Here is a 72,089-nt window from a genome sequence, read left to right as displayed (position 1 = left end):
CACCTTGTCATCTCCCTATCTCCCCTGTGTCTCTTCTCACTTCGCCATCTCTCCCATCCCCCTCTCACCTCCCCATTTCTCCCATCCCCCTCTCACCTCCCCATTTCTCCCATCCCCCTCTCACCTCCCCATCTCCCCGATCCCACTCACCTCCCCATCTCCCTATCCCCTCCATCCCCATCTCTCCCATCCCCTTCTCACCTCCTCATCTCCCCCCATTCCCTCTCACCTCCCATCTCTCCCATCCCCTCTAACCTCCATCTTTCCCCTGTTTCTCCTCTCACCCTCATCTCTCCCATCCCCCCTCAACTCCCATCTCTCCCATCCCCCTCTCACCTCCATCTCCCCCACTTCTCCTCTCACCCCCCATGTCCCCCATCCTCCTTTCACCCCCATCTCCCCCACCCCCCCCACCTCCATCTCTCCCATCCCCCTCTCACTCCCATTTCCCCATCTCCTCTCACCTCCCATCTCTCCCATCCCCCCAACTCCATCTCTCCCATCTCCCCTAAGCTCCATCTTTCCCGTTTCTCCTCTCACCCCCCATTCTATCCCAACCCCCTCTCACCTCCATCTCCCCCATCCCTCTCTCATCTCCTTCTCCTCATGTCTCTCCTCTCACCTCCACATCTCCCCTCCCCATCTTCCCTCATCCCCCTCTCACCTTCCTGTCTTCCCTGGAGGCTGTCATGAGACTGTTTCTTTTCCTCTCCCTAGTTCTGATGAAGTAGGAGGCCTTAGCCCCCGCCCCCTCAGGGTACAGCTGCAGCCTGGAAGCCCTCAGCTGTAGTCTGGGCCTGGCTCCTCAGCCAAGGAGTCTGGTCATTCAGGCTGCTGTCATCTGATCACTTCTGTCTCAGTGTCTCCTGGGTTAGGCACAAGGAACTGACACCTTTGGCTGCTCTTCCTTCTGCTGTTCATGCGAGTAATGAGCAGTCTTTACCTGAAAACAATTCCTTGTCCTTAGGGGTTAAATCTGCCAGGCCTTGGTCCTGGCCTTTGCCTGGTGCTTGTCAATGTGTATGTGCGTGTGTGTGTATGTGTGTGTGGGTGTGTGTGCATGTGTATACGTGTGTGTGTATGTGTATATATGTGTGTGTGTGCATATGTGTATGTGTGTGTACGTGTGTGTGTGTGTGTTTTAAACAAAAAAGAGACAGTCTCACACCCCATCCCTTCCCCCTGCCCAGTCCTTTTTCTTAAGGCTGTCATCTTTAGCCTTTTCTGTGCTTAGTGTATCTCTTCATAAATCCAAGAACATGAAAATATTTCCATGCCTCGTTCCCCAGCTCCAGGCCAGTGCCTACGAGGTGTGTGAGGACTCAGCTCCCTGAACACAGCACTCCTGACTCTCCCGGCGCAAGCCTTTTCCAAAAGATCACAGCTTATTTATCAGCCACTTACGTAGTGCTCACAATTGCAAGCCCTATCTGAGAACTTCACAAATGTTAACTCATTTCATCTTCGTAACAACCTCGAGGTAGATGCTATTGCTAATTATCCTTTATAGATGAGGAGGAAAAGCAACAGAGAGCTTAATTAAGTTGCTCAAGGCAATGAAGCAAGTAGGTGCCAGGGCTGGGATTTGAACCCAGGCTGGCTGGCACCAGAGTATAGGCTTGGAACCACTCACCTACAGAGGATCTCTTCCTTGTTCTATGGTTTTATTCGTTAATTTAAAGGACATATGGTTACCTCCACTGCTTGTATTTTCATTAGGTTTTCCTCATGAAAGATGAAAATATTTCTCTCTCTCATTTCTACCTTTTGCCTTCTGTCAGTTTTACTTTTTGTTGTGGTTTTAACAATCTTAGTCTGTTTTGCAATCATAATTATGTCTTCCATACTTTCTCTATGGTTGGATTCAAAATTTTAAAAGTTAAGTAATACTATTAACATTGTTATGACTGAAAATATTGTACATTTCATGGTAGTCTGCCAGAATTATATCTCTGTATGGGTGCATGATATAATCCCTGGATGACAAATGTTCATAGTGTTCAGATAAAATATATTGTTTTCTCATTGTGCATCAATTGCTTAAAATAAGGCATATTTGGCGTTGCTTTTATTTGGGCCACTGTTTTCAGCACTTTCTTGGAGTTTTAATTGCCTTTCTTGATGCTATTGTCAAAAAAAAATACTGTGCCTTCAACACATCCTCGAGTTCCTCCAAAACCTCAATATAACAGCAATGGCATGAAATGCTGTTTTTCCCCCCGAGATTTCCTTCTTGGAGTCTTCTGATTCGCTGCTATAATCTCAAAGGTTGTTCTCTTGATAAGCTGCAGAGCTGTCATCCTCAGACTTACTTACAGCCTCTCTGGGTTTGACTTCCTGTTTTCAGGATCTCGTTTCTTTTTATGTTTCTGGCTACTTACTTTCTTGGAGTATCCTCCAGTGGCGCTGGCCACCAAGGGTGTCTTCAGTCCTCTCGGTATGGAGCTGTGGTTCAGATGCCTCCTCTGGATCCCCTGTTGCTCTGCACAATTGACAATATTTACTTTTTTCCTCCAATGAGTTGCTCTTCCACCTTTGTCAGAAGTCAGCTGGGCATATTTGTGTGAGTCTATTTCTGAATTCTCTATTCTGTTCCATTTGTCTATTTCAGAGTGCGTCCTCACTCACAGTCTCCATCAGTCCTTCATGTTAGGCTGAAATCAGTGCTGTGATTTCAACTGCACAGACATAGACACCAAGGCTGAAAGGGCTTCAGTGACGTGCACTTCACCACACGACCAGTCTTGACACACAGCAAGTCAACAGGGCATATTTTGTTCCTCATTCCCATGCTCATGCCATGTTCATTCTGCAGCATGCAAATGTCAGTTGTCCTCTGATATTTCAATAACTCTTTCTTTAATAATGAACACACAATGTTAACAGCTAGAACAGAAGATACAAGGAGACAGGATAACATCCCACAGTCAACTTTGAATGCTGAACTATGCATAATTGCAGATAGCATTTGCTACAGAGAGTTTGAACAGCAGCAGACACAAAATTCTCATTCTAATTGCTGGTTGCGCATAGACCCAAAGCACATTCTGATATTTTGACCAATTCGGAGACGTCAGCATGCTCATTTTAATGAAACTGGTGTCTAGAATTCTGTTACTATAAGTGGGCAATAAGTGGTATGGAGGGACAAGACAAAGTGCTCAGCCCAACATCCCTTCCCAGCTTCCATAGAGAAGCCCTAGAAGCCAAGGGCTCCAGCAAGCATGGGGGTGCCATGCAAGTCAGCTCTTTCAGCAGTGATCAATACTGACGACGCAGGCAGCTGGAAGGAAGAGCTCCTCTGGCTGAGGTTTATTTTCTTCTGTTATCTCCCTTGGTAAAGTCTAAAAACAAAACACAGGCTAGTTTCACTGTAGGGAAGAAGAGAGAATACATGAGAGTATTTTCCTTTTAATCACTCAATTTCAGTGGCAGTTGGCGCAAATTATACTTTTCCTTTGATTAATGTTATTTTCCATTTGGAAGGATTGGCTTAACTTTGTCCTCTTGATTAAATAGAAGATGTGAAGTTTGAACAATTTCTTAAATAGCTTTGAAATTGTGTTATAAATAGATACAGAATCTAAAACCAAGAAACTTATTGTTAAGAAACCCTCTGTTTTACCTGAATTATAAATGGAAAAGCAAATAGTGACATACAGATTGTTTTAATCTAGACATTAGCCAGTGTTCTCTGGTTTACTTATACTTTTAAGTTTCTCAAAGCAAGACATGTAAAACAAATGTGAATCATATATTATGCATTCTAACCATGGAATGTTTTTATATTTGTGCATAATAGAAGCTTTATGTGTATATTTTTTGCAGTCTGGAAAGTTTTAATATATTAACCATTTGATACTAGTTCAGTTAAAAACGATGTATGTATTACAATTCAGAAATTTCTGCAAGATTCCTTCTTGAATTACCTGACAGTCCCTAATTCACACCTTGAGGCCAGATGATTCTAAGCTGGGCAGGGTGGTGAATCCATCCCACAGCCAAACCATGAAGCATAGCTCAGTACCATTAATGAACCCTATACCTCAATGTCTCATGCCACTATGAAATTCTCTGCAAGTCCAATTTTGTGATCAGAGATATATCCCAGATTTTTGCTTTTGAAGTAAACTTCCTTATAGATTTACAGAGAACACTGCCAAGAAACTGAGTTCTAATGCATTGTCATCCTTAGGGGCCAGCCTTGCTTTGGGAAATGTCCACTAAAGGATGCGCTTAGAGGAATTCAGACATCTTTAGATCTCTGGATCCCATCCAAGTTGCACACGGGCCCATTTGGCACTGGTCTGCTCCAGCTTTCCCACAGGGCTCTGGAAGGGCTCCAGGAGCTCATTTAGGCTCTACCTCGACACAAGAGTTTGCACCAGAAAGGAATCACGAAAGAGACCAGCCTCAGGCACCAGAGTTGCAGCAGAGAGCTAGAGAAGAGGGACAGGGATGAGTATGTCTGCCCTGGAGTTTGACCCAGCCACCTGGGAAGCACACTGGGGCAGGGAGCCTCAGTTCTTGACCACAAGGAGGGAAGGGCCAGGCATTCAGCAGGGGCTCCCAGGTGCGGGTGTTTAGGGTCTGCTGAACACCCAGCTTCCAGAGCACTCCGTAAACTGATCAGGATTGCCACAGAAAACAAGAAACATAATGTGTGTTCATCTATGTGCACACACACAAAAGAAATGCATAGAAAGAGGTGATTTCTCTCAACAGCCAGTGAGGGAACAGATAGAAGGAAACCTGAGTTGTAATTCCCTGACACCAATTTATGGTGCATAACCCTTTGCAAGTCTCTGATATCCTCTGTGCCTCAGTTTCCTCATCTGTGCAGTGAGGTTATGGATGAGGAAGTACCTTAAGTCTCATCTAGATCTTCCATTTATCTGGACTTAAGAACACTGGGAGGGAGTCACACTTCTCATCTAGATCTTCCATTTATCTGGACTTAAGAACACTGGGAGGGAGTCACACTTCTGACTGCCATGCCAGTTACAAAGCATTGGTGACTAATATATCATTGGAAGTAGAAATAAGTGGTAGGGATATGTATCCAAAACATACGTGCACTTTCCTTTTAAGGAAGGTAAATTGTGACTCTCAAGCCTTTTCTGCCCCTAGACTACAAGTCTTCCTTCACAGAACATTAGCACCTGAAAAATGTAGGTTAAAAATAAGGAACTGAATAAAGTCAATTATTTGAAAACAAAATTACTAGCAAGTCATTAAGAAAAAGTTGAATGTCCAAGACAATGATCAAAAGATCTGAACCAGGAATTTACCAAAGGTGCAAATGGCCAATTAGTATGCAAATATTTACTCTTAATAGCTATTATGTCAATGCTAATTAATAGCATATTATATCCTTAGGTTGTCAGTGAAATGAATAAGCCAAGTACTGTAGAACTGTAAATTACTTCTTTTTCAATTTTCAGAGAGAAACTAGGCATTATAAAACAAGAGCTTTAAATGTTTTAAAGCCCTTTGACTTGGAAATTCTGTTTTCCAAAATGTATTCTGAGGACACATTCACACATGTGTATTAAATTTATGTGATAATGTTCACAATAATAAAAACAAAACAATTTAAATAATTACATTTATTTTGACACACCCAAATGATATCATTAAAACTTTTGCTTTTGAAAAACATTCAATAATATTGGAAATGCTACAATGTAAAATGAGAATAGAAAGATATAGATATATCATATATATATACATAGTATGATCCCAATTCTGCAATTATAAAGACTAATACGGCATGTGGTTTTATTTTATTTTACTTTACTCTGTTTTCCAAATTCCAAACAATAAATATATATTTCTATCACAACAATAAGTATTATTTTTAAATGGATCAACATTGGGAAACCCTTTGGCTGTATCTCCTCCATCTTAACATCCACCCCATCTAGGACTGAGCAATTCTACTCCTAGGCATATGCTCAACAAAAGTGCATACATATGCTCACCAAATCTCATATTCTAAAACATTCACAGCAGTGTTATTTATAATACCCTAAGGCTGAAAACTATACAAATGTCCATTAGTAATAAATTAATAAATGGTGATCTATTCCCACAACAGGGTACATACGGCAATGAGAGTGAGTGACGTGCAACTGTATGGAACGACACAGATCAACTCACCAATAGCATGTAAAGTTCAGTGACAGAAGCCAGATAGAAAAGACATGTGCTTTATCATTCCATTTATATAAATTACAAAAACTGGCCTAGTTAAGTTGCTAGTTACTCTCAGGAGATGGAGACTGCAAGAAATTGCGGGAGCTTATGGGGCATCATGTACAGTGTCTCCCTCTGGGTGTGTGTAGTTTGTAAAAATCCATGCAAATGTGCAACTCTGTGCCCTTTTCTGTGTGCTTATCATACCTCCACAAGATGTTTTAAAATGAATTAATGAAATGCTCAGCTTACATGAAGAGGGCAATGGGGAAAGAAAGGAGGAAGGGGAAAGGACCAGGGATGAGGCCCAGCATGTTGCCTGGGACCTGAGAGCACACCTCTTACAGGTGAAGAAGGGAGAGGTTGGGGCAGCTCACTATCTGCCTAGGGTGGAGGCAGAGGAAGAAGGCCCCAGCAGCAGGATGCTGCAGTTGGCACAGAGCCCTGGCTCCTGCCCTGGCCCCACTGCCACACACTTGCCTGAGCTCATTCACCTTGAGAAACCTTATCTCTGCACTTTTACCCCACCATTCCCTGTACCTGGAAGACTTCTTTTTCCCAAATCTGTACGTGGCTCACTCCATTCAGGCCTTTGTTCAAGTATCATATTCTCCAAAGTGCCATTCACTGATCGCTTATTTAAAATAAAGAACCTGCCATCAACCTCACACTCATGCACTAATTCCTAAACCTTCTTTATTTTTGTTCATAAGAATTATTGCTATATGTAAAGTGTGGACACACAGATACATATATACATACACATATGTGTATATGTGTAGGTGTATATATGCCTATGTATATGTACTTATATATGGTAGAGCAGATGTGTAAAGAGTAGACATATATGTACACATAAATATGTATACATACATATATACATAGATGTAGACATAGGTATGAGTGAGGTATTATAGGCAAAGGAGTAGAGAGAGAGAGAGATAATAGTTATAGAGATACATACATATATGCCTTCCTAGAATGTAAGGTTCACAGGGACAGACATTTTATCTTCTTCCACCATCCTTTACCTAATGCCTTGAATAGTTTCCAAAACATCAAAGTGCTCATTAAATCCTTGTTGAAGGAATATTGTTACCCTTGTCCCCATTATTCCTAAGCCACACTGGTGAAAATGTTGATGGCATCATAAATGTAAATGCCCTCTCTTGGTGACTCTCTTGTGTGCCTTTGATCTCTCTCTCTCTCTCTCTCTCTCTCTCTCCAGGACAGTCCAACAGCCCAACAGCATTCTGAGCAAAGGTGAGGGCACAGTTGTAGCTTCCCAGGATAACTGGAAGCAGACGCAGCCATAGCACACTCTAAAGTTGAGAAAGTGGTTGTTTGGAGAATGGTTGAGCCCCAAGTGCCCTTGTATTTTTGTTGAGCAATCTGAGCTGCTGGGCACATTTTTACACAAAAGGGTCAGATCCACACTTTTCAAGAACTCCACTTGAGAAATAGTAGGTGAACAAGGGTCAAGATAATTTGAGTCCATATGGACCTCTTCAGTATGCGGAACTGGTGTAAAATGTTGTGAAGCATTCTCACGGGCTTATGCGTAGTCAAGATTCAGAAATTCCCAGTGTTTGGTTCACATGTGATTTCCTTACTTATATTGAATTACCAAAGCTCAGAGGCAGCATTCGGAAAACCTGGTTGCAGCTGGCTGAGCTGGTCTGTCCCAGTTCTAGGAGATAATGTTAAACATTCACCTATACATTGACTTTGCGGCTCCAATAACTGCCTCATTTGGCTTTATCACAACCCACTGAGTTGGACAGGGAGGGCTCTTTGAGCTTCCCTTCTGTCACTGTGGAGCTGAAGTTCACAAGTGAGGGATGTCATTTGCCCATTTGTATCCCTGTTAGGACGGTTGCCCCATATGGCCAGATACATTCTTGGTCCTCACCTGTTGAGCTCAGAGGACAAATGAATGGTGCAGTTGAGCCTCAAATCTTTCCATTTGAACATAACAAGGAAATCTTTAATATTCTGCATGTTTTTCCTTTTCTCACCCACTCTGTCCTCCACTTAACAATCCATTCCTAGACTCTGCACGACTATGCTTTAAGAGTTCCTACCATTTCCATGAGTCTGTGTCTCTTTAACAAGACAAAACCCAGGCTGAGAAGGGCAGAGAATCTCACTTCTTAGTAAGAGTCCAGCCTTATTCTTAATGGGTATATCTGGGCACCATTTATTTTTGTGGCTCTGCCAAACAGCTCTGTAGTTAATAAATAAATGTAAATGCCCTCTCTTGGTGACTCTCTCACGTGTGCTTGCGCTCTCTTTCTCTTTCTCTCTCTCTCTCTCTCTCTCTCTCTCTCTCTCTTCAGGACAGTCCAACAGCCCAACAGCATTCTGAGCAAAGAGTGAGGGCACAGTTGCAGCTTTGGTAGCTGCAACTTGTGGAGGAGTCGATGAAGTTTCCCAAAGTCCCTAAAAGCTTCACTAGTTCCCATACATTTGGGGTGTGTTCGACTTGATCATGCACATGGGTTCCTAGATTGTGTCTATAGAGACTTTCAACATTTCAATAATCAATTTCCTTAAAAGGTCAATTCTTTTTTTTTCTTATTCCTCAGGCAGGCTTCGCTGCTCACCAACCCCGCCCGCCCACCCCCACCTGCCCCACCCAACCCCTGGTTTTGCCTGCGTCTCCAGCTCACTGCTCTGCACTCCTGAGGCTGTGTCCCTGTATGGAGTCTGGCTCCAGGAGATGGCCTGTGCCTCCCCCTCACTCCTACTGCCTACCAGACCAGGCCTGGTTTCTCTACAGCCCATCTGGACTCTGTCTTGGCTCGGGGGCTCCCTGGCTTCTATTCCTCTTTGCCCAGGTTTCTGTTTGTGACAGCCTCACCTCCCCTTGCAGCATCCCCGAACACGGTCCAGTGAGTTATGCAGGCTGAGCATGCGGCGAGAAGTCACTGCACTGGGCAAAGAACCAGTGTGGACACTTTCACTTACCACCTGCAGCATTTGTTCATTCCTAGTCACAGCACTTTCCTCATTACCATTTTTGTCATCTACTCACATATCCAGCACCTAGCACTTTGTACAAAATATTCTGGTGAAGAATATTCAGCTTTTAAGTTTATTCCCAAAGGCCAGATCCTGTGCTTTAGAAAGATGATGAATTCAGGATGTTGTTATCTATGGGTTTTGGCCCATTAAATATGATCTTTTTATTATCCTTAGGAAGGTAGAAATAAATAAACAAACACATGTCTGCTCCTACTTAGAGCTGGATGGCAAGTCTCTATAAAACAGCCCAATGCAATCCTTCTTTTACTACGCAGTACTCAGGAAGCGCGGAGGCATTTCTCTAGCATTAAATCCAACTGCCTGATTCCTCCCACTGGTCTGCAGGGCACTATAGAGGCTCTGAAGGGGAAATTCTCTTCTCAGTCCTAATTCTATGCTCAGCCCATCTCTACCGCATGCATACAGATAGGCCATCCATAGGGAACATGGTCTCATGATACGAAGGGTGGGTGAATGGATGCCACTCATTCAAATAAATGCAATAATGGACTGTCACTGTGACTGAGTGCTTCAGCTAGCATGACCCACCCTCGGACTAAGATACCTGTGGCTTTGGAGATAAGAGGGTGCCAACGATGCCCACATGTGTTGTTCCCCAACCCCCCCACCCCATACTGACTCACACATACAGGCCCAGCTATTTCAGAATTCTGACTCTGTGACTTACTTACCCTCCTGTTCTCGGCCCTATTTCTGCTCTTTCATTTGGCTCCTCACGTAGGTCTTTCCAGTTCAGCCCGGAGTCTACAGATGCCTCCACCTTCTCTACTTTGCTGGCCAGAATAAGCACCCAGCTGGGGTTGGCAGTACTAGCCTTCTTTAGCCATGCCTTTGTAAGGTAGGGGTTGGCCAGCTGGCCCCTCACCCATATTTCCAAGGGCATCCCATTACAAAGGAAAGGTGATTCCAGTAATAATGGCTTTTTTTTGCAACAGACCTGATACATCTTTTGGAAGCTATTTATCGTATTTTGCTTTGTAAACATTCCTTTTCCACTGATACAAGTAGTACAGGAATACACTCACATGACACATTTCAATAACTCGACACAGTCCTCCATCCATCAGTGACTTAATATGGGTATATGCACATCTTCAGCTGTGCTCTTCATTGTGGGAACCACTAGCCACATGCAGCTATTTAAATGATTTAAAATTAAATAAAGTTTGAAATTCAACTCCTTACTCACACCTGACACATTTCAAGTACCCAAAGCCACACAAGACTAGTGGCTCCCATATTGGACAGCATAGATTATAGGACGTTTGCATCATCTTAGAAGGTTCTGTTGGACATCACTAATCTATAGAAATACATGGCCCTGTGCTTGTGTGATGTGAAAGCCTATTTTTGTTTTGCATAAGTTTACTACATTGCACACATCATGTCGTAACTTTTTTGTCTCTGAATTATGTGTCTTGAAGATCCTTTAATGCCACTGCATGTGTATCACCCACATTCTTTTAGCATCTGCCATTTTTACACAAATTGAGTTTAGGTTATTTACTTTTTAATTTTATGTTTATTATTAAAAATAATATTATAATTAATATCCTTGCACATCCCTGTATCAGCCTTTTCATGAAGCTGAGTGGTTATTTTCCTAGTAAAACTAGCAAGAAGTATAATTTCTAAGGCAAAGTGTATGCTAATTTTTAGTTATTACAGTTATTGCAAAGCCCTTATGTACCCTATGTATATCAATGTACCTTCCCACTAAACCACCCTGCTATCACTAATTTAATCAAACTTTGAAAATGTTGCCATTCTTGTGGTTTATAAATCATCTAATTGATCTTTTAAATGGGGTTCACAAAATGAAAAATTATCTTCTGTTTAAACATGTCTTATGTATTGAGAAACAGTCTTAGGTTAACCAGCAATTTGTATTATCTGTACTGTACTGTAAACAGCCTTCTCAAATGCTTTGCCCATTTTTCTATTTCTTGTTTGTCTTTGATTGAATAAAGGAAGTCTTTATATACTTAAAATATTGATCTTTTATCTATTACATATGTTATAAATATGTTTCTTGCATATATTAAACATTTTAAAGTAATAAGTCTATTACTATTTTTAACTTTTTAGAAATGTTTTTGATCTTACAGAGTTTTAAATTTTGATGTCATATTTGTCAATCTTAATGAGTTTAAAATGCACTTCTTATTTTTGGCCTTTCCTACTTCTGAGTCATAAACATTCTGCCTTCTAATATTATTTTAGGTTTTTAAAAATTGTAGTTGCTTAACTCTGTAACCCATCTGGAATTTGTTTTTGTGAATGATATTTGAAGTAGAGATTTAATTTATTTCCCAAATATACAGCTAAAAATTCCTACACTATTAGACTTGGTAGTCCATTTTTTCCCCATGGATTTTAAACAGTATTGCTATCATTTACTAACCACACACTTATATATAAATATGCTTGCACTTTCTATTTTTTATATATTTATCTATTCTTACCTATTGTTTTAAATTGCTTGCCTTTGTAATAAATGTTGATAGGTAGCAAGGACAATGGGTGTTTCTTTTCCTTTTTCGAGTTGTCTCAGGAAAATGAATTTCAGAATGAGAATTTCACATTCCATAAAAAGCATTGTAATGATCAATGAATTGCAATTATAGATCCCTCAGGAAGGTATTGATATATTTATAGTATTGAATTTTCTGATGCATGAAAATGATTTTTCATTTATTTAACTCTAATTTATGTTCTTCAGTGCAATTTTTTAATTTAGGAAGTATTTTTTTCTTAAATATCTGGCGTTTCCTATTGGGGTTGGCTATTTCTAGATATTGACTTATTTAATAAAGATAATAACAGGTTCAGGGCTATTGTTCACCAATTCAAAGCAAAATGTGGAAGCTAGTATGTGTGCCTTATCAAATTAAGAGGGGCAGACAGAGTAGAGGTTCCTATTTAGGACTTAATTGTAAGAGCAGACTTTCAGAAAAGTTAATCATCACCCCTGCTGGGCCTCCTGCTTTACAATCTCAGCCCTGACAGGGCAGGATGAGGAACCTGAGACTTGGAAGCGGGGTGTCTTGGTAAGTGCCGGTGAGAACCTTGACCTGCATGATTTTCCTGAACCTGTTGGCCCACAGTCCATTCTCCCTTGTTAGAACATGGTGGTGGCTCCTTGCTTAAGATTGTGCCGGGGATTCCATGTGATAGCTGCTTTAACAGACAATAGTTATTCCCTCAGACTGTCTGGACCTCTCCTCTGCACTCCAGTCTAAAGACTAGGATGAAATCTCATCACAGCCCACTGGGGATTGCTGGCCCTGTGAAGGGTAGTAGGTGCCAAAGGAGCTCCAAAGGAGCTCCAAACCTGGCTCACAGGCACTGGCAGGAGCCAGAGCGTGGACAGAGAGACTGGATCCTGAATGTGCTGGATCAAGAGAACTGGACCTGAAGTTGGATAAGAGAGAGTTTATTGGAACGAAAGTACCATTCTGTGATACATGATTTAACTTCGTGGTGCAGATCCAAGAAGAAATGTTTATAAGCTGCTAGGATGGAGCTTGGAAACTTGGAAAAAGCGATGGGCCACACTAAATGTAGTATAAATGCCAGAACTGGCATGGCAAATAGGTGAAAGGGATCAACAGGCTCAGAGAACTGGAAATGCCAGCCTTTATTAAATGAATCAATTGTGCTCAGAAACAGCCGCCCAACTTCTTAGGATTAACAGTTATCATTTCATCATGTTTCTTAAATGCCAGGGAATTTGCACTAGCGGTGCACTGCCTTGCACAAGTATCCCATCCCAGTTCACCACAGGTGAGAGCTTTCGAAATTGCTCTACCACTGTGTGCCCCGCTATCAGCACCACACCTACCACCAGAGATGGGATTCTTGTTGCCAACCAAACAGTGAGTGACCCAGCTTCCAAATCCCTTTTTAAGGTCTCATTTCTAGGACCACTCACAGTACCAACAATCTTACGGTGAATCCCCAGGAAACTGATGCTGAGATGAGATCTGCATGCAGAATGTTCGTTGGGGACAGCTTTCAGGAGATACACCTGGAGTGAAGTCAATAAAGGAGAAATAAGGGATGGAGAGGTTGAACTCAATAGAGCAGCAACTGATGTTTCCACTATTCCCGTGGGCACTTCAGAGCCAAGATGGCCCTTCAGAGTCACCTAAATGTACGCAAGGCAGCCATGCCTTTGATCCTCCACCATGACCAATCATTGGCCAGGGTTGCCCCCACCGTCCCCAGAGCAGACAAGACCATCCCTGAGGTTAGGCGCAATTCCCAGTGAGAGAACTCAACCCAGGATCCTGGACAAGCAAAAAGAGAAGATCAAAAAGTGGTAAAATCCAAATAAGCTCTGAACTTTAGTTAATAGTATTGCTCCAGTTAATTTTTTAGTTTCTACAAATGTTCCATGGTTATATAAGATGTTAACATAATAAGAAGATGGGTGAAGAGGATACACCAACATCATGTAGTACTATTTTTGCAACTCTTCTGGAAGTCTAAAATTATTGCAAAATTCTAAAAAATTGTTGTAAAAATACATTGAAAATAGAATTGAATAAATGAGAGAATGGAGTGATAAATTGTTATGCAATATTAGGAAAGACTTAAGAGGAATGTTTCCAATGTCAATGTAGTCCTCAAACATACTAATAAAGTAGTTTCAGTGGTTCAATTTTTAGTGGGTTGTGAAGTGAAAGGAGGTTAAAGAGGCCTAGATCTCTCTTTCTGAGAACTACATTTACAAGAGAAGATACGTGATATAGTTAAATGAAACAGTGTGTGTAGGCTGAAAGAGTTCTAGAGCACATGGTAAGAGTGGGAAATGATGTGCAAACCTCCTGACCGAGATAAAGTAGGCAATTGTAGCATTTGTCCTCAAAATTCACTTACAATTCAAATGTTTCAGGGGAATTTCCTTATGTTAATGTATCTCTTGTAATGTGGCTGAATGTACAAGGAAATTTGGATTTCCTCTACATAAATTTGATAAGAACATTCTATAGCTAACCTGTGTTTTTGACAAGTTCTATAATTAAGCTAATTATAATAATAGCTTGATGGTAATCACTACAATAATAGCTAACATTTATTGAGTACTTGCTGTGTGTCAGCACTGTGCTAAATTACTTTAATTGCACTCTTTCAGGGAAATTAAGAGACTTGCAGAATGAAAGAGCCACAGCAGGATAAACAATTGCCAGTCTCCCTTGTTGGGGACTGGCTGACTTTATAAAGCAAACAAGGCATTCTGTAGTCACTCCAATGAGTGGGAGATTAGAATGAGAACGGCATTAGAAAGCACAGATCACATCTGGTCATGAGAAAGCTTCTCAAGACCCGTGTCCTCTGGAAGTCTAATTTATTTCCATTTATTAAATGCAGCTTTTCTTTCTGGAGAGGCGGTGCAAGGAATCTGCATACCTGAAATTTCTGTTTTTCTGTCCACTTATCATAAACAGTGTCTTTGTTTTTGACCTTTCCACGAGTTCTGGCAAACAAGGGTGTGTCTAGAATGGTTTGCTTAAATTGCAAGTGAGGTGGTGCATCTGAAATTCAGAGAGGCTCTGGGCACGTTAAAACCAGGTCAGAAGGCTGAGCGCAGTGGCTCACACCAGTAATCCTAGTGCTTTGGGAGGCCGAGGCAGACAGATCACTTGAGGTCAGGAGTTCGAGATCAGCCTGGCCAACATGGTGAAACCATTTAGTGGCCATTCTCCACTAAAAATACAAAAATTAACTGGGCATGCTGGAACCTGCCTGTAATCCCAGCTATTTGGGAGGCTGAGGCAGGAGAATCACATGAACCTGGGAGGCGGAGGTTGCAGTGAGCCAAGATCACGCCACTGCACTCTAGCCTGGGCAACAGAGCGAGACTCCATCTTAAAAGAAAAAAAAAAACCGGGTCAGGAGAGTCCCAGGTAACTGACAAGCCAGAGAAGGCCAGAGGCAGAGGAAACAGAGCCCAGGGTGAGGAGTAGGCTGAGTTTTTCAATATTAGTTAATATCTCTCCTGAGCAATGCTGGGTAAACGAGCTGTCTGGGATAGATAATTCCGAAATTGTATTTCCCACCTGGCTCTGTTCTCTCAAAATAAAAGGAGATTTCAACTCCTGGAGAAAGGAAGATAAGGAAATCTTTTTATAATAATATATCCTCTATACATTGATGCTGCCTAATTGGCTAAGAAAAGTGAGAAAGTGAGTCCCTCTTCATTGGAGGGAGGGCCTTTCAAAAAGTCATCCACCTGCCCGGGTTAGGGACAAGCTGAAAGACAAATGCATGCCGTGAGTTTGGGAATGCAGAAAGGAAATGAACAGAAGGAGCATGCTTCCGCAGTAGACAGTCAGCTTTTATGTAAAAACTAGCACAGAAGAGACCAGGCTGAGCCTAGAGAATGATACCTGGTTCCATCTCACCTGGATTAGATGGACTGCTGTAAAAAAATCACACAAATTTAGTGCAGAACTAACACAGGGTTCTGTAGCTGCAAAGCCTGACAAGGGTCTCCGTGGGCTAGAATTAAGGTGTTAGTAGGGATTTATTACTTCTGGGGGCTCTAGGGATAGGTGCATTCCCTTGCCTTTCCAGCATCTAAAGGTGGCCATACCTCCTGGTCCCTTCCTGCACCTTCCAGGGCAGTAGGGTTGCACCCCTGACCCTACTCCTGGCTGCATATCGCTTTCTCTGACAACAGCTGGCAAAGATTCTTTGATTTTAAGGACTCATGTGGCTACATGGGGCCCACCCAGGGAGTCCAGGATAATTTCCTCACCTCAAGGGCTTTAACTTAACTCTGCAAAGTCCCCTCTCCCACTTAAAATGACCTGTTTACATACAGGTTCCAAGGATTAGGGTGTGCAAGTCTTGGTGGGGCCATTATTCTGTCTGTCACCTTGCCCAGTGCGAGTGCCATGCGGAAGTGATGGTGAGAATGAAAAGTGAGATAATTACATGTTGAAGACAAATAACTATGGTCTCTTGGTTTCATTACACCTGAGCCGAAGATGCCCTCTGAGTGCCCCAGGTTCATGCAGTGTATCTTACAGGACAACACAGTCCAGATCCATCTGTCTGCGGAGGGGTCCTCTGGATTCTTCTGCAAACAGCTGCTGCTGGAAGGTGCCGCTGGGACGCAGGTCCGGAGCTGGGGAGTGGGACGCCGGCCTTGCTGCAGTGGCTCAGCTCAGAGCCTCCCAGCACGGAGAGTGCAGGGACGAGGGTGAGAACCCAACAGCCGTGAGCGGGGAGCCTAGGGCGCTACCTCTCCCCTCCTGCCCTGCTGCAGGGCTCTGAGCTTTAGCAACTTCAGCCGTGTACCTATGCCTTCTGAGACTTGCTTCCTTCTGAGGCGCCTTCCCCAGGCCCTCGTGCCGTCTCCCTCGATATTGAGAGAAATTTGTTACTTCCATTAGGTCTGGGCAAACAAGGGCCCACTAGTAGCTTATGTTTGTTTCTCTCTAGAGACAAAGCAGTCCAGGCCTATTTGCCCCTAAATAGATGTTTCAAACATGATTCGAATATTTTTTTAAAATTAATTCCTCTGAGTAACTTGATATTTCATACCCTAAAGACTTTAGTGTAAATTTCTACAAACCAAGAACATTTTCCTACAGAACAAAATCTACATTTTCCACCCAATAGAATTAATGATGATTCCTTTGTATGGACTAGTACTCAAATTCAAATTTCCTCATTGTCCAAAAATACCATTATTGGTGTGTTCGACTAAACCAGATTTCCCAGTTCAGGATTTCATTACTGCATTGGGCCATGATACAGCTTAAGCGAAAGACCCTGGGTTGTGTGGGATAGCGGAAGAGTTGCTGGCCTGGTTTGCACAGCACCGGGCTTCACAGAAATGCTCTTCGGGGTTTCCCAGAAGCTGTGCTTTAATCCCTATGACAGTGGAAGAGGCTTATATGTAGGACCTGAGTCTGTTTTAAAAAACAATGAAGAAATGACACAACCCTGGTGGGTTGATCACCAAGGGACAGTGAATTCTGAACATTATTGTTAACTCTTCAAACCCTCCTGCAGTGAGTGTACCTCCCGAAAGCCACCCAATCTCAGGGTGGCAGGTGTTCTGTCTGGAGAAAAACTCTAAGGTGTCCATGTTTGTGAGGGAAGTGGGGGTGTCCTGAGGTGGCTCCTGGGGGTGCTCTGGGTAACTTTAGAAGAAACCAGCTGGTCTAAGGTCCTGGGGCAGCCTGTGGTGTGCACTGAGAGGTCAGGCCAGGCAGCATGGTGTTTGAGCAGAACTCCTGAGCACCTGGTGGGAGTTTGAAGGCAGGAGCAAATCAAGCAGGGGATGGTGCTAGAGGGCAAGTTCATTACAGGGTCAGAGGTGCTAAGAGATCTGCATTAAAAACCTTCTCTGAAGCAGTCTGAGAGGTACTTTGCCATGCCCATTGCAAACAAATAAGGTGTTCCTGCATTGTTTTCTGGTCAACTCTTTCCCACAATGCTATTTCCAACCATAGAATGTGGAAGTGATCTGAGAATTTGTTTTGCCAGAGATAAGGTTTCTGGGTGGAAGTTCAAGGCCCACTGAAAACATGCCAACCTTCGCTTCTTAGTCAGTGGTTTCTTATTTATGGTGCCCAGCTGGCTGCTGAGACGAAAGCCAGGAACCAGTTTGCTCACAGGCAAGGCTGGAATGGACCTGAATGGATACTACTTAACCAAGCTCATCCACAGAAAGGGTTACTCTGTGGTTGAATCTTCCCCCAGAACCGTCCCTATAGAGCCAGTTACAGCAGGACCTACAAGGCTGTCTGAGGCTCATGTCTCTGGGCCTTTGGGCAATTCCTTCCACACCCAGATCTCATTAGTCAGCCACAGCTGTGAGCGTGGTGGGAGAGTTGCTGCAGGGACACAAAGAGGACCAGGTCCTGAGCGAGGAGCTCTGCCCCAGGGAGGACAGCCTATCTGCCAGAGCACCTTGTGAGAGGATGGCCCATAAGCTCCTTGTGGACCAGAGGCGCAGGGGAAGAGTGACCAGAAGGCTGAGCTCCAGACATGGTGACACAGACCTAAGGGCATCAATCACAGAGCGGCAGGTCGGATGCAGGGAGTGTGTCCAAATGAAGTAGTGGCTTGGAAGGGAGGGGCCAGACCCCCCTGTCCTGGCCCATACCTGCAGGATTCAGTTACTGCCTTGGGAGAAAGAGGAGTGGGGACCACCAGAGGCCAAGGCAGCAGCTTGGAAGGGAAAGAACACGGTCTAGGAATCGAAGATGAGACCATCTGCATCTCTCCCACCTCTAGCTGAGGGCCTTGGGTGCAGGCCTCTGACTACCCCAACCTCCAGCTTTAGAAGAATACCCCTTGTCAGCCTATCCCACAGGGATGCTTTAGAGCATCAGTCAGAGGAAGGGCAGGCCAGCTCCCAGGCACTATGATGGCCACACAGCAAATCTAAGCCTTACTATGGGATGCAGTACCAGCGGGATCAGATGAACACCCCAGATATCTTTATCAGCCATAACCTTCCCTGTCCTTCACCCCAAGAATAAACATAGGCACACACGCAACACATGCACACACACATGCATACCATTTGCAAAGATATATGCACAACTTACATGTGTATCCCTTTAGCATGCACTAAGTTTGACTATCTCAATGTGCTTTTGTATGAGTGAAAGACACAACGCTAGGTTTAGTTGTGATTATAACATCAACGTGTGTGTGTATACACCTAAACATAAGAGAAAGGTTTTACAAAGTAAGGATATAGTCAAAAGTAAATACTTGAGGCATGCATTCTACTGTGAATAATGAAAGGAAAAATAGTGCCAAAAATAATTCTAAGTGCAGCTCATTTTCAACGGACAGAAGAAGCCAGGAATAAAGAGATTACAGATAAAGTGATACTCTCCACTGTAATTGGATGGTGCCCATGAAATCTGTTTCTTATACGCTCTCAAGCTATGATACCTAGAATCTTTACTTTCTGTTTTTGACATTTGTAAATGAATTTTTTACAGCTATGAAGGCTTCAAATTCTTATTATTTGAATTAATAAGGTGTTTACTTTTCAATAGAATCTCTACTGCTCTTTCATGGGCTTTGGACCAAAAGTTCCTTCTGAGTGCCAACTAAGACTGAAGAGACAACAGTTTCAACAGTTAAATTAAAAATGAATGTACATTTAGATAGTCCTTGAATCCTGCTAGCAGGAGTATGGATAAGTATTATCTTTCTGGAAAATAATCTGAAATAGCCATCCAGAGACTTAAAATCTCTATTTCTTTTCTTTTTTTTTTTTTTTTTCAAGACGGAGTTTCGCTCTTAAGCTCAGCATAGAGTGAAGTGGTGGGATCTCGGCTCACTGCAACCTCCCCACCTCCGCTGGGTTCAAGAGATTCTCCTGCCTCAGCTGGGATTGCAGGTGTGCGCCACCATGCCCAGCTAATTTTTGTATTTTTAGTAGAGACGAGGTTTCACTATGTTGGCCAGGCTGGTCTCGAACTGGTCCAGGCTGGTCCTGACCTAAGGCGATCCACCCACCTTGGCCTCCCGAAGTGCTAGGATTACAGGTGTGAGCCACTGTGCCCGGCCTTAAGTTTCTATTTCTTTTAACACATTAATTCTACTTCTAGTGGCCCAGAAGCTTGAACCAATATGTATGAATAATGCATTACATTTCCATAAAATCCAGACTAACCAGTTCATTAAAATAAGTTACATCCATCTATATTTAAAGGCAATGATGTCTGTGACATTTTGACCAGTGAAAAACAGGACAATAGAAAAACTGCAAATCCTGCAGCCCTAACTTACACTATGGGTATATGTGTGGTTTATAAGAATATCTCCTTTTATAGAATTTGTAAGAATCTTCATTTCTTAGACATCTTCATTTATAAGAATGTCTCCTTCATATGTGTAAGTACAATGAAAGCAAACTGGAAAAATAAAATCCCACCGATGTGTCTACTGAAATTGTGGGTGATTCCACTTATTTTGAGTATTTTGATTTTTTGAGATTTCAGAATATTTACTGCAATTAGAAAAAAAGCTATTGTCATTTGGAATAAATTCATTGTTGAAAATTCAGATAATAAATAAGAAATATAAAAATTAAAACATCATTGTAGTACCAAAGTAGAAATTAACATTTGTGTTGCATTTTCAGAGTTTAATTCCAGAATCAGATGGATTGGAAATAAACGTAAATGTGCATGTGGGTAGAGCTACAGACACAGATATGGATGCACATTTGAGCATGTATCATTCTCTTTTCTACTTTTTTATTCTTTATTTTATCTTATTTTAGATGCAGGGGACACATGTTCAGGTTTGTTACATGGGTATATTGTGTGATGCTGAGGTTTCGGTCTCTAATAATCCTGCAGCCCAAATGAGGAACGTAGTGCCTGGAAGGTAGTTTTTCAATCCTTGCTCCTATCCCTCCCACCTTTTGGAGTCCCCAGGTTTTGTTGTTCCCATCTTTGTGTCTATGTGTACTTGATGTTTGGCTCCTACTTATAAGTGGGAACAGGTGGTATTTGGTTTTCTGTTTCTGTGTTAATTCGCTTAGGTATATCATTCTTTTTAATTTTAATTGATGCATAATAGTTCATCATACTGACATTACATAACATTCACGCAAAGAAGCTCTTAATGTTAAAATTTCAACTTGTCTGCCAATGTTTTGCTACTATGAAAACACAGTGATAAATATCTTTGCACACAATTCCTCATGTACTCTCTGGTTAACACTTTTGGGTAAAATAATAGAAAAAAATCAATAAGCTGAAGTGCATGCATATTTTATACATATTGCCAGATTTTTTTAAGTTTATGTTCCCATAGGTAACATGTTGAGAATAACAACAGTAATAATTATAATAAGATGAGTGAGTGCTTGTGTGGCACTTACCACATGCCAGGCACTATTCTAAGCACTTTGCATGTTGACGCTTTTAATCTTCCCAGCAATCCTTTGAGGCATTATTAGCTGATGATGCTAAGGCACAGAGAAGGCAAGTGGCAGCCAGCAAGTAGTGGAGCTGAAGTTCAACCCAGCTGGAAAGGCGTGTGTCTGTGCCCTGACTCCTCTGCTCTGATGCTAGCATTTCCCCTCCTCCCGCCCCTACTGGTGCTGCCAGTCTCCATCATCTTTACTGACCTGACAAGTAGGAGAAAATACTCGTGGTTTTTGTTTATATTTATTATATTTTATTATAAAATTGGCTAAATATATTTTATATCTCCATTGTCCATTTATACATATCCTTTGCCCATTTTTTTCTACTATCATTAAGCAGATTCTGTTTTTTTAACTGGCTTTCAAGTAAGAGCTCTGTAGATAAAAAGCGATAACTCCTCCTTGACTGCTGTGTTACCTTTCTCTTGGTTGATCCTTTGTGTCTAAACTTCATGGATACTGTATTCTATGTACTCTGCAGACATTTTACTTTTTTGTGCAGTCTTGTTTATCAATCTTTTCATTTGCAATTTCTGCTCAGATAATAGTCTACATTTTACCCTATACATATTTTATTCTAATACAGATTTTTTTTTTAGAAACAGTCATTTTAATCCATCTGGAATTTAAAAGTAAGGTGTGAGTTATACCTGTTTTTTCCCCAAATGTCAGTCATGATCCCAACTATCATTTTATAAATAAAAAAAATAAAATTTCATGTAAATTGAAAGACAAAAAGCAGCCAGAGGAGTGTGAGAAGCAAAAACAGAAGAGAAATTGTAAGGAAACAGCCCCTCTATAAAATTTGAACCCCATGCTCCTAGTAGTGCTAGGAGAGCCCATTCTAGCACACGGAGTCAGCTTGCTGGGGACTTACCAGGAGTTGCCTCCCTGCTCCCTGAATCTTTCTTCTCCTGCATCTTCATCTGTCTCCTGATGCAGCCCCGGCCGCTCACCCTCCACTGCACAGTGATGTCCCTTTAGCTTTTCTCAGCAGACTCTTACCTTTGTTTGGCTTCTGCCACAAATTTGACCAGCATTTTTCACTGAGAACTTCTTGAAAACCAGAAAAGAAAATGTGGACAGAATAAAATAGCATGCTTCCAAAGAGGTGTTCCTGCTCGCAAGAGGCCTCGCTCATGCCCTCGAGGAGGCCTGGCATCCTGGCAGTGGCTCCTGACCTGGAAACATCGCCCGCATCTGCCATCTTAGCGTGGCTTGGCTCTTGGCCACATGGCTGCCAGCCCTCTTCTTCTTGTCCCTGGGCTGCTTTCCTGTCCTCCTTGCTCTGTCCCTAAACCTGGACATTCAAAGGACCGGGAGGAGGTTCCTCTGTCTGTGTGGCTCATCACCTTAGCTGAGCGTGGAGACCGGTAGGGTTCTGCATAGCACAGAGGCTGCACCTCCCATAGGACGAGGTCAGCAATCAGGGCCCATTATGACTGCCCGACTCTCTCTTTGGTAGTGTCACATCCCATGATGATTTCTAAGTTTACTTTTTCTGTGTTCCCCACATTCTTTGTGCATTTGTCTCATATCATTTTCTCCTTGCTGACCTGTTTCAACTTACGACAACAAAAGCAACAGCCCACCTGCTTTTGTCTTATACTGGTATATCCAGCATGTCCAGACCCTTTATTGTAGTTTGCAAGTGCCCAGGAATATGCCACCACATGATGTATCATCTGTAAACATTTTAGACCAAAGCCCCAGTGACCTAGGAAAACACTGTCTCTTGAAAAATGAATGAAACAACCCAGAACTTTTTCTTAGTCAAAGGCTGCCTATATTCCATGTGTTTAACATATTATTGCATTTAATTTAACATGCTATTTCTCCAAGGTGGCTATTGTTTCCGTTTTACAGATGATGAACACTGAGTTCAGAGAGGCTAGGTAACTTACCCAAGGTCATTCAGCTTGTAAGTGGTGGAGCAGAGATGTAAACCAGGCAAACTCCTTTCCCAAGTGAATGGAATATAATTCTCTCCATTCATTAGGCAATTTATGGTTGTTTCATGTCTTCAAAGCTGAGTGAGAGGTTTTAATCACTCCAATTAGAATTTTAAACAAAGAACTTCTGTTAAAGACACTTAAGAGGGGATCCACAGGGAGGGAAGACTGACTCTTGCCAGAAGTTGCTCAATGGAATGCAGAGTGAAATAAATTGGACATTAGGAGACCAGGCTCCAGTCCAGGCTCTGCTACAAGAAGTCTTTGTAAATTCCACCTCCCTAGACCTCAGTAGCCCTCTCTGTAAAGTGGAGAGGGACTGACCATCAAGAGCATGACAAGTAGGTTGCGATCCCCACACAAATTCTAGGGATACTGTGTTGAAATTAGCCTCATTCACAGACAACGTGATCTTATATTCAGAAAAAACTAAAGACTGCACCAAAAAACTCTTACAACTGACAAATAAATTTAGTAAAGTTGCAGGATACAAGATCAATATACAAAAATCAGTAGCATTTCTATATGCCAATAGCAATTGATCTGAAAAACAAAGAAAGCAATCTCATTTACAATAGCTACAAAAAAATGCCTAGAAATCAATTTAATCAAAGAAGTGAAATATCTCTATGAGGAAAACTATAAAACACTGATAAAAGAAATTAAAGAGGACACAGACAAATGGAAAGATATCCCATACTCATGGATTGGAATAATAAACATTGTTAGAATGACCAGACTACCCAAAGCAATTTACAGATTCAACGCAATCTTTATCAAAATGCCAATGACATTCTTCACAGAAATAGAAAAAAATCTGAAAATTTGTACAGAACCACAAAAGATTTAGAATAGCTTAAGCAATCCTGAGCAAAAGAACAAAGCTGACAGCATCACACAACCTGATTTCAATTACACTGCAAAGCTGTAGAAATCAAAACACCATGGTACTGGCATAAAACATATGCATAGACCAATGGAATGAGATAGAGAACCCAGAAATAAATCTATGATTTTACAGCCAACTCATTTTTGACAAAGTCATCAAGGACATACACTGGGGCAAGGACAGTCTCTTCAATAAATAGTGGTGGGAAAACTGGATATCTATATGCCAAAAAAATGAAACTAGATCCCCATCTCTCACCATATACAAAAATTAACTCAAATTGGATTAAAGACTTAAATGTAAGACCTGAGGCTATGAAACTAATAGAAGAAAACAAAAAAAAAGGCTGCAGGACATCGATCTGGGCAAAGATTTTGGGCATAAGACCTAAAAAGCAGAGGCAACAAAAGCAAAAATAGACAAATGGGATTACTTTACTTTAGCTAAAAAGCTTCTGCACAACAAAGAAAACCATTAACAAAGTAAAGAGACAACCTATGGAATGAGAGAAAATATTGGCAAATTATCCAACCAACAAGAGATCAATAACCAGAATATATTAGGAACTCAAACAACTCAACAGCAATATAATAATAACAATTAATAATAATCTGGCTTTAAAAATGGGCAAAAACCTGAATAGATACTTCTCAAAAGAAGACATACAAATAAGCAACAGGTATATGAAAAATGCTCAGTATCACTAAGCACCATGGAAATCCAAATCAAAACCAAAATGAGATCTCATAATAGCGATTTAGAATGGCTATTATCAAAAAGACAAAAAATAACAAATGCTGATGGGCATGCAGAGAAAGGGATACGTTTATACACTTTTGGTGGGAGTGTAAATTAGTACAGTCACTATGGAAAACCATATGGAGGTTCCTCAAAAAACTAAAAATATAACTACCATATGAGGTAGCAATCCCACTGCCAGGTATATATCCAAAATAAAGAAAAACAATACATCAAAGAGATGTCTGTACTTCCATGTTTATTGCAACACTATTCACAATGGCCAAGATATGGAATCAACCTGAGTGTCCATCAATAGATGAATGGACCAAGAAAACATAGCATATATACACAGCGGAATATTATTCAGCCGTAAAAAAGAGTGAAATTCTGCAATTTGCAGCATTCTGCAATTTGCAGCATTCTGGATAAAACTGGAGGTCACTATGTTAAGTGAAATAAGCCAGGCATCGAAAGACAAATATTGCATATTCGTACTTCTATGTGGGAACTAAAAAAGTGGATCTAGTAAAGGTAGAGAGTAGATTGCTGGTTACCAGAAGCTGGAAAGGAAAGCGGGGGATGAGGGGCAGTTAATAAAGAAAACTTGGTTAATAGGTGCCAAAAAACAGTAGAAAGAAGAAATAAGTTCTAGTATTTGATAGCACAGTAGGGAAATTATAACTAACAATATTTTATTGTATATTTCAAAGTATCTAGAAGAATTGTAATGTTTTCAACACAAAGAAAATATAAATTTTTGAGGTGGTGAATATCCCAATTACCCTGATTTGATCATTACACATTGTATGCTTGTATCAAAATATCACATGCACTTCCAAAATATGTATAATTATAATATACATCAGTTATATATCAATTTAAAAAGAAATCCTGGGCTCTAAGTCCCGAAGGGAAGGGCTCCATGATAATGACAGAAATCTGCTTTGCACACGGAGGATCAGAGTAGTAGTACATGTGGCATGCTTCTTCTAGTCCTTATATCAGGAAACCACTGAGATCTCTCTAAGAAATGATATTTGTGGCCACATAGATCTTTCCTTTTGGCCTTGTCTAAATTGAACAGCCTCATAAATGTAAGTCCACCTGGACTCCTCTTGATCTGAAATGTTGTAGAACATGAAAATAGTGAGATGGTTGAGCTGTTCTGCAGTGGGAGTGCAGGAGATTTCACAGGATGAATGCTTTCAGACTTTCTTCTCAAACTGCAGGCTGGGCTGGAGGAATGATGCCATGTTTGAGGCTGCAGAATACACATGTGTCAGGAATGTTCATCTCCTTCAGCGGTCAAAAAATTCAAAGTAAAACATACTCACATGATTTATAAAAATAAGATGGAGCTTCAAAGAAATTTAGTGTTTGTCCAACCTGCTCTGCTCCTGAAACCCTACATGAGCTTCCTCTTTTTGCCATTAGTGTAATTCCATGGAAAACTTGGAAATCACCAGGAAGACAGCACCAAGAACGTGATGACCAAATAGAAGTTCAACAGGGAAAAGAGATATTGATGGAGGCCTCAGGAACTTGTGTCTACAGAGGAACAGCAACACTTAGCACTAAGAACCATGCTGTGACCCCGGAGGAGCTCTAGGAAAGAGTAAGGGACCCCAGATGGACCTGTGGGACATGTTAGCATGAACCCTGTTGAGTCATCTGCCTGAAAGGGCACCATTAGTGCTGGTGGAGATGGCAGGGAGGGAAACCTCTTTTGTTTCTCTCCTGTATTCTCTCCTTGATCCAACCATAGCCATTCACTTGCTACTATTGCTATTATTCACTTGCTATTCATTCTGTCTTCCAAATGGCTTATGGGCCAATTTATTCATTTGACAAGTATTTATTGAACATCTACTATGTGACAAGCATGGTCTAAATTCAACAATATATTTAATATCCCATGAGCATCTCAAACCCAGTTTTCCCATGGCTCCCTCAAGCCTGGTCCTCCTCTTGTATATCCCATCTTAGTAAATGCACCATCATCACCCAGTGATCCATGCCATAAGCTGGACATCATTCTATTCCCGTCTCTGGCTCACTCTTCACCACCTAGTTCATCTCTAAGTCCTGTTCAACCCACCTGTTCAACCCAGGGATCCAGTATGGGACCAACCCACATCCTGGTCAGAAGAGGAGCCTGAGCATCTCCTCCTGTAGCTCCCTTAGTTCCCAGTGACTTTACTAGGATCACCCCAACCCGCTTGTTCCTCAATTCTCAGTGAGTCCCAGGCCTCTAAATCTTCTGCGCTCTCTCTTTCTGTCCCGGTCACCTGGACCGCCTAGGCTTCGTCTCCTTCTAGACCTGGAATACAGCAACTATTTTGCTAAATGATATTCGTGTCTTGCCTGGACCTTCCCTCCTGTCCTGGCGGAGCTGAGCTGTAGCCACCTTCCAATTCTCATCCTTGGCCGGTCCCCACCAGCCTATATTCATGCTCCCAACCTACCCATCCTTCTCTGCCTAGCTCCTGCCCACCTATTCCCACCTCCCTAGATCATTTTTTCTGAACAAGTATATGACCTCCGTTCTTTCACCAACGTTTTGGACAAAATAGTAGAGGGAATATGGAAAGTTGATTTTGTTTTCTTTTTTGTTTTTGTTTTGTTAAGAATTCTAGTGATGCTATTCAAAGAGGTGACAGCAATGTCCAGCCTGCTCCAAGAATTCCCAGCTGTATGGCCACAGATAACTGATTATCCTGACCAATTCCATTAGCACAGGGTGCAGGCTACAAATGCATATTAGGAGAAAGCAGGAGGGAAATTCCTAAGTCACTGTGCTGACAGCCTCAGCTACAGCTATTCTGGCCCTCAGACGCAGGGAAGCTTTTTGCACACCATTCCCTTTGCATGGGAAGATTTTTCCAGGTAAAACCCACTCATCATTTACTTTCTCAGGGAGGCTCCTCTTGACCCAAACTGGGGTCCTGGCCATAGCTGCTGTCTTATATCTGCTTGTGTGGTGACTTCAGTGGTGGTGGTCTCTCCCATTGGACAGAGTTGCCAGGGAAGCCATGTCCGTGTTGACTCCCCACTGCGTCTTCAGTGAAAGCCACAAAGCAAGCGCCCAATCATATTTGCTGAGTTAATGTCTAAGACTGGAAAAATCAACTGTTACAATAACAACTATGGGCATATGTGGCTTAACAACAGACATACATTATGAGATGTGCATCTTTAGGTGGTTTTGTCATTGTGTGATCATAGAGTGTACTCACACAAACCTACATGGTGTAGCCTACTACACACCTAGGCTACATGGGACCACCTATTTCTCTTAGGCTACAATCTATACAGCCTGTGACTGTACTGAATGATGTGGGCAACTGTAACACAAGGGTCAGCATTTGTGTATTAACACATCTAAACATAGAAAAGGCACAGCAAAAATACCATACACTGTCATACCTACTCTGTTGTTAACAGAAATATCATCATGCAGCACATAACTGTAGAATAGTCTGAAGATGCCATCCTCACAACTCAGTGATGTGATCATTCTTGCCCCTGCCTCGCAGTTGAGAAGTCTCACAATGATGAGACAGTATCCTTAGCCCAAGGTCACGTGCTCTTGACCCAAGTCTATCATCATCCTTGTTCCACAGCCTCCTGCCTGCCTGTGCACTGGGATGTAATATAATGCAGGGGGGCCCAGGACTTGTATTCAGTACCCATCTTTCTACTCATTCACCTTTAGCGAAGTCTCTCCCCAGCTCATGTGCTAATCCACAGCCTAGGAAGCTAGACAGGAGTGGGGAGGCGTAGGGGTGAGGCTGGTGGCAGAGGCTGTCCACAGTCCTGTTTTGTTTGGTTAGGGTGTCATTTTAGTTGAATTTGAATGCCCCAGAGTTAACAAGAGTGCTACAATTTTCAAGCTGCTTGTACCACCCAATCTCCATTTTCAATTCTCAGGATCCAATTAAGCTTTAAAGCTACCTGCTTGGAGTTTGTAAGCTGTTGAGACTTGGACGAGCTGCCTCTGCACACTAATTACTCAGGATTCCCAAACATTCTTGTTTCTTTCCTTCTCCCCACACTTCTCAATGAACCCAGTGTCTGCTAGGACCCAGGTCTGCAACCTCAGCAAGACCCATGTTACCATGTGATGTCTCACTTGCTGTGCCAGTGCATGTAGTGGTTATTTGGAGTATTTTTAGGATAAGCGCTCAAAGAAGCGTGGAGACCCTCAGGAAAAACGAAAAAAAAGACATCTACAACAATACCTTGCAGCAGAATTCAGAGGAATTTGAACCATATGTTTCTACTTCTTTTACTGATTCTTTTACAAGTAAACCATTAAAATGCACTCCTCTAAGAGCTGTTTGATGTCCCAAGAGCTCCCAAATATTTTACAAGCAGTTTTCCTTAGCATCAAAAGGACGTGTATAACCTACCTAAGAGGGGTGGAAGGCCCCCAAATCCGAAGAATTTTTTGGTAACTCTTGAATTGTACACAACAAATTGCCTGCCTCTAACTTTTCATGTTGGATTAGATTTGTAGTTGTCATGGTGAAACCAGCCCAATTTGTTTTCTGGGCGCATTAGAAGGAATGTTCCTGGAAGGAGCCAGGACTGCGGGAAAATTGCAAAGTCTGTAAACGTAGTTCTGCTGCTGCTGGGCCCCATTCTCTCAGCTGAAAGTTGCTATGGAGCAGGCAAAATGCAATTCAAGGCCAGCATGAATCATTTGCTTATCTCAAGGACTCCCTCTCATATTTTCTCTTACAAATGTGGTTTTTTACACATAAATGGCATTTCTTTTTCCATTCTAATCAACAGAGAATAATTATCTCACTTCTTCAAGCAGACGTGAGTCCAGCAGAAAGCCAAGACATTCTACATCTTCACAAGCCTTCTCTATCTTGTTGAGAGTCCATTTATGATTTCAACTTTGCCCATTCAAAACAGCTGTGATTCTCCCATCTCCAATTTATGGGACTCTTAACGGACATGTTTTCCCTCCATGGTATTATTTTTTATTATGAAAAATAAATAAATACAATAGTAGGTGGAATATCTCAATTTGTACAGTGGTTTACTCTTTACAAGTTCCCCATGAATTATCTTACTTAATTCTTGCTTATTATTCTTACAAAATCCCTGGGACAGCCTTCTCACCATCCCCATCCTCCAGAGGTTAGTGACGCCCCAGGTGAGAAGTTTCATAAGGGCAAAGCTGACAGTCAGTTTTCTTGATCAAAAAATTAATGCACTTTCTGTTTTGGGGTTTTCAGGTGAAAAATACTTAACTGATCGTTGTAGCACAGTGAATCCACCCCAAGAATATTTGTGATTGAATTAGTGAGTGAGCAAGTGACCACTGGACACTCAGGAAGCCAGGGAAGGGTGGGGAGCTACCTGAGACGTAGGCTTCCAGCCAGCCTATTGTGAGGCCAGCCCAATGGCAGAACCAGCCTTCGGGCTAGTGGATGAGAACCCGTAGAGGCTAGAGAGACATTACAAGTAGGGCTGACCAGGTTCATCGTACTTCAAGAAAAATAAACTAGTTACATTAGGAGCCTTCTAGAACTGTTAAATTATCCAGGGTAAAAAACATCCTTGGGTACCTGGTTCTTTTCATGGTGAAAGAGCTGTTGAGACAAAAGCCAGTGCTTTGCTGTAATTACTGGTTATCCAATACTTTGCAAAAGGCCTTGAAGTGTGCAGTGTCAGGGTGATTCGACACGGACTGTAACTTAGGTCCTTTGTACAGTGTGATAATGAACACGGGTGCTGTCTCTGGCTCCAGCCACAGTCCCACCTTCCTCCATGCCCAGAGCACAGGCAGAGGGTGACTCAGTGGATTCAGACATTCCCCAGGTCCTTGAAGGCCTGGGAGTGTGTCCTTCCAGGTCCAGGGGCAAGTATTCCCATAGGGCAGTACTGAGCCCTTGACAGAAGTTCCACCCGACCTAGCTGCAGCTGAATTGTCACCCAGCCTTTCCAGCCTAACCTCTCTCCACAAAGAAGGAGACCCATTCCAGGAGGTGAGGAGTTCTGCTTTCTGTCTGTCATTCATCAAAATTGCCCGGTAACCTCCAGACACAGCCTGCTGAAATAGCTTCCTTGAAATTATTGTACAGAATGATGCTTTAGAAAAAATAGGAAGGACTTTTTGACATCCTTAACATGGTCACAGTCTCAGATTTATCAGAGGCCCAATATTATAGGCACTGTTTTGTCTGGTCATGGTTCACATCACACCCACCTTGTGGTCAGCCTGGCTTGGAAGGGAGTCTCGGATGCTCCATAGTTGCCCAAGGCCTCAGCATTGAATCCCAAGCCTCCTCCATCTGGCACTGTGCTTCTCTACCAGATGCCCAATCTGTGGTCATCCAGCCTTAGAAAGTGTTCTTGTGGAGGGCCTCACCTGTACCTTCCTACCTCATGCCACACACACACACACACACATGCACACATACACAGACACACATGCACACATACACAGACACACACACAGGCACACATGCACACACACACAGACATGCACTCATACACACACATACACACAGACACATGCACACACACACACACACACACACACAACCTTGGAAGCTCTGTGGATGCATCCCCCATGAATCATTATGTTGATACCTGTTGCAGAGAGAGCGCTCACTGCCTCTTCCTGGCATCAGGTGCAGATCCCAGCTGCCAAGACCTCTTTCTCTCAGTCATGCTCCCTGGTGTTTCCCACCCCCACCCCACCATGACTGGGCCCCGCACTGCCCTGCACACATGCTAATTACAAGTGTGAGAGTCAGAGGGACCTGCCTTCCAATCACCTCTCCAATGCATAGTTATCTGACAGACCTTGAGCAACTGCTTGGTCACCTGATCCTATTTTAACTTAACATGAAAACATCTTATCTTGAGGGATTATGGACAAGGGTTACATGAAACGATCCACACCAGAGCCTGACATTGTTGCACCTCCATGCATCATCTGTCCCTTGTTGTGTGGTCATCGTGACATTGCACTTCCCTCCTGTCTCACCAGAAGGGAGTTTAAACGTCAGAACTGTGCTGCTCTGGTTTCTCACAAACAAGGCAATTCACTGGAGTGTTGAATCACGTCAGAACTTTCCAGACCCATGGAATCTGCTCCCCTGCCCAGGTCCTATCCCACAGAACCTGGGATGCACTCTCTGTCCTCACAGCAGGCCTCCTCAGCCCTGTCTGGCTGGAGGTCATGGCATCTTTGCCCCCTGGGTCCAGCCTCCCCAGTCTGGTTCGATTCTTCCCAACCCACCCTCAGCACAGCACTGCCAGTTTTAACTCTCATGTCTGGGGACACAGAAAGGGTTATTTCTAAGAAGGCTGGAAAAGGGACTCCTACAGATGGTGTCCAAGACGAAGAAGACTATTGAATCCTGCTGATTTGATTAAACTCTGCCCATATATTCCCCGAGAAGTGACAGAGGAGGAAGCCTACCTTTAATTTACCAATTATTACTTACTATATCTCTAATTACCCGCTCCCCCATCCTCCTCTCTCTGTATCAGTGTGCTAGGGCTGTGTAACGAACACCAGGCTGAGTGGCTTACACACAGAAATTTGTGTTACACAGTTGTGGAGGATGGAAGTCCAAGATCAAGACCTTGCCAGGGCTGTTTTCCTGAAGCCTGTCTCCATAACTTGCAGAGGCTGTCTCCTCCCTGCGGCTTCACATCATCTTCCCTCTACAACCGTCTGTCTCTGTGTCCAAATTTCTCCTTTTCATGAGGACACCAGTTATATTGGATTAGGACCCACCCAACGACCTCATCTTAACTTGATTAACACTGTAAACACATTATTTCTGAATAAGGTCACATTCTGAGGTGCTGGGGGTGAGGATTCCACCGTATCTCTTCTGGAGACACAGTGCAACCCAAAACACCACGCTCCCCACCGGAAAGGCTGATGCTGGCCCTGATGCTCACTTCCCCACCTACATTCTCCCTGATCTCCAGTCCTTTCCCAGCTCCCAACCCTTTAATAGATCCTCAAAATGCCTCCTAATCAAAATTTTTAGTTTTAAAAACCACCTAGCCAGTGTTTGATGGGCTGAACCAATTCCCTGCATGACGACCCAGGGCAAAGCAGTGCTGGGATCTGATCTCTGGCTTGGGTGACTGGGAAGGAAGCCCAGGGCAAGTATGAGGGTGAAAGCCATGCTCAAGCCTAGAAGGACCCAGGGGCACTGAGCTTGGCGGACACAGGGTGTGTCTAGAGAGGGTCTCAATGGGTCAGAAGTTATGTGGCTGGTAGCCAGAAAACACAAGACAGGGAGAGCAGTTGCACTGCAGCACGCAGGTCCCTCTATTCACCTGTGTGGTGAAATATCATGGTGCACCACACACACATGGATTTCTGGGTTCTGCAGCATGCTAAACACTTTTCTATAATGTGAATAAAAGACCCCAGAGCTATTGCCACTTCATCTTTTGCTCATGGTGCCAGAGCCACCGTGATATGGACAGGCCACCTGGCTGAGAAGATGGAGCTCACAGGTCCCTTCCCATGGCAGGATGATGGCTTTCCTTTCCTCTGTAACTATGCAAACCATGTGCCTCAGTCCTCTGGACTCCTCTGCCCTTGCTCCAGAAGGCTGGCCTCTTCTCCTGCTCTGTAGAGAACAGGGAAACCACTGGGAGGGAACTTCGTTAACTTCCTGACAGACTTTCCAACCTCTGTGTCCATCTCAGGCCTCCCATTCAGCTTCAAAACCCGTCCTCTACATCTTCTCAGAAACAATACCTTAATGATTATCCTTTCTCCCTCCTTATCTAAACCTCTTCCTCTCAACTGAATCTTTCCAATGCATTAGCCTATGAGCACTCTCACATCTCTCTCTAAACTGCAACCAGAACCCCCACCCAGCAATTCCTCCCAAACGGTCCATCTACCCCTCTCCATTTTTCATTTCCCACAATCAAATTTATTACATAGCACCTACCTTTGCTGTCTGTTCTCATTTCTTACAAGAAATATGACTAAATAGGAATTATTGTCTATGAGCGTGATGTCACGGAGGGAGACTTCTAGACCAATCTCAGCCTTCAGAACCTTGTCCAGAGAGGGGGTCCTGGGTGGGCCTCCTCTTTCCCCCTTGCTCTCTTTCCAAATGTGATGTGACCCTGGCAAGGCCACACACTGGATGAAGCACAGAGGCCCCCAAGTCCTCTGTGGTGCTTGCGGACTCCTGTCTTTGATCTTGCTCTCCTACTCCTCACCATGTAGTAGCCCCGGCTACATTTTGGTTTAAAGGGAAGTGCTCTGTTCTGTGGGAAGCCAACAGTTGTGAAATGGCTTTCCTGAGCAATCCTGAGTGGGCTGGATGCTTCAGAATCCCCTGGACCCAGCAAAACTGATCAATCTACAGAGAAATTAAAAAGCCAGCATCCCCAGACAGAAACCCACACCTGAGGAGCATCAGGGTTTGGGGAGGTCTGGGAAACCAAGCCAAAGATGAACCCTTAGCCATGGCTGCATTTTCCAGTGGGGAGCCCCTTCCTCTGAAATGAGAGAAGAGGAAGTTGGAAGCTCATCCATGGACATGTGCCTGGTCCTGCCTGACTTTGAGAAACACTGGAGAGAACAGACTCACCATGACTTTCCTATCCAGGCGAGCCCATAAGCCTATTTCTCTCAATATTCACTCAGATTCATTGCAGTTGGAGGTTTATGCTCCAAGTTAGGGCTTCTGAAAACAAATATCACAAGCATTTGCCCTGTTATTCTTTTCTTTTCTTTATTCCTGAGTCTCACCCCCAGAAGCCCAGTATCAGCTCAGCAATAGAGACTTTAAAGCAGACTCACTCTTAAACCAGGCCAAAGGATGGATATTGGTCCTAGTTTTAAAGACCTTACCTGTTGCCTGCATGCCTCAGGCCTCCTATGTCCCCAGCCAAACCATGCAGCCTATAGTAGAATCCCTGGGGAAGGGAACACTATGTTTTAACTCTGAGTTTTCTTAAGGGCACAAAGTAACTTTACCCATGGTCTCCAGTGAAGTCCCACAAACCTTCTTGATTTTTCTTCTAGACTGGATATTTCCAGCCTCTTAATCATTTCTGGGTCCATTCCCAAGGCTTCCCCTGGCTTCTCTCAATCTCTCCTAAAAGGCTTCCTTTTGCACTAAATAAAAGGCAAGCTGAAACATTCCCTGGACCCAGAAGGCTCTGGCTTTGTATGGCCTGCAATTTTTCAAGATTGAAAAAATAATGATAATAAAAAGCCAAAAACTTTCTGTGAGAAATGAGTCACAGGCATTAAAGTAACTCCCCACGCAGTGATTTTGTCTCCATGGGCTTGATACCTTGAATCTGCTTTAGTCATTTCATATACTGAGGAAAGGTCTGAAATGTTAATGCCTCTGGATCCTGCTATGGTTTACAGAAAGCACCTTTGCTTTCAAAAGCTTCTGTGTTAATCAAAGGTGATTAAAACCAGGTCCCTGCCGAGGGCGTTCTTTCACAGCTCTGAAGAAGTAAGGAAAAGCAGAGATGATTATCTGGCCAGCTCGTCAGAGATGTGCTCCTTTCTATAAAAATATACATGCTGACAAAACAAGGTCTGTGGATTTATAATTTGTCTGATTTGATCACCTTTCAGCACAGGAAAACCTGGCTTGTATATCCCATTAGAGGGGCTGCCGTGAGATCTGTCCATGGAAGACAAGGCTCAGCCTGGGACTCAGGACCAGAGATCAAACTACAGTGTCATTTTAAATGTCATCTTCAAAATCCACCTTGAATGTTCCAGCCCCCCAGGCAGAAGTGGTCCCCCATTCTCTGTACTACTGCAACCCCTTGGTTGGCCTTTTTGCAGGATGGTGTCTATTGTGATATATGTGTGTGTCCTAGACCGTGAGTTCCTTGTATCATCAGTAAGAGTCCATGCAACCTTTTCAGATTTGCTACCCACTTCTCTCTGGACAGCCAGGAGGCTGCTCTTTGTTTTAAAGACACATGAAATGGAAAGAATCAGTATCTTCATTTCTGTATAAACACAGCCATACTCTTCCAGGCTATTAAAAAGGCAATTAATTGTAAGACAGATGCAAGGGGCACCTTTCTTCATGGGTAGGGCTCAATTAAAGAAGCCTTATGGAGCCAGAAGACTCATGGAAGCCAGAGAGGTGGGGATATGCTTATGGCCGCAGCTTCAGCTTTCTTATCACACTCACACTCTTTCCTGGAAAGACCTTAGGAAAGAATGTTTTCAACCTTATTAGAGATCAAAAACATGCAACTTAACATAACGAGATGCTATTTGCTTCCTATAAAATTAGCAAAAGTTTTTTTCAGAACAATGAACAATTGTGATGAGGCCAAGATCTTATGGTTACTCTCATACAGTACTTTGTGTGTGGCAGAGAGCGGGGGTGCATGCATTGGTACACATTTTCCCAAAAGCAGGATGTTTTTGAGGAAAGTAGTCAGAGATATAAACAAAGATTATGCTTTAATATGTGTACTGAAGCTCTATTTTTAAAATATAAATTGAAAACAAACCCAAAGATGTAACTAGAGTGATGACATGTTAGTGTATGCTAAGCAATCCAGCAGTAACAAGTAAACGTCGAAATTTCAGTACTCAGCACACAAAGGTTCATTTCTCACTTAATGTCTGATGTAGTCTGGACATGTCTAAGCAGAGTTCTCCCAAGCAGTGATTCTTTAGATCCAGGCTGCTCCCAATCTGTGGTTCTGTCACCAACAGTTGCTGATGAGGGTACAGATACTCCAGGCACAGAAGTGGCATCCATAACTTCTGTCCACAACCATTGTCCAGAACTCAAAACTGCAGGGGAGATTTGGAAATGAAGGCTTACCAAGTGCTCAGAGAGAGGAAATGGTATGGAGAACCTGTGGCATTGACTCTACCACCAATGGCTGAGTGAAACATCACACGTTCATACAAGGCAGCATTGTGCAGCCATTAAAAGTATGATCCCGGCCGGGCGTGGTGGCTCACACCTGTAATCCCAGCACCTTGGGAGGCTGAGGCGGGCGGATCACGAGGTCAGGAGATCAAGACCATCCTGGCTAACACGGCAAAACCCCGTCTCTACTAAAAATACAAAAAATTAGCTGGGCGTGGTGGTGGGCACCTGTAGTCCCAGCTACTCAGGAGGCTGAGGCAGGCGAATGGTGTGAATCCGGGAGGCGGAGTTTGCAGTGAGCTGAGATCGCACCATTGCACTCCAGCCTGGGTGACAGAGCGAGACTCCATCTCAAAAAAAAAAAAAAAAAAAAAGTATGATCCCAAAGAGTGTTTAATGATATGTAAACATCTTCACAACCTATCATGGCAAGAAAAACAGGAAGGTCATGATAAATAACTATAACTGTGCATTTTTGTTACAGTTCCAAAACTGTAACAAACATGCATGTTGTTTCAAATTGTTCCCAAAACATGCAAACATGTATATGTGTATGTACTCCCTTGACACCAGCATGTTCACTGGGCTATTTCTAGGTTGAAGTGAATTTTTCTTCTTCATTATTTACCAACTTTTTCCCCAATTTTTCTTTAATGAGCACATATCATTCTCCAAATAAAAAATAAATAAAAGTTATTGGTTAAAGGTGTAGTTGATATGTATGCTACATATCACACATGTAACCAGTAATAACAATAAAGCATCTGTGAGGCAACTCTTGCTGTAATAGATCAATCCCAATTCCTAGACCAGGGCTGGGGGACTTTGCAAAGAACTCCTGCAGCTCCATGAGAAGGCCTGCTGAAGTGAGGCATTGTCATGGTGAGAGTATTTGCACTGGGGACAGAAGAGTTTTAGAAAGAACTGATAGGATGGTATCCTGGCAAGAACACCAGCCTTGGAGGTGGAGGATGAGGGCTCTTTTCCACACTTTCACATTTATTATGGCCTCTCGGAGAGGGAACTTTACCTCTAAGTTTTTTCTCCAGGGTTGCCACGAATATAAAAAAGTTTTCCCAAAATGCGTTCTGAAGGTATTCAGTGATAAAAGCATTCCATAATGTAGGGATAAGCTGGAATAAGTCATGCGGCAGACTACTGCAGGGCTTCCGAATGCACTAATGTGTTTCCTAAGTCTCCTAGAATCATATACACTATGAGCATTTTCCAAATTCCTTGACCAAGAAACCTTTATTTAGAAACATCTTATGGAGTCAGAAGTCTGCTACTAAGCACTACAGAAAATTGTTCCTTTACTGAGACACTTATATAATAAATATGTGTACCTATATCAGGTTCTGGGAGGGTTTGTCAATTCTGCATTGTTGAAGGGTATTTCATAGAACTAGGAGGTCACATGGCAGGGTCTCAGCTTGAGCCTGTGCTCTGTTTGCTCCATGATTCAGCCTTGGCACGTCTGGAGGATGACAGAGATGGGCTGTTGGGACTGTCTTCATAAAGCATCATGGATCCTCCTGGGATGAGCCTTGTCCTAAGGAAAAGATGGGGAAAATAAATAGGCTCAGGGTGATTCAGAAGACAACATGATATCTTTCACTAGGATTATCGTCTAGTTCTTGGAATCCACCTAAATCTTAGAACAAAGATTTGCAATAAAGCCATGTGCCAACTGAATGGGAGGAGACATGGTAAGCAGGAGGCATGAGCGACATTGATTCCAGCTGTTTCACATGGTGGGACAGATCACAGGCATCAGGAGAGACAGGGAAGAGCAGGTACTACACAGTGGCCCAGAAAATGCATGAGTCACACCTGGGGCTCCCAGACTGTAAGGGAGTGGATGGAGGAGGATAGGAACTTCTGTATAATGGGAAAGAGCAGAACCTTGGACACATGGTTTTCTGACTCTCTTCATCACTTACAGCCACCTCTGCTGGGGTGGCTCTAGGAACACAGTGAGAGTCAGAGTTCTCAACAAGAACTCTTCTCTTTCTCTTCATATGTTCTTAAGTATAACATATGGAAATGTCTAGTATAGCATCTGGAACACAACAGCTATAAAATAAAATGACTGACGGGACCTGGCAGCAACATGAGCACAGCGGAGGGGGTGGGGTGGGGGGAGATTGTGGCAAATTGGAAGGCATTTGCACCCTTCTGAAAGAAAGCATGGACTCACCTCTAGCAAATTGCTGTTATGCAATAATTTGGGCCCATTGATGTCAGGTCTTCCAATTGTTCAAGAAATTCAGAAATTTGATTTTTTTAATGAAAGTGTATCTGTGGCCTGAATTGCATCAGTTTCCTCTGTGAGTTTCTACTTGCTCGGCCAAACACCCAGAGTTATGTTTTACTTTTCTGTTTCACACGCCACACAATCCATCAGCAGAGCCTTCCATTTCTATTTCCAAACGCTTCCCAAACCTGACCACTCATTGTCGCTTGTACCCTGGTCCAGTCCTGTCACCTCTCCCAGGATTTCTGCAGTAACCTCCTCCCTGGTGTCTTTGATTCCACACTTGGCCCCGTAAACTCTACACTCTACAGAACCCCAGAGTAAACTTAATACAAAAAATGGGTCACATCACCTGTTACTCAAAAGTCTCAGTGGTTTCTCATTAGATGCACAAAGTCAATGTACTTACAGCTTTCATTAAGGTCTCCATCTCAGTCTGCCCTCCCTACTCCACCCCAGGTACCCATCCCACCACCTCCCTCACTCATTTTCTACCACTCTGCTCCTTGCACACTTTGCTTCAGCCAATGGTCTCCTTCCTGAACCTCTGACACCGCAGGAATGCCCCAGCCATCCACGGGGCTTCCTCCCCCACCTCCTTCAGATCCTTGCTCAATTCCCTCTTCTCAGTGAGGAGTTCTCTGAGCAACCTATTTAAAGCTTCAGCCTCCTCCAACCTCCTCCATATCTCCTTTCCTGACTTGCTTTTCTCTTAACACTTATAATCGCCTGATATACTTTACATTTATGTAATTTATTTCTTTATACTGTGACTCCTAAAAATAAGAATGCCACCTATAGTTCCAGGTACCTAGGAGCTGAGGCAGAAGGATAGCTTGAGCCCAGGATTTTGAGATCAGCCTGGGCAACATAGCAAGAACCTATCTCTAAAATAAAATAAATTCTTGAGGGGAATATTGAGGCATAGAAAGGCTAAGCAAGTGTTCAGAGTTCGATGGGACACACATAAGGTTCATCTTCCCATGTCCTGACCTAATTTGAATGAATATCTGAACTTGTGAGGCCTTTCAGGATATGTTTCTGCTTCAGAAATAAATAAATAAGTGATTTCCACAACTCTTTGCTTTTCTGCCCCAACTAGGGCTAAAACATAAGGGGACTTTAGAAGCTAATAGTAATGATGGACAAGTCCCAGGTGGAGACAATTAACCCAAAATCCTGTCAGTCCAGGTGGCTCCAGGCCAAGGCACTTCATCTTCATTCACCAAAATAGTATGATGGATAAGGAGGGCCTTTGCCCAAAATACAGACAGTTGAGATGCTTTGAGATTCTAGGTCATGCCCTCATGTCACCTTTTAAGAAGAACCAGCTGAAGACAAGAGGAACTTCTTTGAAATTATTTTCCCTACCCAAAGTGGACTCTCCAGGCCCCCTTTGGGCTGTGGTCAGTGGATTCATTTAATGTGGAACAGAATCAGATGATGACAATGTGAGGCTTTAGGGCTGTAACTTCCTTGGGATTGTCATCTTGCCCAGAGAAGACAGCTGCATTCAGATAGCTCTAAAGTCAGTGTGATCCCTGCCTCTGGGACCTACCTCTACAACTTAGTTTTCTGATGCTCTTTTAGAGAAGTATAAGCATGTAAACTTGCTCCAAAGAACAGATTGAGAAGCCACAGCTTTTGTGTACCCACTGAATACCCTCCCAGAACCTCAAAATATGGACAGAGGATCAATGGAGCGCTATGCTTAGTAGCTGTGGGCCACCTAGGAGGCCACTCAAAGTGCAATCAGGAAGCATAATAGATTATCCAAGTTAAAGACTTTGGGGCACAGGGAAGAAAGATAAAATTTTACTTGATTAAATCAGCAAACTAAAAAAGAAAAGATAATCACTGCAAAGCACAAAGGTAGTAAACAAAATGGAAGAAATTCATTGTTTTGTAGCAGGATTTGAAGTCATTGTGAATGGGCTGAATTTCCTCACTCAAAAGTAAAGAAACTCAGTTAGGGTAAAAGCAAAGCTGAGCAGTAAACTATTTTAAAAAACACACACACATTAAAAACAAAATGATAGAGGCTCCACCAAGGGGAAGTAGCTGTATATATTAAACTATTCCTCCTGTTGAGTATAGTTAAAAATCTGGACTTTATTTTTTAAAAAATTAGAAGAGTGAAAAGTAAATAGAAAAAAAGCAGACCAATTAGGGACCTCAGAATCCAACAAATGATATAATGGTGAGTTCTGTGAATTTTCTTCTGGCCTCATATATTCCAGACTAGGTATTAGAGAAGCTAATGACCCAGAAATGCCAACAGATACAGACAAAAATAGCACTCCCCTACCCTCCACAAGAAAAAGCTGTTTACTTTAGCCAAAGGACCAGGAATTGTATAGCCTCGCAAGACAGAAAAGTTTTAGATAATAACCATTTTACTCCAGCAGAACACCACAGGAAAAAACCTGCAGCCCCACTTTTATCCCACCAGCAAAGGCTGAGTGGAAATCCTGCACTTCCACTTTTGCCAGAGAATAAAGGGACTCCCTCAAACCTGCCCAAGTTTTCCCAAGCCAAGAAGACTAAGTGTGGAGGCTGGAATCTCATCTTTGTTGAGCAGTAATGAGTTCCTTCCCACCTCCCACAGTGTCTCTGGACACCTTGTCAAGAGCCTCAACTTCAATGCTCGCCCAGTAGTAAAGAGACACCCTTTCCACCCATGGCTAAGATGTCATCAGAGGAGACCTGCTAAAACACAAGATTTAATCAGTATCCAAAGTCTTGCAGCATAATAGCTAAAGTGTCCAGGATTCAATTAAACATACGAGGATCCAAGAAGATCTCAATTTGAATGAGAAAAGACAATCAACAAATGACAACATCAAGATGACACAGATGTTGGAAATTTCCGACAAGGATTTCAGAGCAGGCACCTCAAAAATGTTTCAAGGAACAATGATGAAGATGTTTGGAAAAGAATAGAAAATTATAGCAAAGAGGCTGGGTGTGGTGGCTCACCCTTGTAATCCCGGCACTTTGGGAGGCCAAGGTGGACGGATCACAAGGTCAGGAGTTCAAGACCAGCCTGGCCAATATGGTGAAACCCTGTCTCTACTAAAAATGCAGAAAAATTATCCAGGCATGGTGGTGCATGCCTGTAATCCCAGCTACTTGGGAGGCTGAGGCAGGAGGATTGCTTGAATCCAGGAGGCAGAGGTTGCATTGAGCCGAGATCTCATCACTGCAATCCAGCCTGGGCAACAGAGCAAGACTGTCCCCCCTCCCCCCCAAAAAAGAAAAGAAAATTATAACAAAGAAATAAAAAACATAAGAACAAAATAGGAATTTTAGAATTAAAAAATGCAAAAGCAGAAAGAAAAACTCAGTGGATGAACTCAACAGCAGAATGAAGAAAACAGAGGAAAGAATCAGTAAACTTGAAAATAAAATAGAATATACCCAACAAAAGAAAGAACAACAGAAAGAAGAGACATTAAATATATATATTTATATTTAACATATACATATACCTGATGTCTTTTATGTATAAACTTAGGGGCATGTGGAACTATAACTAAGGGTCTAACATTTGTGTCACCGAAGTCCCCAAAGGAAAGGAGAACAGGAGTGGGGGCTGAAAAAGTATTCAAAATATAATGTCAGAAAATTTACAAATTTGGAAAATATATAAATTTACATATTCAAGAGGCTGAGCAAACCATACACAGAATAAAACCAAAGAAATTTATACTAAAATACATCATAGTCAAATTTCTGAAAACTAAACACAAGGAAAAATTTTTGAAAGTAGTCAGAGGGAAAGAATAACTTAACCACAGGGTAAAAACATCTCAAAGAACAGAAGATTTCTCTTCAGAAACCACGGGGGCAAGAAGGAAGAGGAACATTTTTCAAGTGCTGAAAGAAAAGAGCTGTCAGCTCAGAATTCTACATCCAATGAAAAATATCATTCAGGGGATAAGGGGAAATCAAGACATTCTCTGATGAAGTAAAACCAAGAGAATCTGTCACCAGCAGACCTACCGTAAAAGAATGTCTGAAGGAAGTTCATTAAACAGAAGGGAATTCATAAAAGAAGGACACCGGAACATCAGGAAGGAAGAAAGAATGACAGAAAAAGCAAAAATACAGGTAAATACCACAGACTTTACTCCTCTTGAATTTCCAAATGTATGTTTGACCGCTGGAGCAAAACTTGTAATAATGTCTGTATAGCTCCCAACACATGTAGAGGAAATATTCAAAATGATTGTATTAAGAATGGGGGAGGGTAAAGGGGCATAAGAATAGGTAAGTGTTCTAACTCACTCAGGCTGCTACAATGCCAACCCAAATGAACTGTGATAAGTTATGTACATATAATTTACCTAAGCAATTACTAAAATAAATGCAAGGAGATACATCAGAAAACACTAAAGATAAGTCAAAACGGAATTCTAAAAATATTCAAGTCACCCACAGGAAGTGAATAAAAAGAAAACATGAAGATAAACAATCAGAATAATCAGAAAATGAAAAATGAAATGGTAGATAACCTCAACATTATATTATATTGATCGAATAATAGATCAATAACTATTGTGCATGTAAATGGTCTAAATATACCAAATGAAAAGCAGAAACAGAAATGGACAGGGTAGATTAAATCAAAAATATGACCCAACTATACACAGTCTAAAAAACAAACAGACAAAAATACTTCAGATATAACTATTAAAAGAAAAACCTTAGATAAATTAAATTTAACAGTTTAATTGAGCAAAAAAATGATTCATGGATAGGGGACCACTGAGGACTAGAAGTTTAGAAATAAAGAACAACTACAAAATATCCATAGCTATTATACTTAACAGTGAAAGGCCAAGTGCTTGCACCTAAGCTCTAGAACAAGACAAGGATGTCCACTCTCACCACTGTCATTCAGCACAGTACTGGAAAATCCAGCCAGCACAATGAGGAATGAAAGAAAGTAAAAGGCACATAGGATGGAAAGAAAAACTTTCAATACTGGGAGATGACATAATAGTCTACATAGAAAGTTCTGAGAAATTTTTCAAACAAACCTAGAATAAGTAAGTTCAGCAAGGTCACAGGATAAAAGATCAATACACAAAAATAAATATGTATACATATGTACACATGTGTATATGTGTGTATGTGTGAGAGAGAGAGAGAGTGCTCTATATATGCTTTAAAATATAAAGAATACTAACGATGTTAAAATAATTAAATGGGGAGGCCATTAGACTGAGGTGGCTCCAATGCCCTGGGTTCCTACATAAACAAACCCCTGAAACCCAACTCAGACTCATTTCCTATATATGACTAATTTTTTAAAAATTAAACTTAAGCTTAGCCCACCACCAGCCAACTGGACATTATTAGTTATATCACTTTGAACTTCCCACCTGCATAGTCCAAATGAGGCCATTGTTCAAATTTTAACCAATTAATTTATTTGCTCTGCTTCCATATTCACCCTTTTAGAGCTTTTCATCTACCTCTGGGGAGTTCCAAACCACTCTAGTTTGGAGCTGCCCAATTCATGAATTACTGCTTAAATAAACTCCGAAATTTCAGTGCATCAGAGCTTATTTTTTTAACAATGGAGATTGTCTTAAAATAGTGGAAATTCAGGTGATGAATTTTCTTTATAGAAAATCAGAACCAGGTCTCTCTCAGGTTGTCCCTGTGTCCTCTGGACAGTGGCACCTGCAGTTGTCCAACATGGGAGGGCAATACTCCCTGGACAGGAAGCACACTCTTCTATTAGGGCCACTTGAATGACACTGAACTTGACACTGATAACTTGTCTCTGAGAAATGACGCATTTTATTTTCCCACAGCTGGGGCCATGCCAGAGGCATTCATGCTGCGCTTTCTAAATACCTCAAAGACAGGCTGGGGCTGCAGCCAAGTCAGGCAATGAGCTGGCTGGGTGCCAGTCTCCCTGGGGTGTTCCTGAGGCCTCTGGCTGAGTGCTCAGAGCCGGGTGTCTCCTGTGGCCCAGAATAAGGGAGGCACAATGGCCTTCCCACCTGTGCACCATCAGAACCAGGGGTTATGCAGAGGCTGAGTAAAAGAGGGTAATGACATGGCAGCCGAGATCCAGTCCCCTTTAAACTTAGAAGAAAATCCAAGCATCTTTCCGTAGGCCCCTGAGGTCCAGCCTCCACCCAGAGGCCTCCAGTGACACAATCTGGACATTACTTAAATTTTGTGGTCAATCAAACATTTATGTATCAAACCAGGCTCAACGGAGTGCAAACATCCCACAGACAATCTATATAGATTCTATTGGGAGGCTATAGTCAACCTAGCAAGCAAATTGGCTGCAGGCGCACACATGGAACTGTCCTGGAAGGGAAATCAGGGTTTGAGATGCACAGTCAGGGGACTAGAGGTTTCTTCCCCAAAGCATGACCACCAGGAAATCAGAATCAGCCAGTCCCTCAGAATCAGGAACAAGATCATTGCATGGGAGGAGAAATAAGACAGTACCCATAAGAGAAAGTCCAGTTCCAAATCTGAACCCTGAGTTCATTTGGTTGTAAATCCCTTCAGGGATGTGTCTGTGTGTGTGTGTGTGTGTGTGTGTGTGTGTGTGTGTGTGTGTGTGTGTGTGTATGTTTGTGCATGCATGTGTGTACTATATGGAAATATAATTTTTGTGACTCATGTTTTCACTCAATAGTAAATTTTGATCAACTTCCCTCATCCATACAAACTTAGCTCATCCTGCCTCAGCTGCCAGAAGAATTAGGGGTTCACTGCAGGGCCGAGTAATTGGGGTTGGTGTTTCCTGCGTGTATTGTGCAGCTCTGTGCCAGCTGAGACACCCTGTGCTTCTGCCCACTGGTGTTCAGAGCCTACAGGCACATCTTCCTTTTCCCTGGCTTGCAGGCTGAGCCAAGTGAAGCTTGGGCAGGGTGTTAGTGTGGTCCTCCAAATCCTTCCCTCCAACTTGCTTCCTACCCTGGCCTCAGCGCTCCCAGCCCTGCTATTCCAAGCTGGGGTGGTTCACACTCTCTGGGGAAGCCCATCCATTTCTATGCCATCTCAGTGCTGAATCCTGGAAACCACTGGTTCCAATGCCATTGACTTCCTTTCATAAAAAATTTCCTTTATGTCTCAGACTATTCATGCCACCATTTTCCACTTTTCAACCCTTTTGCAGATTTTCAGTTGATTCCTTTCAAAGGTAAACACCATGGACTCAACATCAGGAAACTGGAAAATGGGTGCTCTTAAGGCAAGATGGGCAGGCAGAACAGCTTGTTCTTGTTCAGACTCAAACCCAGGAAAGGCCACGATGTGACCCAAGAACCTTGAGAACTTTGGTAGCAGAGGGAGGAGAGGTGAGAGGTGAAAATGCTCATTCCATAAGCATTAGCAGAGTGCTCATTTGACACCAGGCCTCTATCAAGTGGCAGGAGACAAGATGGAGGGACCTCAAGTGCCAGAAGATGCAGGACATGGCCCACATGGCGATTCCTCTGGGGGAGTTAGGGTCTTCTGGAACTGCATTGAGTGGCCCTAGCCACATGACAATCATGCCCCTGTTTGGGGCTGCAGCACCTCTGGCAGTAGGTGCCACCCTGGCCAGTTTCACAGGGTAGGAGAGGCAGCTACAGAGGTGAAGAGCTTGGCCAAAAGAAAGAGTTCAGACAAGGATGAAATTCCCACAAAACTCAATTTTTAAATAGAGTTATCAGATCAGAAATCCAACCAGTGAGCAATTAGGAGGGAGGAGGTGTGTAAAGTAAGAAAGTGCTGTGCTCAGCAATTTTGGATGGGTGAGAGTTATGGCTGTTGTTCTTTTAGTGCCTGGAAAGTGTTATTAATAGCTATGGGAAAGGGATTTTCCCATCTGTTCTTTCAAACACACACATGCATACTTTAACGCTATCTTGTATTTTCAGATGCTTCCAAAATCTACAATCAATGAGTTACTTGTGTGGAGAGGTTAAACATGCCAAGGTTTCACCAGCCATGAGCTTCACCAGCAGTGGGGAGAGGGGAGTCTGGAAAGCCGGGAGATTATTTCTTGTTTCTCAGCCAGGCTCATCTTCGGGCTCTGCAGGGGCAGCCTTACTTTACAGTCAGTCTTGGGAGGAGTGTTCTCCAAGGGAGGGTAAGGATAGCCAGGTTTAAAGAGCAAGGAAAGGGAGACAAAAGGCAAGCCCAGAGGCAGGTGCCAGTGGCTGTTGTAGCTAGTCCCTTTGCCTCTTCTTCAGGCCATTTTCATTGCCACTTGTGTCAGCTCTGTAAGACCACAGGAGCTTCCAGGTGGTCCTAGCCCCAGACTCTAATTTTGCTTGAAATCCACTAATTCAGATTCTCCAATGGCTGTGCCCTTCCTGGCATGGCCCACCTCCTCTGCACTTTCCCCCTGGAGTAAATGTACAGGAATGGGAGAGCTAGTCAGAGAGGTGACCAGAAGGTGAGAGATTCATTTTTGTTTCCATCCAAATCATAGATGTGTAAAATCAGAACTTTCTCATTTAGGGCCCCACATCCACAGGTGCTTCCTTGGTGAAAAAAATCAATCTGGGAGATATTTTAGAATTCCAGAGTCATGATCTTTTCCACCCACACAAGATGAATTCTTGTCCTGCAAAAGATCTAAGGAAATCTGGTTATAAACAATGCTGCTGCATGAACATGACTGGGAGGAAAAAATGGAGAAGAGATGCTTTCACACCCAGGAGCTGCCTTGCATGTCGGGGGCATTTGCATCAGGATTTACAACAGAATTACACCATTATTGATCCATTCATCTATTTCTTTTTCATTCAATAGCTATTTCCTGACCACACTGGACACAGAAGGCTAAGGAAAGAATCTAATTAATTCATTTAACAAAAGTGTATTGGGCACCTACTATGTCCCAGGCTCCATGCTAGGGCTGGGGAGCAATGGTGAGAAAGACCTCTCTCCTCCCCTCACTGAGCCAGCATTCTGCCTGGGAAGACAGACAATGGGCCAGTCAACACATGACCAGGCAACGTAGTAACAGAGCAATGAGGTAGATATGACCTGGGAGAGGCTACTTCAGAAAGTAGCATCTGAAGGTTAAGAAGGAAGCCATCACATAAGGACCCAGGACAAGGCTTTCACGCCCAGGGCGCCTAGGGGACAACGCAGAGCTCCCAGGTCGGAGGGGCCTGTGCTCACCAGAGGGGGCCTGGATGGGGATCCAGCAGGGGAAAGGTGCTCAGCCTGAGACTGGGAAGCAGGAGTGACAGGTGTGTGGGGGAATGGCAGGCGTGGGAAGCTACTGTAGGTGCCATGAGTGGTGTTCTAGGGCCTTGAACAGGGAGATGGATGGAATTACTTCTTGGAGGATCATGCTGCTGTTACGCAGTGAATAAAGTGAGAAAGGGAAAGCAAGCAGAGAGAGCACTGCAGAGGCCATGGAGGAGGGGAGGTGGGGAGGAAGTATTGCTGTGACACAGCCATGGCAGTAAGAGCAGCCGTGCATGGTGGAGTATGAGGTGTATTTGGATCTGACTGTGAACTCTTTGTGAAAAGGGAGTGATAGAGATTTGAGCCAATTGCTTAGGTTATTGGATTGAGCAAGTAAAGGATGGTGGTGACCCTTTCTGAGATGAGGATATCAGAAGAATCAGGCTGTAAGGCAGGGAAGGAGGGATGTCAGTCCCTGCCCTGCCAGAGCTCAGGTTCTGTGGACGACACAGTTGTGGAATGTGAGTCAGGTGCCAGATGGCCTTGGTGCTGAGTGTGAACTGATAGGAGCCTATGAAGGGACCACAGTATATTTCCTTCCTCCTGCTCTGGTTCATTCGGACCCCACTGAAGACTGGGGAGGTTTCTGCAGCCGACATCAATAAAGTGGTGACAGAGAGCACCAACTGCAATCCAAAATCCTACTGCTGAGGATTCATCGCGAGCTTATTCATATGGCCAAAGAGAAACTGCAAGAGCAAAGGCTGTGTGCCTGGAGAATTCACACATTTCCCATTACTTTCCAGCAGGGAGTGGAGGACACATATACAGACCTTCCCTAAGTTAGTCAAGTAAGAGACCCAGCAGCAGTATAACAGTTCATGACAAGAAGGGGGATTGGAAAGAAAGGTAACTGTTTTCCAGGAGAAGGTGGGGCTGTCCATGCCACTCCTGGAAGATGTGGCTACAGACTCAGAGATAATGATGCTTCTAGTTCCCACAGTCAGTATGTGAACCCAGCTGAGGATCAGAAGGACTCTGTATGGTGAATGCACCACCATGTTTTGCAGAAAGCATAGTGTTTCCAGGGAAATCTCAGGAAAATTACAAAGTCTATAACTTTAGCAACAGTTGGAGCTTCATTTGCTGGGGCAAAGGAAAAAAATTATAAATATTATCAGTGTCACTAACATGAGTTTACTACACTTCTTCCACCTCCAAAGGCACTTTTTTCTTGAATTCTTACCAAAAACCCATGTCCTGGTAATACAGCAGCCTTACACTTCCCTACACATGGCACTCCTGGGAGACTCAACCTGCAACTCCATCGTGTGAGAGTGGGGTGTGCTCGAAGTCTTTCATCAAGGAAAAAATGCAAATTGGTATCCATCTGGTCAGATGATGAAACTGTTTTGTGTCCAAAATGTTAACAATAAAGTTCACTTCTTTGTAAACGATGATTTTATAAAATTGCAAGTAAATTGTCTTTGCAAAAAATTGATTGTGGGTTATCACTTGGACTCCAATCACACAAGGGGGCTGTCTATGTTTCAGGGAGTAACGGTGTACTTTCATTTGTTGTATTATACTCGTACCCCAACTTTTTTGGACCTCATGCAGCTTTAGCCAACAGCAGTTTCTCTAAGCCGATGAGGTTACAACGCTGTGGAATGAAAAAGCCACTGCTGGCTTGTAATAGCGAGAACAGATGTTGACAAGAGAAGAACTTCCTGCTATGGGGAACAAAGGCTGCATTGCACTGCAACAAATGGAGAAAGTGCTGTCATTTGTTCAATTACCAAAACATAGCCCCATTTATGATATAATTTGGAATTCTGGTTCTACTGAGTTTTATGCTATTTATGGTTTTATGCCTGCCAAAGCTATGATTTTCAACTTGAAATGTGATCTTGTGTTTGACCTTGGAACTGGTGCTCTAAGGCAGCCTATTTGGCCCTTGTGGCCATATATTAACACTAACTGGATTTGGAAATCTGAGGAACAAACATGAGTGTGGGATATTAAAAGCTACAAACTTATTTCCAAACAAGTATCCTCTGATCATACATATTTTGCTAGGTACCTAGATGGGAGCACCTTTTACTATCACACATGCTCCCAGGTTGTGTGTTAATAATGGATACAAGCTTTGACACTATACCAGCCCTATCCTGCATGAGTAAGATGTGTCACCAAATGTAGAAATACGGCAGGCTTCTTGGCAGCCATTTCTGGATGAACTATTTCCAGCAAAAGCAGTAACTTATCAAGCAGTTCCAAGTGAAGTACCCAACTAGGAACCTAAATTTGCAACGACTGATAGACTCCCAGCTTTAAGAAATAAAACAATCACAAATTCTAAGCTGTATGAAGAGAAATCACCCCAGAATAAGAAATCGCAACCAGGAAATGATAAACCATTAACAAAAGCAGCCCTGAAAAATCAAAGGAAATATAAAGCTAAGAAAGCTACAAAGCAGGAAGTAAGAAGTGACAAGAGTCCAGATTTGACACCTACCCCTGTCCCCCAGAGCACACCCTGAAATACAGTGTCTCAGTTAACATCTGGAAACCCTGAGATAGACGAAAAATTCAAGAACCTAAAAAGCCAAAAGCAACTGACTCTCAGTTAACATCTGGAAATCCTGAGATAGATGAAAAATTCAAGAACCTAAAAAGCCAAAAGCAGCTGAACCTTGAAAGAACACAGCAACTGAAACACAGCTAGAAAAACAGTGAGTTAGAAAAATAAAAGATAGTTCCCTTCTCCAAGAGCCGGAAGATTTGAAAATGGTTACTTAAAGATTCACAGAGAGCAGATTTATTAGTATAAATCCATAGAAACACATCTGGGTTAAATCCAGGGGAGCACCCTGAATATCCATGTACCCACACTTAATGCTCAAACATTATATTAACCATTTATCTAACCTTTTGCACATTTGGGAAATTATGTATTAATGACCACTAAGTTAACATCTTTCAATGCAAGTTATAGAAAAGACACGTATGAATTTCTTAGGTAAGTTTGATAGACTAAAAGACAAATATCAATGACATTCAGTAGAGACCAGTATTTACCATATAAATGAATATGGGTATTTTAAACTAAAACAAATAAATGTAACTCACTAGATTGTAATCCAAAAGAAGTCGATGAAAACAAGGCGAACAAAAGTTTGTTTCTGTAACTTTAGAATGAATATATGTTTCTTTCTCTTCAACCTATATTCACTCACTGATATTCTTTGGATATTCATCGCTTCCAAATCTCATGTCGAAATGTGATCCCCAGTGTTGGAGGTGGGGCCTAACCGAAGGTGTTTGGATCATGGGGGTGGATCTCTCATGAATGGCTTGGTGCTGTTCTCATGATAGTGAGTGAGTTCTCACAAGACCTGGTTGTTTCCACCGTGAGTGGAAGGAAGCTTCTGAGGCCTCAACAGAAGCAGATGTCAGCACTGCACTTCTTGTACTATCTTCAGAATCATAAGCCAATTAAAAGTGTGTGGCACCTCCCCCTGCCCTCTTGTTCCCACTGTCACCATGTGACATGCATGCTCCCCCATTCACCTTCCACCATGACTGTAAGCTTCCTGAGGCCCTCACCAAAAGCAGATGCCAGCACCACACTTCCTGTACTCTCTGTAGAACTATAAGCCAATTAAACTTCTTCTTTTCTTTATAAATTGCCCAGCCTCAGGTATTTCTTTACAGCAATGCAAAAATGGCCTAATACAGAAAATTGGTACTGGGGAGTAGGGCACTGCTATAAAGATACCTTAAAATGTGGAAGCAACTTTAGAACTAGGTAACCGACAGAGGTGGGAAGAGTTCGGAGGGCTCAGAGGAAGACAAGAAGATAAGGGAAAGTTTGGAACTTCTTAGAGACTAATTAAATGGTTGTGACCAAAATAATGATAGAAATATGGATAGTGAAGGCTAGGCTGATAAGGTATCAGATGGAAATGAGGAATTTATTGGGAACTGGAGCAAAGGTCACCCACGTTACACTCTCCCAAATAATTTGGTGGCATTGTATTCATGTCCTAAGGATCTATGGAAGCCCGATCTTAAGAGTGATGACTTAGGGTATTTGGCAGAAGAAATTTCTAAGCAGCAAAGTGTTCAAGAAGTGACCTGGCTGCTTCCAACAACCTATAATCAGATAAGGGAGCAAAGGAATGACTTAAAGTTGGAATTTATGTTTAAGAGGGAAGCAGAGCATAAAAGTTTAGAAAATTTGCAGCCTGGCCATGTAGCAGAGAATTTAACCAGGCTGCAGAGAAACTACTTGCTAGAGAGATTAGCATGACTACAACGGAGCCAAGAGCTAATATCCAAGACAATGGGGAAAAGAGCTCAAAGGCATTTCAGAGATCTTGAAGGCAGTACTCCCCATTATAGGCCCAGAAGCCTAGGAGGAAAACAATGGTTTCAGGAGCCAGACCTGGGACACCACTGCCCTACACAGGCTTGGGATGCTGCTCCCTGCATCCTGCCTGCTCCAGCTCCAGCTGCAGCTCAAAAGTCCCCAGGTATAGCTCAGGCCACCACTCCAGAGGCTGCAATCCATATGCCTTGGTGGCTTATGTGGTGTTAAACCTGAAGGTGCACATAATGCAAGAATGAAGGAGGCTTGACAACTTCTACCTAGATATTAAAGGCTATATGAGAAAGCCTGGGTGCCCAGTTAGAGACCGGCCTGCTGCAGGGGAAGAGCCCCCACAGAGAACCTCTACTAGGGCAATGCTGAGGGGAAATGTGGGGTTGGAGTCCACATGCCAAGTCTCCACTGGGGCACTGCCTAGTGATGAGCTTCAGATGAGACTTAGTACTTTTAGCTTGATGCTGGAATGAGTTAAGACAGAAGAGTTGGCAGCAGGGGGATCGTATTTTGCAATGTGAGAAGAACATGAGATTTAAGTGGCCAGGGGAGGAGTTATAGAGTTTGGATGTTTGTCCCCTTCAAATCTCAAGTTGAAATCTAATACCCAATGTTGGAGGTAGGACCTAGTGGGAGGTGTTTGGGTCATGGGACAGATCCCTCTTGAAGGCCTTGGTGCTGTCCTCTTGATAATAAGTGAATTCTCACAAACTCTGGTTGTTTAAGTGTGTGACACCTCTTCCCTCTCTCTCTTGCTCCCACTCTCACCATGTGAGATGCCTGCTCCCCCTTCACCTTCCACAATGAGTGGAAGCTTCCAAGGCCTCACCAGAAGCAGATGCCAGCACCACACTTCTTTTCCTATCTTCAGAACCATAAGCCAATTAAACCTCTTTTATTTGTCAATTACCCAGCCTCGCATAGTTCCTTACAGCTGTTCAAAATGGCTTAATACACTCGCCGAATTGCTCGGCATAAACTGAAGCAGTAAATTTGGGGAAAACTGAATTTCTTTCTAGTCTACTACCTTAGGAAGGCCTTAAAATTCCATTAGTGCATTTTTAAACCAGGATTCAGGCCTTGCTCTATTCAATGAGTGTGTATATTTGAGGAGCCTCAGAAGAGTCTGAATATGCAGTCAAGTGTTGTCATTCTCCTCATAAGAGGAATTTGGGCAATCTCTTTGATGGAACAGTCAATGATGGAGCTGGACACACAATTCTGGTGTGCTGAGCCACTCATTTATTTATGCATACTTATTTTGTGTTTCCTGCAAGCTAATCTTTGTGTAAATATAGCCAAGATATCATGAAAATTCCCATGTGGAGTCTGTTTGGAAGGACATTAGTAATACATTTGAATGTTTCCAGCAGATAAAGTACCAGAATGAGAAAAAAAAGAATACTAAGTGACAAGAAAGGCATCCAGAGGGTAGAGGCTCCATTCAGCTGCTGACCTGTGGTTCCACTGTGGAGAGCACATGAGAAGTCCCATTTCCTGCAGCTCTCTCTAAGGCCGCAGTGGCTGACACAGAGCTGCTCTGCAGCAGCAGGTCTCTCTCTGGGCAGCGTCCAGCAGAGGCAGGTGATGGCTGCAGAGTGTGGAGAGGGCACTATCTGCCTGGAGAGTGGTAGGTCTGCTGTAGATTTTCTCTGCTTTTAGTTTTATTTTGAATACAGATTTGAATTGTGGACGGTGTTGCAGGACATGGAATCTCTCTCTTAAGCTTTTTACATAGCCAATTCTAGGTCTGATCACAATCCACACCTGGTTCTGGAGAATGACACCACTTTCCTCCTGTGGAGAGGCAGGATGCTGTAATCAAACTGCAGTATGTGGGAGGCAGACTGTGACTTGGGGAGCATGTTCCTGCCTCCTGGTTCTTAACTCTACATTGATGGTTGCCAGGCAAAAGACAAACAGGTATGAGTGACGAGAAACTGACCTTAGGTGGAGTCCTGTAGAAAGTCTTGGAATGCCACCTTCTACTGCTGTTGCTCTATGACCCCATCCTTTTCTTAATCCCTTGGCTGGAGAAACTGTAGGAAAAACCTTTCCTTCCCTCAGCTCCTGGAAACCCATTTGAAGTCTGGTTCCTATCATCCTTGCAGCCTAACCTTTTCTCTGGGAGAACCTGATTGAAGAGTGTGACCAAGAGATTTATTCTCAGGGCTGCCACTAGAGATAAAAGAAGGGTCTGGGAGTGCAATGAAGAATTAGAAGCCTCAAAATCAAGCCATATTTCACAGGTTCCATTTGCACTTGGGGAGGGGAGGGGAGAAGAGAAAAGAAGGATGTTTCCACGCTTGCTCCTGCTGCACTCCAGCTGAGAAACCACACAGTGACCATCCTGCTGGACTCCTCGCCTTGCCCATGACACTCGCTGTGGGAATAGTGACCCAGGTAGCATATTTGTCATTCATACTTTCTTGAAATCAGCATTATATAATCACCAGCTTCCTTGGCATCTGCTCTCTATCCATTCCATAATAAATACCTCTCATTTCGTTCACATCGATATACAGTTTACTGAGTCCTTTCACATTAGTTCACTCAAATCAATTTCCTGAGGAAAGCACCATGTGAGGTTTTTGGGGGTATAACAGTGAACAAGACTTGGAAGGCCCTTGTCCTCAGGGAGCTTACAGCCCAGTGGGGAGACAGGCATGGCCAATATAAGAAATCAATGACAGTAAAGTAATTGCACATTGTTGTAAGTGTTGTAAAGCAAACAAATAGGACCTGAGATAATGCATATACTATTAAGAATTATATTAAATGCAAATCAATACAATTCTCAAGTTAAAAGGCAGGAGAGGAAGTGGGAGTGACTGCTTGATGAATACAGGGTCTCCTTTGGAAGTAATGAAAATGTTTTGGAACTAGATAGCAACGATGGTTGCACAACACTGTGAATGCACTAAATGCCACTGAATTGTTCAATTTAAAATGGTTCTATTTCATGTTATGTGAATTTCACCTCAACAAAAAATAAAGAAACAATAATCTGTGCTTATCTGCTCATATATCTGATATCACTCATCATAATCATATCCAACTTTATTTGCTGGAAAACTACAAGTTTATGTTTTATACCACAATACCCATTCATATTTGATATAGACTTAAAATCTTCTACTATCTTATATATAAGTATATATGTTACATAGTACATGTTACATATATAGCATGATATGTGTTATATATAAATTATATATTTTATATATATAAAACATATGCATTTTTTATATATATAACTTTTCTATATGTACAGTGTTAAATTTGACCCAAGGCTATCTCCATACTTTGAGTTCCTACATAACAAACTGCAACTTAGCATATAAACAAACTGAAACCTAATTTAGGAGTATAATTTTTAAGCTTGTTGTAACAAACAGCCAGATATCAGCCAACATAAGCAGTCGAGCAGTCAAGCTTCAGCCAATCACAGGCAGCCAACTGATAAGGCCATGCCCTAATAAGGCAATGGCTAACTAATCAAACTATTTCTGTGCTTTACTGCCAGGTTCTGTCTATAAATGCTCACTGCTCATGTAGAGTGGAGCTCTCTGAACCTCTTCTTGTTCTGAATGCTGCCTAATTCATGAATCATTCTTTGCTCAAATACAATCTGTTAAATTTATTTTGTCTAAAGTTTTTCTTTTAAGAATAAATAATTGAATTGCTTTTTGCTATTAACATAGATCCATTTCCCTTCATAGAAGGGTAGCAGCCATCTTGTGTGAAATTCCTGTATCTCATTGTCTGTAGTAAACTTTTCCTTAGTCTTTTCCTCCAGGCTGAACTATCCCAGGACTCTTTACATTTTCTTCCTGATCAAGTTTCCCATCCCTTCAAGTCTTACCATGATTATCTCTGAAGCCCACCTTATGGTCTTCATATTCTTTCCTCAGTGAGGTTACCTTATGCGGCTCTTTGCAAGTGTCCTCTCCTATAAGGGTACACCTGGATCATGCCAGATATGCACCTGCACTGAACACAGAGGCTCCATATGCTGGAATATGTTGTCCTGGCTCCATCTTTCATAACTCTTACCCTTTCTGCACTCAGCCAGCTCTCCTGAGCTTTGGTTTCACCTTTCCATTCTGCCTCTCTGGGCCAGCTCCACACTGGTCTGCACACTAGTCTCTTATAAATATATTTCTGATCTCTTCTCTAATTGAATAAAGTGACCAAATTGTTCAAATATCATGGAGACGAATGCCTTACTCAAAGATAGCAGACTGTATTCATATGCTCCAGCCTTTACATAAGAAAGATCATGCATGCATTGCACTGCATAGACATGTGCCCCTGGCAAAAGCCCCTGGCTTGAACATTTATCCTGAACAGCCATCCTGCATTCCTCCTATACTTGATATCCCTCTTCTCTCCCTGGTTCCTCATCTTCCTAGTTATTCTTCACCTGGTTTCATGCCTTTAGTCTTCTTTTTTGCTCTTCTTCTTTGTTTTAATAACTTGTTGGGAACTCTTTTCCTGGGTTGAAAAATTATGTTTTCTACTCTGTTTGGCTCTTAACTTTATATGGCTTGAACACACCCTCTGGCTGCTTTGGTACATGAGAATTACATGCACAGGAGTTTTGTCCCCACTGGACAATTTCATCAGCTGAAGAGAGGAAGTAGGTGGCATACACAGTCTGTGCCATATTCCAAACACGTATCTGTTTTCCAAAGTAAAATGAGTTACTTAAGGACAAGAAACTCACAATATGTAAACAAAAATCACAAAGGAAGTGCTCAGAAAATGGCTTCCAAGGTGGATTTTCTCTAACTGAACAAGGGCCCAGGCATCATTCCCTTCCATCTCTTGAAACTGATGACTTCTCCAGCTTCCCACAAAACAGATTCTGTACTACACTGACACTTGATATGGGTCCAGTTAATTCTAAAACTCTGTGAAGTAGATGGGACAGCATGGTTATCCTTTCCTAGCAAAGGAATAAAAGAAAAGACCTGTAAGGTGAAAGGATTTACCCTCTGTTATGCAGGAATTTATTATGGTTTGAATCTTTGCTTGTCTGAAAATATCTGTATTTTCCCAAGCTTGTAGAAGCATTGCTTTCCACTGCTTTCCAACTTCCAACATTGCTATCAAGTCAGCACCTCTCATCCTAATCATGTGCATGTTAGCTGTGTTTATTTTCTCTCTTTCTCTCTCACCTTTCTCAGTTTTAGTATCATGTCTTTGTTTCTGAAATTTCACAATGGTATCACTGGTGGATTTTTTTTTTGTTCATTTATGTGAATTTATGATACTGCATACACAGAGGTTTTTCAATCTGAAATCTCAAGCCCACTGGTTCTGGGCGTTTGTCCAGTGTTATTTTTCCAATAATTTCCTTCTGATTGTTTTCTCTGTTCTCTGGAACACTTCTTAGTTAGATACTGTTCTTCTGAATTGAATCTCTAATTATTTTTTTTTCTTTTTCTTTTTTAGATGGAGTCTGTCTCTGTCGCCCAGGCTGGAGTGCAGTGGTGAGATCTTGGCTCATTGCAACCTCTGCCTCCCAGGTTCAAGTGATTCTCCTGCCTCAACCTCCTGAGTAGCTGGGATTACAGGAGCATGCCACCACACCCAGCTGTTTTATGTATTTTTTAGTAGAGACGGGGTTTCACCATGTTGGTCAGACTGGTCTTAAACTCCTGACCTCATGATCTGCCCGCCTCAGCCTCCCAAAGTGCTGGGATTACAGGTGTGAGCCACCATGCCCGGCCTCTAATTTTGCATCTAGCTATTTTCCATTAATCACTACTATGCCTTTTTGTCTGCATTCTGTGTTTTTTACCTCTTTACCTAACCACTTCTTTGTAGATTTAGTCTAGATCTGTTGCCCAGGCTGGAGTGCAGTGGCATGATCTCAGCTCACTGCAACCTCCACCTCCCTGGTTCAAGAGATTCTCCTGCCTCAGCCTCCCAAGTAGCTGGGATTACAGGTGCACACCACCAAGCCTGGCTAGTTTTTGTATTTTTAGTAGAGATGGGGTTTGACCATATTGGCCAGGCTGGTTTCAAGCTCCTGACCTCAAGTGATCCACCTGCCTCGGCCTCCCAAAGTGCTGGGATTACTGACGTGAGTCGCCACGCCTGGCCTAATGTTTTTAAATCAAAGTCTTTTTTTTTTTTTAATTTCTGAGAGATCTTTCTTGTTTTCTTATTGAATTTGTTTTTAGCATCTCAGTTGAGATAAAAGGCAAGATCGTGACTGAAGGGAAGAAGCCTGCTCTGAGTTTCAAATACAAAATTGGTCTTTTTGTCAGAACAAACAGCTTGAGAAAAAGGAGTCACTAAAACTAATTGTTTTTCGTTATCAAAAACATTCAGTGCTCATGGAGAACAATATTTGAGACTCCATTCTATTATGAAATAATTGGGGATTATGTATTCCAGGTTTTATCACAATTATCTTAAAAATCAATACTTTTTTAGAATCAATAATTAACTGTTTATTTAGCTAACCACTACTTCCAACATCACAAGTCTTCCTCAGTTTAACTATTGATATTTTTGTTTTAGTTTGCTTGAATAGATTTGCCAGAAATTTCTGATAATAGGGCTTACGATTAGTAAACTTCGGGTCCTTAAAAAAAAAGGGCTCAAAGTTGCTTAAAACAACCATTTTTACCCTTGTAATTTTGGTGGCTTGGATTAGAATTCTAGCTCAAAATCACACATTACAAAATTTTAAAGATACTGATCTATTGCTTTCAGAAATTTCTTGCTTTTAAGAACCCTGATTCCAATCTGGTATGCATTTCTTTATAGACAACCTGTAGTATTTTTTGTTTGCTTCGTTAGCTCTTTAGAACTTCTTTTTCGTTCTTGGTTTTCTGAAATGTCACCACACGGTGTGCTTATGGTTTGTCTGTTACAGTTATCCTATTTAACACGCAGTGAGCTATTTCTATTTGAGGATTCATGTCTTCATTTACGAAAAAAGAAAAAAGTCTTCTGTTATTTATTTTCTCCCTTCAATTCTCATTTCTTTTTCTTTTTCAAGTCCTATTAGATGGAATTTGGAACTCTCTGATAAATCCACTTTGTCTCACAATGTTTCTTTAATATTTTCTATTTCTTTGCCCTTTGGGGATACATTTTACGACAATTCTTTGTTGTCATTTCCCAGTTTACAAATTCAGTTTTCAGCTATGTTTATTCTGTTCCTTAATCCACTATTTTTATTTCATTTATCTTTTTTCCCTCCAGATCTCAAAGTTTTTGCTTTAATTTATATATAAAATACTCCAATCCATTTCTGTGATGTTATACATGTTAATATTAACTACACTTATTCTTAATAATTTCTTGATTTTCTAAACTTCCTTTACTATTGTGATATCTTCTTCATGTAATTTGAAATTTTAATGTATTCAACATGTCCTTTTAATGATGTTGATTTCTTGCCAGTGTTTGGAGATTCTTGATTGTATGGCCATCTTTGCTTTTGTTTCTTTGACTGAGAGGGGAATTGAACATATATTTCTGCTGAGTAAGGTTTGCTCTGTGTGTGTGTGTGTGTGTGTGTGTGTATACATACATGCTTCTACTAATATTTATATGTATTAAATGAATGAAAAACAAGTCTCTGTCTTCACAGGTTAGTTATAACCTGTGGCATCAGTCTGCCCAGAAAGGCAGTCTATCCTGGAATTCAAGTAATTTTTGGTGGTAGACAAACCAGTAATGCCAACTACTAACTCTACGACTTTGGATAAATTATTATTCTCTGAGCCTCAACTTTCTTAGCAAAGTGAATATAGCTCAAGAGTAATGGGAAGATTAAGTGTGCTCTTGCAAATCTGTACACTAGTGCCTGGCACTAGCAAACAATAACACAAGTGTTAACTGTTATTTTGGTTGTCTCCAATCAGAACCTATTAATGGAGAAATTGACACGGAAAGGAAAGAATCATCTAGTAGAATTGGTAATGTGATGTTGGGTGAAATACTTTGATCCAAGAAATGTCCCTGTCCTTGTTTCCTCGCTCACTGTCCCCTCATAGAAATCCTCGGTCCCCCTATGTCTCATGTCCTGAAACGTCGGGTGGGAGAGGCCCTGAGACACATCCACACAGCCCTGCAGCATGGAGGTGAGCACACTAGGCCAAGCCTGGGCATGAGGAGAAGAGAACACTGTAACCGCCAGAGGTTTGCAGCTTTCTCTGAGGATGGGAACCCACGTCCCCCCTCAGGGTTTCATCCTGAGGGCCCATCTGTTCTGTGTTTTTGCTTTTGATTTCCACTGGTAGCTCTTGTAGACAGCTGAGCATCTTTTCTCCCAAGAAGTGAGCAAGAAAACCTTAGCCAAAATCAGCAGCTGTTGGTGTGCTTAATAGAGAAAATATCTCCCAGAGCTGCCAAGGCCAGGAAGCCCAAGGTTCTTTTCCAGGCACAAAGCAAATTTTAGCACAAAGAATCTTCACTTGGCTCACTTCCGCCCTTGGGTCATAAGTGCGGGACCCCAGACTCATTCTTCAGAGGTGCTGCCCAGCCATTTGGAATGGACTGTGGTGGTCCATGGATGTCTGGGAAGTGGTTTGCTTCTTGTCTGTGTTCCTTCTCTGTGGCTGCAAGCTTGCTGGGGCTGGATTCCCAGGCTCTCCGACAGCAAGAGTGCACACACCCTGACCCAGCCTGGATTTTGTCCCTCTATAGACTGGCCATCATTCCCACCTCTCAGGTCTCAAATCAGGCTGAGCGCAGATTTCGTACGAATCTGTGGACTGTGGGTTTGCTCAGCTGGGACCTCTGGGGCCTCCAGAGGAGTGGAGAAGAGACAGAGTGCTGCTGATAGGTTGGGCAGATGACCTTCAAGATCAATTAACACTCCCTGATTGCAGCCAACTCCTCAGTTCTAATCCTAGCAGATGAGCAACAGGGCCTGTCACTTGCCCCAGGTCTCACATTCCAAGTCCTGCACTCTCTCCTCTGCTCTTACCACCCCATCCTGGAGGAGTCAGGAAAGCCACACTGCCCTTGGCTGCCTGGACTTCCCCCACCAGCTGAGCTGCTGAGAGGCTGGTGGACTGAGGGGCGGAGCAGACTTCTGACTCTCTGAGGAAGAATCCAGCTGAGAGCCCCTCTTCTTAAGTGCTTCCAACCCAGCCAGTCTGAGTAAAGCAGGTCTGCAAACAGGGTGAGCAGGGGTCAGAAGGGAAGAGACAGCCTCTATAAACATCAACACCATGCCCTAGAACTGAGGCCCCAGCTGGAGCCTCGCCAGCAGCCTCCCAGTCAATCAAGAAAAAGATCCGGAATTGGGGAAAAGGAAGATGCATCAGGGCCAAGCCTCGCGCCAGATCTGGCCTGACGTTTCTTGGTGCCATTGACTGTCCTGTCTGCATTCTGTTTGCCCAAGGTCAGTCCCACCACCAGGCCAGGGCTGGCGTAACTGCCCTCCCTGCCAGGCCTTAATCCCATTCCCTGGAATTAGGCCTCATCTTCCTATTTCTTCTTTGGGGGCTTGTAGGGAAGGGCTTTTCCTGACGATGGACAGGGCTTTTTCTGGTGCCAATGACAACTCCAGGGTTGCAACTTCCATCCAGACATTCTCTCACCTCATCCATGGATTTCAACAGTTGCTCAGACTAGACTTGAGTTTTCATTTGATATCAGGGGCATAGAACAGGGGAAGAAACAGGCACTTTAGTTTCAGATCTCTGTCAAAGTCCTGGCTCTGCACTTACTACTTGTGTGGCTTTGAGCAAGTCACTTACCCTCTCAGAGCCCCCACTTCCCCCATAGAGAAATGGGAGAATGGAAGCTATCACAGTGGCTTCCATTTAGAAGGAGCTCCTCCCAGCTCTTCTCTAACAGGTCAGAGGAATGGATGTGCATCCACCACTCCCTGGCATTTGGAATCCCAGCCAAGTGCCGGTTCTGGCTTGGCCATCTGCTCCATCGCTCTCAGCACACTGCTCTGCATGGTGGGACAGTTCCCCATCTATGGTGCCCTCCTGAGCCATCATTGACCAGGCTTGGGTCTCCTTGGACAACCTTTATTATGTGGTCTGCCCATAGTCGGAGGCCCTGGCTGCTCCCAGGGCAGGGACCATGGCACTCAGCCTGCATCTCAGGAGGACCTGTCTGCATTTTACACCTAGCAGTTTCTCCATGAAGACTTGCTGGATTGAAAAGAGTTGAGAACATGGCATAAGCTGTGGGATGGGGACGAAGAGAACCTCAGCTTCATACTCTAACTTTACTCAAATTACCCAAACACTTCAGTGCAAACGCATCCTCAAAACTATTCCTCCCATGTGTCTTCTGCCTTAGAGAATGGCACCAGCTTCCACTCAGTGCCAAAGCCTGGGCTTCACTTCTCACTGTGCCCCTCACCCACCCCCCCCACCACCCTTCTCTATCACCCTCTCCACCACCCTCTCCATTGCCCTCTCCACCACCCTCTCCATCATCCTCTCCAACACCCGCTCCATCACCCTCTCCACCATCCCTCCGCAACCATCTCCATCATCCTCTCCAACACCTGCTCCATCACCCTCTCCACCACCCTCTCCATTGCCCTCTCCACCACCCTCTCCATCATCCTCTCCAACACCTGCTCCATCACCCTCTCCACCATCCCTCCGCAACCATCTCCATCATCCTCTCTACTACCCTCTTCATCATCACCCTCTCCATCACCCTGTGCTTCACCCTCTCCCTCCTACCAATCTCCAAAACCTGTGGCTTCTGCTTCCTCTGTCTTATATCTCATGTTTAGTCTCTAGAATGCACGTTAGTTTAGTGACCAGAGAAGAGGTCCCATGCCACTGGGCTTTCACTAATGTCATTGCCACCACCTGCATGATTTCACGCCAGCAAAATCTTTCTCCCAGCCTGAATAACTCTTACTCATCCCAAAGACCTCAACTCCAATATTGCCTCTTCTAAGTATCCATTCTTGCCTCTTTCCAAATTGGATTAGGTGTTTGCCCTCCCAGCCTATATGGATTAGATGTCCACCGCTCAACCTATATGCTCCCTTCTCACCCCCATAGAGTAATTGTCATTCTTTGTGAATACTGCTAGTTTGCTTGTCTGTGTTCAACACTAGATGGAGTGCCCTCCAATGGCAGGGATGGTGTCAGTACTTTTCAATGTGATGTTCATTCCTAGCAGGCTACAGACAGAGTTTAGTAAACACTCGGCATTTCTTGAATGGATAAGTTCTCCTTCTGTAGAAATGAACTTGCCAAAGGTGTAGGTAAGACTCTCCCAGATTAAAGGCTAAGGAGCATGACCACTAAATTCATCATGTAAACCTGGGTTGGATCCTGGATCAGGAAAGGGCCATTCATGGGACAATTGGTAAAATCTGCATAAAGTCTATGGATTAGACGAATGTTCTATCAATGTTAATTTCCTAATGTTGTTCCCTGTACTCAGATGGCCTGAGAAATTGACATCTAGGAAATCTGAACCGAAAAGTATATGGGAATTCTTTATGCTTTTTTTCACCTTTTTCATAAAGTATAAAATTATATAAAATCGAAAGTTAAAAATGCAGACAAAATAAAGGTGTATATTAATTGAAAAGAATGAAAACTAACTTCAGGATTCCCTCGGAACTTGATTTTTTCATTAGTAAATTTATCACCAGTTTTCTTTTCCTTCTGCTTCTCCTTTTCCTATAAAAAGCAGTATCTGTATGACAGGGCATGGGAGGGACTCACTGCTGAAAGCTTACATGACAGGCACGTGTGTGATGAGTAGGCCCCTGAACCCTGCTGGGTGCCACCAACCAGCCTAGCAGGTGACTGCAGAGCCCCCAGTGGTCAAGGTGGACCCGGCCAGCCCAACACACCGGCCCAATGCACCGGCCCAAGCATCTCCTGCTGGACTGGCTGGGCAAATGACTCAACTGGACTCTAAACACTAGAGCTGCTTCCTACCATGCTGAGGACAGCACCCGTTCATGGGAATGGGCTTCACAAACAGAAAAGACCCCCAGGAAGGAGAGCGCCTAGCCCAACCCCTAGCTCCACCCCGTCTTTCATCCTCAAGCCAAGAAGGCTCATCCTCTGCCTCGTCCTCAGGGTGTGGACAGACTTTCTGAGTCTCAGGGTTGGGGCCTTCCCTTCAGATGTCAGGAGTGCAGGAGAGGTTGCAGGTGAAACCCCAGGCCTACTTCATCAGCTTAAGCCCCAAAGCTGGACAAACATCCCCTGTGGCAGCTGGCAGGCCTGCACCCTCCGGGAGTACAGCTGGTCCAGGCCGCCCTTCCCATCCAAGACTTGCAGACATGGGAGCCATGCCACTGCCTCCTCCTACAGCTGCAGAGCCCCTGCACTCAGACGCAGGACACCCCACATTTATCCACCCAAGCTCCAGAAGAAGGGCAGCCAGCCTTGGCTTGGGCAACATGGTAAGCACTTTCCCACAGGGCTGCCCCCAGGGCTGTTCAAAAGCTACTCTTTGGAATGAAATAAAATCTGCCCCCAGCAACATCCACCTACAGATCAAAGTCCTATCCTACGGTGATTACACAGAATCGGTTTGTTTTCTCTGCCTTGTTGCAGTCCTTTAAACATCTGGAGACAGTAACCGTTTTCCTCCAGTCTTTTTTTAGACAGCGCTGTGGGATTAGATAGTTCTTCCACTCGTCTTCAAACAGCATGGTTTCTAGATCCCTCAAGATGTTATCACTGTCTCATATACTCACTTTTAAGGTTCTTTCTATAATGCAATGGACAATGAGACTACAAAGTTCCAGACAAACTAGCCAGCACAGAGGACAATAGGACCATCGCCTCCTCTGATCAACACCCCATTTTTGCATTAATGCATCCCATCACGGCCTTGTTAGCAATGTGTGACGTCATTGCTCCCACTGAAGCTGCAAGACAGCCATAAACTCCAAAACATTCACTCTCTCATATTTGCACAATTAACTTTTGAATACCAAATAAATGTTATATGTTAATCACTGCTAATATTATATCTGTTAGTTTTGTCTGTATAGTTAACATAATTTCATAACTATTCCTGGGCCTCCCAAGAGCATGGGAAGTCCCTCCTAATGACGTGCATGGTGGCTCCAAGCATGTCACCTGGGATGGGAAAGTGTGCAAAAAGACAAAGCTCTGCAGGGCCCTGCCCATCTGATAATGCTCCCTTACTCCTGGGGAAGCCAAGCAGAGAAGACTCCAATGCTTTGAACCATGGATGTGAGGCATTGTGAAGGGACTGTGTGCTCTAGAGAGGGTGTGAGGGGATGCGAGGGATGCTGGAGGCAAGGTGCACCTCCGAACATGTGCGCATTTGGAATCCAGTCAGGAACCAGCAGGCCTATGGGCCTGGAGGGAGAGTCCTGGCAGCCCAGACAACCCTCCCCACACCGACAGGAGTTAAGACAAAGGCATCACTCTGCTTCATCACTTCTAGAAGAAAGAGAGGCAAGCAGACTGAATGTACACCTCACAAAGGGTGTGATTTACTGCTCCTGAAAAAAAGTGCTGAACCTTTTTCATTCTGATGATATCCAGACTCCAGAGGGGCAGCAGTTCACTTCAGCGGTAGACAGTAATGTACATCTCTGCTCTGGAACTTCAAGCCACAGTCTGCAAGAAGAAACCCCACCTAGGAAAGTGGCACCAAGAAAATGCTTCCTGCCAAGACAATGCATTAAATTTATTCCTTACAAACACATCTCAACTGGGGCTATTTATGCCTCAGTGAACTGTCAGAAAGGGAGGCAATGAGGTGGTTTTTCTTTCATCACATAAAGGAAGTCAGTAAAGTGGAGCACTAGGATTGTACTAGCAAATGCATCAACAACGGACACAAAGTAGCCTTGACCTCATGCAGGATTCCACAGATGTTAAAGTGTCTGTACAGATGAGTGGGGTCACCTGCGGCCAAGTGGTTCCGTCATTAAACCACCAAGGATTAGACCATGTCTAGTCTAGGGTTCATTGAAAGCAACTTCTGGGTGGTCACAGCAACAATTGGGAGGTTTGGGGTACTTACTGTGGTCCCAGGAAGTGTATGTGGTCTCTGGGCATGGATGATACTCATTCATTTCACGTTGGTCCAAAGACATGGTATTTAGTGAACGTTTTACATCATTTCTGCTTTGAAGTTGTGGCAAACTGTTGTTTCATTTAAGATGTTCATTTTCTCCCTCTCCTTTCTCTACTAGTTTTGGTTTATGTTTTCAGTAGTATTCAAAGCAACTTTAACCATAAATCTCAGTGCCTTGAAATTATTTTTAATTAAACAAAAAACTCATTTAATATAAAACAAATATATATTAATTAAAACTCTGAGGACAGCCTTAGTAGAGGTATAAATTTCAAATCAAACCAATCAGAAAAAAGAACGAACAGAAATTTAACAAATGGAAAAATTTGGGAAGAAAGTAAACAGTAATAGCTGATGGTGCATTTACTTGGTGCCATGCACTATTCTGAACACTTTATAAATATCAAAGAATTCTTTCACTATCCTATGCGTTGTGCATCTTAAAGACAAAAAACCTTAGATGCAGAAAGGTTAAGTGGTTTTCTTATGATGGCCTTTCTAGTAACTTTAAGAACTAGAATTTGAATGCAAAACCCCCACCCTTAACTATTATACTGCTTCTTTCTTGATATAAAGTCTATTAAATAGAAGTCAAAAAATTAGAGCAATTGTATAAATAATTCCAAATATATCACTGATTATAATAACTATTACTGGGCTAAATTTTCCCTTCAAAAGGCAAATTATGTCAACTTAAATATATTGTTAATACAAAAATCTTACACACAAACACATACAGGATTGAAATTAAGATAGACAACAGTATCAGAGTTGTCACAGAGGCCTGCTAATTGCCTGCTTCTCACATTTCTAGAGAGGTAAGCACACCACTCCAGCCATTGGCTGGAGACTCCCTCACGTGCAGGTCTCTATCCAGAAGGGAATTCTCTGACCCGGAAAACACAGGGAAGGTGACTTCTATTGGATTCTCGTGACCACGTTACTGAGTTCCCCACATTAAAAGGTGAGCAGGGAGGGCATGTTCTACTTTCTCCTGCAGCTTCCAGGACCTGCCTGTGCTTTGTCATTGCAGGGCTGGGCACATTGCTGCCTCTGGGAGGCCAAGCTGGTGCTCTTCTCATGCTCCTCACTCCCAGGCTTTGGCTGGTTGAGCACCTTAGTCATCCAGTCTGCAGGACCAAGAAACTCCAATTTGGGGAAGAAGAAAAAGGAAAAGGAAATTCCATTTTTCCCTTAAGCACAAGACTACTTTTCCATAATAAAGCCACCTCTGTTCTTAGGACTCATCCAGCTGTGCTCCCAGTGGACTAAGAACCCAAAAGAGATGTGCAAGTATTTATCTCCCTCCAAAAACTGGATGGGATTTTAACAAACATGTCAGAAATTGAAAGAAGCAAGAGCACAAAAGACCAAGGGTGTAAATAATAAAACTAACAAACTGGATTGTATAGCTAGAAATAGAAAACAGACAAAGATATGGAGACGTTGTTTCTACCAAAAACAATAAATAATAAATAAAAATTTTATAAAATTCTACAGTGTACAGTACCTCCTCCTTATCCCCAGGAGATTTGTTCCAAGACCCCCAGCAGATGCCTGAAACCTTGGATAGCACCAAACCCTATATACTGCTTTTTCCTGTACATACACACCTATGATAAAATTTAATGTACAAATTTGGCACAGTAAGAGATTAACAATAATAGTAAAGCAGAACAATTATAACAATATACTCATGAAAGTTATGTGAATGTGGTCTCTCAAAATATCTTACTGTACTTTACTCACCCTTCTTGTGATCTGTTGATCTTATCATCAGAACAATGAGTGAGTGACCAAGGGGCATGTAGCAGAGGCAGTGTGGATACCTGCACAAAGAGATGATTCACCTCCCCAGTGAGACACAGCAAGATGGCACCAGATTTCATCGTATTACTCAGAAAGCATGCAATTTAAAACTTATGAACTCTTTATTTCTGGGAGTTTCCATTTAATATTTTTGAACACCTGTTCACTGGGGTAACTAAAACTATGGAAAGCCACACTGCATATGAGTGAGGACTACTGTACTTTGCTCCTAATAAAATCTTAATTTTGAAAGAGGAAAAATTATAACAACTCCATATGTAGAATAACCCAGAAACGAAGAAGAAAGGAATAGCCTCTCTCCCCAAAATAAGGTTAACATTTAAAAATATAAAAAACTTCAAAATAATATTTAGATTTAAAAAGAAATCAAAGGTAAAAAGGCTCTTTAAAAGGAAATGTAATTCAGAACATTATTTATCTAAACCTATAAGATATGGCCAAAAAGTACTCTAAGGAGCATTTATAGCCTCAAATGCATTGGCTTTAAAATATACTGAAAATAAATTAAAATATTGTACTGAAGTAACATTCAATTTAAGAAGAACTCCAAAGTAAACAAAAAACAATTTTAACAGAGGAAAAAATACATTTAGTTAAAATACAAGTTAATGAAATAAGAATGATTATTAAATAAGAATGAAATAAAAGAAGGTAAAAAATGCCGAGAGTTCTCTCTGAATGGAGGGCTCACACCTACCTGACCCTTTGCTGGAGTAATCTCTGAGCTGCAGTCTCGGATTACCTGGTGCCCCACAGGCACTCTCTCTGAAGCCAGAGGGTTCAGACCCACCTAACACATCACAATGCCTCAGTGATGGTGAACACATGACCTCAGAAGCCTCTTAGCCCATCTTACCCCACCTCTACTCAGAAAGTTGTTTCTCAGTTGAGCCACACTCTGACAGTTCCTAACCCTAGACAAGGGAGGAGAGAAGATATATGTGTCAGGCAGAAGTGGCCTCTCTCTCCTTGGTGCAAATGCACCACCAGGGCCCTCAGACTGCACCCACTGCAGGGAAACAAAAGAGGAGAGCAGGGCCAGAGGAGGGAGCTGCCCTTAGAGATTTCCAGGTGCTTGATCAGCTCCCCTGGCATGGATCAGTGAGAGCCAACCCCAGGAGACATCTTGGGCTGAGCTACTAACACTCAACTCCTCCTGCCTGCACCTTGTGGAGGGAGTAGCTGGTCAAGCACTGAGTCCAAGGAGAAGGTCTGGCCTCCTCCCCTGAGAGGAGGAAGGATGGGGACAACCAGGAACAGGGAAGACTGGGGCTTCTCTAAGAGACCAGGCCCTCACAGGAAAGAGAAGTCCCACAGACATGGAGGCTGGCCAAGCTTTGCCCATTGGGCAGTGCTATGGACTGAGCTGTGTCTCCCCCAAAATCTAAGTGTTGAAGCCATAATCCCCAGTATGACAGGATTTAGAGGCAGGGCCTTTAAGGAAGTAAATAAGGTTAAATGCAGTCATAAGGGTGAGGCCCTGATCCAACAGGACTGCTATCCTATAGGAAAAGGAAAGCACATGAGAAGTACACACACACAAGGAAAAATCCACATGACGACACAGTGAGAAGGCAGCCATTGCAAGTTCGAAAGAGTCCTCACCAGAAACCAACCCTGCTGCCACTTTGTTCTTGGACTTCAGGACCGTGAGAAAACAAGTTTCTGTTGTTTAAGCCACCCAGTCCGTGGTACTTTGCTATGGCAGCCCAAGCAGACTAATACAGTGAGGAGAATAAATAAATAAATAAATAAATAAATAAATAAATAAATGAATAAATAGCAAAACAAAACACAGCCACTTCCTCTATTGGAATAGCCAAGATTTTTCTTTTTACATACTATATGTTAGAAAGAGAGAGAGTAAAAATGTAAAGAAAAGTGTTGGCTTTTTTATTTTAACTAGTGCTTAGCAAGTTTAAAACAATATAAATGGTGAAGACCATCACACACGCATCCCTTCATTTGACACTTCAGGTCACCGCATCTGTCTGAACCTCCATGGCTCATCCCATTCAACAAATGTTTGACTGAGCAAATATTTGACGGCAGGTCTTGCGGAACATATGTGTGAGAGGGAAGGACTGACAGGGTGATGCCACAGAGATGAGCAGCAGGGACCCAGCTCAGCACTCTCCCTTCCGGGCAGAGCTGTGTCCTCCCGCGAGTGCGTCGGGGCAGAAGCCACAGAGTCCACGTGGGGTCCCTCTAGAGTCTGCACCTGTGAAAACAACTGCACCTCCCTCATCCTCCATGTGCGTGCCTGACAGGGCCTGGCTCTCTGGCCAGGGGCCAGGGGAAGCTGCCCAGAGATGGCCCTTCAACACAAGAGCAGCAGGAGTCAAGCAGGAAACCCGGAGAGCCACTCCCTGAGGAGGAGCAGCCCCAAGGGATTGTGGGGGGCCAGTGTCAGCTTGGCCTCAGACATCCCAGCACGGGTGCAGAGGAGCACAGCACTGTAGTCCCCCCAGCTCAGTCGCTGTCCCTGCTGCCTGACCCAGCTGCCCAGCCTCTTTGTCACTGGTCACATGATTCTTTCACAAAACAAGTAGAACAAGGCATGGTTGTATGAATTTCTAGCTCCCTACCCTCCAGCCTGGGTAGGTCAGGGCATCTGTCTGAACCTCCATTGCTCATCCCATTCAACAAATGTTTGAGCAATCATTTGATGGCAGGTCTTGCGGAAGATATGGCTTATGCAACACGAAGCACATGTTTCTTTTGCAATTGCAGCACATCTTACATGTATGTAAAAAGTAGCTCAATTAAACAGATGAGTGTTAATATTCAAAGATGAGGAAACACATTCTCTACATTGCTGATGGTGTTTATGTCTGCAAAGGGAATTCGGATTGGGAGGATGGATGGAAATTAGAGCTTGGAATCCACAATCAGACCAACACAGGCCTTTGGTGGCTGGGAAGAGGGTCGGGTGCCCTGACCTTCAGGGCCTCCAGCGCTGGGTTCGGGGTTCCTGACCAGGATCCTGAAGCTCCACCAGCTCGACAGCCTTGCAGAAAACAACAAGGGGGGCTCGGGCCTCTGTAAATATCTGTTCTTTTTCTGCTCACAGTCTCCACAGGAGGGGATGGGGCTGCATTTAGCTGCTAAAGCCTCTTCCTCTGTAAGTAGGATATTAAGGGATGGAGTCCAGCTAGATAAATAAACCAAGTCCCTGAGGCAAGACCCTTGCTGCCCCCATAGACTGGAGAAAGTTCCCATAGTCGGACTCCGAGCCAGCAGCTGAAGGGCCTCCTCATGTTTCAGGATTCTGGGGAGGAGGGGCCACGAGGGATCAGCTGTGGATCACATCCCAAACCCCGCTCCTCTCTGGGCTAACACCACTGGGCCTGGGAATCCTCGTGTGCGGAGGAGGACGAAAGTGTGCCGGCCGCTGGCTGGATCCCGGAAAATGCAGAGGGGAGGGGAGGGCCTGTGGGGACCCTAAAGGCCCCAAGGAGAGGCTGCGGGAAGGCCAAAGGCTGGCGCTCTTATTCCCAGGCATGCCAAGCCCCTGGCTCACACAGGCCTGTGGGGCTCAATAAAGGACACAACACAACCCTTCTCTGGGCTCCTGGCTGTCTGGCGGGGGAAAGGAGTTGGAAAAAGAATGCCCATATATCCTAAAATGATAAAAAGTGATGGTCACATACATTGTCAGATGCCTATGTCATTGTCACTTAAGGCATTATGGGGACAGGTGGCAAGACAAGCACCATGCAATAATGAGTTCCAACCTGAGTTCTCCTGCTC

At 43.1% G+C, this 72,089-nt stretch overlaps 1 long non-coding RNA gene and 1 pseudogene across 1 annotated transcript; one reads left to right on the top strand and one right to left on the bottom strand.

Moving 5' to 3' along the window:
- Window positions 1-37,988: 37,988 nt before the first annotated feature.
- LOC134759174 (uncharacterized) lies at window positions 37,989-69,109 on the bottom strand. Its single transcript, XR_010135106.1, has 3 exons — window positions 69,034-69,109; window positions 68,256-68,335; window positions 37,989-38,197 (listed from the first exon to the last, which is right to left on the bottom strand). It is a non-coding gene; the product is annotated as an uncharacterized lncRNA (long non-coding RNA).
- LOC101129714 (eukaryotic translation initiation factor 2A-like) lies at window positions 48,474-50,651 on the top strand (annotated as a pseudogene).
- Window positions 69,110-72,089: the final 2,980 nt, after the last annotated feature.

Source organism: Gorilla gorilla, chromosome 8, assembly GCF_029281585.2.
Source record: "Gorilla gorilla gorilla isolate KB3781 chromosome 8, NHGRI_mGorGor1-v2.1_pri, whole genome shotgun sequence".
Taxonomy (NCBI): domain Eukaryota; kingdom Metazoa; phylum Chordata; class Mammalia; order Primates; family Hominidae; genus Gorilla; species Gorilla gorilla.
The sequence above is the reverse complement of the archived record's forward strand: the minus strand, read 5'-3'. Positions and strand labels throughout refer to the sequence as shown.